The sequence below is a fragment of the Ambystoma mexicanum genome, chromosome 5q, assembly GCF_040938575.1.
Source record: "Ambystoma mexicanum isolate Mex_15411 chromosome 5q, UKY_AmexF1_1, whole genome shotgun sequence".
In the NCBI taxonomy this organism is placed as follows: domain Eukaryota; kingdom Metazoa; phylum Chordata; class Amphibia; order Caudata; family Ambystomatidae; genus Ambystoma; species Ambystoma mexicanum.
In genome coordinates, this window is record NC_090933.1 from 561789508 (window position 1) to 561861596 (window position 72089).

A 72089-nucleotide genomic window follows, 5' to 3' on the forward strand; every position below is an offset into this window, starting at 1 on the left:
CATGAGCGTGAGCGGGGGGTGGGGGGTAACACAGGAGTCACGGGGCATGAGTGGGGGATGGGGCGAAAGGGAGAGAGACACGAGGCATGAGCGGGGGTGGTGGGGAAAGGATAGAGACACGGGCATGAGCGGGGAGTGAGGGGGAAAGGAGGGAGACACGGTGCATGAGCGGGGGTGGGGGGAAAGGAGGGAGACACGGGGCATGAGCAGGGGGTGGGGGGGAATGAGGGAGACACAGGGCATGAGCGGGGGGTGGGGGAACAGCGGAGACACGGGGCATGAGCGTGAGCGGGGGGTGGGGGGTAACACAGGAGACACGGGGCATGAGTGGGGGGGTAACACAAGGGAGACACAGGCATGAGCGGGGGTTGGGGTAACACAAGGGAGACACAGGGCATGAGTGGGGGGTGGGGGTAACAGGGGAGACACAGGGCATGAGCGGGGGGTGGGGGTAACACAAGGGAGACACAGTGCATGAGTGGGGGTAACACAAGGGAGAGACGGGGCATGAGCGGGGGTGGGGGGTAACACAAGGGAGACACTAGGCATAAGCGGGGGGGTGGGGGGTAACAGGGGAGACAGGGCATGAGCGGGGGTTGGGGGAATGGAGGGAAACACGGGGCATGAGCGGGGAACAGGGGAGACCCAGCGCATGAGTGGGGGTGGGGGGAAGGAGGGGGACATGGGGCATGAGCGGGGGGTGTGGGTAAGTAGGGAGACACGGGGCATGAGCGGGGGTGGAGGGTAATACGGGGCATGAGCGGGGATGGTGGGTAACATGAGGGAAACACAGGGCTTGAGCGGGGGTGGGGGGAACACGAGGGAGACACGGGACATGAGCGGAGGGTGGGGGCAACAGGAGACACACGGGACATGAGCGGGGGATGGAGGGGTACACGAGGGAGACACGGGGCATGAGCGGGGGTGGAGTGGAACAGGGGAGACACGGGGCATGAGCGAGGGGGTGGGGTCACACAAGAGAGACACAGGGCATGAGCGGGGGGTGGGGGTGATACATGGGAGACACGGGGCATGAACGGGGGCAGGGGGTGTGGGGAACAGGGGAGACACAGGGCATGAGCGGGGGGTGGGGGAGTAACATGAGGGAGACACGGGGCATGAGCCGGGGGTGGGGTGGAACAGGGGAGACACAGGGCATGAGCGGGGGTGGGGGGTAACACAAGGGAGACACGAGGCATGAGTGGGGGTGGGGGTAACACAAGGGAGACACGGGGCAGGAGCAGGGTGTGGGGGGTAACACAAGGGAGACACGGGTCATGAGCGAGGGGTGGGTGGTAACACAAGGGAGACATGGGGCATGAGCGGGGGTGGGGGGTAAAAGAGGAGACACAGGGCATGAGCGGGGGGTGGGGGGGAACAGGGCACACACGGGGCATGAGCGAGGGTGGGGGGAAGGAGGGAGACACGGGGCATGAGCCGGGGCGGGGGGAACAGGGGAGACACGGGGCATGAGAGGGGGGAAAGGAGGGGGACATTGGGCAGGGGGCCGGGGGTGGAGGGAAGCAGGGGGACACGGGGCATGAGCGGGGTGGGGGAACAGGAGGGAGACACAGGGCATGAGCGGGGGTGGGGGGAAGGGGAGAGACACACAGGGCATGAGCGGGGGGTGGGGGGGAAAGGAGGGAGACATGGGACATGAGCAGAGGGTGGGGGGGAAAGGAGGGAGACACGGGGCATGAGCGGGGGGTGGGGGAATGGCGGGAAATGAGGGAGACATGGGGCATGAGCGGGGGTGGGGGGGAAGGAGGGAGACACAGGGCATGAGCGGGGCGTGGGGGAACAGGGGAGACACGGGGCATGAGCGGGGGTGGCAGGTAACACAGGAGACACGGAGCATGAGCGTGGTGGTGGGGGTAACACAAGGGAGACACAGGCATGAGCGGGGGTGGGGGTAACACAAGGGAGACACAGGGCATGAGTGGGGGTGGGGTGTAACAGGGGAGACACAGGGCATGAGCGGGGGGTGGGGGGTAACACAAGGGAGACACAGGGCATGAGCGGGGGGTGGGGGTAACACAAGGGAGACACGGGGCATGAGCGGGGGTGGGGGGTAACAGGGGGACAGGGCATGAGCGGGGGTGGGGGGAATGGAGGGAGATACGGGGCATGAGCGGGGGGTGCGGGGAACAGGGGAGACACGGCGCATGAGCGGGGGGTGGGGGGAAGGAGGGGGACAGGGGGCATGAGTGGGGGGTGGGGGTAAGGAGGGAGACACGGGGCATGAGCGGGGGGGTGGGGAGTAACACGGGGCATGAGCAGGGGTGGGGGGTAACACGAGGGAAACATGGGGCATTCGCGGGGGTGGGGGGAACACAAGGAAGAAATGGGACATGAGCGGAGGGTGGGGGCAACAGGAGACACACAGGGCATGAGCGGGGGTTGGGGGGTACACGAGGGAGACACAGGGCATGAGCGGGGGGGTGGGGTGGAACAGGGGAGACACGGGGCATGAGCGAGGGGGTGGGGGTTGACACAAGGGAGATGCGGGGCATGAGCGGGGGCAGGGGGTGTGGGGAACAGGGGAGACACAGGGCATGAGCGGGGTGTGGGGGAGTAACATGAGGGAGAAACGGGGCATGAGCCGGGGGTGGGGTGGAACAGGGGAGACACAGGGCATGAGCGGGGGGTGGGGGGTAACACAAGGGAGACACGAGACATGAGTGGGGGTGGGGGTAACACAAGGGAGACACGGGCGGGGGTAACACAAGGGAGACATGGGGCATGAGCGGTGGGTGGGTGGTAACACAAGGGAGACATGGGGCATGAGCGGGGGGTAACAGGGGAGACACAGGGCATGAGCGGGGGTTGGGGGGAACAGGGCACTCACGGGGCATGACCGAGGGTGGGGGGGAAAGGAGGGAGACACGGGGCATGAGCAGGAGGCGGGGGGAACAGGGGAGACACGGGGCATGAGCGGGGGGAAAGGAGGGGGACATTGGGCATGAGCAGGGGGTGGGGGGAAGGAGGGGGGCACGGGGCATGAGCGGGGTGGGGGAACACGAGGGAGACACGGGGCATAAGCAGGGGGTTGAGGGGAACAGGGGAGACGTGTGGCATGAGCGGGGGGTGGGGGAAACAGGGCAGACACGGGGCATGAGCGGGGGGTGGGGGAACACGAGGGAGACACGGGCCATGAGCTGGGGTGGGGGTGACAGGGGAGACATGGAGCATGAGCGCGGGGTGGGGGGACCACTAGGGAGACATGGGGCATGAGCGGGGGGTGGGGGGAAGGGGAGAGACACACAGGGCATGAGCAGGGGGTGGGGGGAAAGGAGGGAGACACGGGGCATGAGCGGGGGGTGGGGGGAACAGGGGAGACCCGGGGCATGAACGGGGGGTAGGGAGGGAGACACGGGACATGAGCGGGTGGGAACGGGAAGTAGAAACGGAGCATGAGCTGGGGGTGGGGGGAAAAGGAGGGAGACACGGGGCACGAGCGGGGGGTGGGGGGAAGGGGAGAGACACACAGGGCATGAGCAGGGGATGGGGGGAAGGGGAGAGACACACGGGGCATGAGCAGGGGGTGGGGGGAAAGGAGGGAGACACGGGGCATGTGCGGGGGTGGGGGGAACAGGGGAGTCCCGGGGCATGAACAGAGGGTAGGGGAGAAGGAGGGAGACATGGGACGTGAGCGGGTGGGAACGGGAAGGAGAAACGGAGCATGAGCGGGTGGTGGGTGGAACAGGGGAGACACGGGCCATGAGCGGGGGATGGGGGGAGGGGGAGAGAGACACAAGGGCCTGCGCCTCACTGCATTGAAAGAAACATTACTGCCTACAGGTACACTTGTGGCCGATGCAGAGCCAGGCAGCCCACGTCTACACTGTGCCGGCAGCAGATCCCGCTCCTATTGACAAAGGCCCTCATTACGACCTTGGCGGAGAACCATGGTGCTATTAGCACCATGGTCCATGGCGCTAAGTTGCCAACTCCGCCATGGTGGTTGGCGGACTTACCGCCCCATTCCGACCTTGGCGGGGCGGTAAGTCCCCAATCCCCATTTACCCTTCCCCATTCCCATTTTTGCCCCATAGGGCATAATGGGAGTGGGGAACGCGTTAATTACGCCACCGTAAATTACGGTGGCGTAATTAACAACAAGGTCCCTTAGCGTCATGGATTTTAACACCTGCTATGGGGAAAAAAAAAATTGGGCCCCCCCTATAACTTTGCCCCCCCTGGACCAAACCTCACCAAACTTTGCAAAGAAATTCAGAGTGGGCCATATACTTTTTTTGCAAAGTTTGGTGAGGATTCGTCCAGGGGGAGCAAAGTTATAAGCCGCCCAAAAAGTGTTCCTCCTATGGAAACAGCAACTTAACCATAACTACATGGCCACTACCATGGCCATGTAATATATATATATTACACAGCCCACAGTAGCGGCCGTGTAGTTATCGTTAAGTTGCTAAACACATAGGAAGACCACTTTTTCGGCAGCTTATAACTTCACTTTCCCTGGAGGAATAGTCACCAAACTTTGCAAAAAAAGTATGTATATGGCGGCCTCTGAATATTTTTGCCCAAATGGGTGAGGTTTTGTGCAGGAGGGGAAACATTATAGGGGGAGTCCCAACATTTATTTTCTCCATAAACTGAATGAGCAAAAACTTTGCGCACAGCTACAGGCCGAAAGGCTGGATGCATTTTCACCAAATTTGTGGCAGGCGCGGGGGCTTGGGTCAGAAATGTTTGGTGGAAATCCGACCAGTACTTTTGTTGCAAAGAACTGAAGTCTGATTGGCTTGCAGTACACCGTGATGTTGGCAAACATTGGATGCAGCCGTTGGTTGGCTGGAGGGAAGCGTGCTGTGCATCAAAGTTTTTGGGACACACCGCCATGATGAATCGGAGGATAGTGTTGTGGTGTCTTTGCCAAGGCTCTAAGCCATTGTGTGCATGGCTGAGCCTCTTGTACGTAGCATTGTTCCCACTAAAAATAGTCATATCTGGCTCCGCTCCGTTGTCCCATTTCCCTGTTTGCTGCACAGTCAAAAGGTTTTAATTGCACTGCCGTGTGCGGTGACGGGATGTGTGTCAAACATTTTCCATAATGGCGGGATATTGTATTGGAGGACATGCGGCGGCGAAAAGGCCTGAAAAACATAGTGTACGACATCTGGTGGTGGGAAGAAGGGATGGAAAGGGTGCGGGATTGAGAAGTGCTTCACTTTATATATCTCATTAGAAGAAGACAGTAGTGTGCCAGCGGTATCTGTGCATACCAGGCCAATGTGCAGTTACCTCAACAGGCAACAATCTTGTGGGTTCATTGCAGGCAGGCTTCGTTATGGCATGCCACTTACAGCGGCAATGTCTTTCTGTGATGAGTGGTGGCAGGCACTTTTGCAGAAGGCGATTGAATTCCACAAGGCATGAACATTTAAAGATAGCGTGTACTATGGTGTGCTGTGTGTGGTAAGTCCATAGCCCCTTCGATGCATGGCTGCAGCCCTAGCACAGAAAAGTATGTCCACTGGTTGAAAAAGTATGTCCACTGGTTGAAAGTAGGTGCCACATTGTTGCTTTGTGTGTGTGGTTTGGCTGCGTTGCACACATTGTTGGTTGCATGGGTGTGGTGACTGGTTGAACAACCTACTGATGTCAGTGTATGGGTGGAGATGCTGCAGTGACCAGTCATGCAGTGTGTCCACTGGGTGCAGAAACGGAAAGAGTTTACGGTGCAACTGGTTCTTATATGTGCTTGCATAGTGTGTATCGCACAGATTAGTAAGTATTGCAGTGCACTACACACCATTGCTTCTATGCACGTACTAGAGTGTTGGGAGCAAGCCCACTGTTGTGAACAGTGTGTTGTTTGGTTGGCATGCTTACAATGTTTTGTGATTGGAAGTGGGTAGCAGTGTCAAACACAGAGATATGTTTCTGCGTTATGGTAAGTGGAACACATGTCCTTGCATCCCTGCTTCATGGTGCGATGGTTGGGTGGAAGTGCTGGTGCCTATATTGCCTTTGTGAATTCTGGCACATGCCTGCATGTTCACCTGCATGGCTCTGTTATGTTGTGGTGGGTGAGGCCAAGGTCCTAGACTGTTGAGTGCATGGCCGAAGGCCATAGGCCATAGGCCATGCACCCAACAGCCTAGAACTTCATCACAGCCACCACAACATAATGCAGCCATGCAGTTGTCAGTCTGCATGCATTAATATGGTGAGTAGCACACAATGGTTGCAGAGGACATTGTACACTTGGTAGAACAGCAGAAGTGAGCTGCTATACGTACATTAGCATATGGTGTACATAATTGCCCCTATTGCACAATCGGGAGCCACATGTCACCATTTGTGTTTGCTATGGTTAGGCCCTTATAAGACTCTTGCTTGAGGAAGTTTTTTAACACATTGCGCCATGAAAGGAAGTCATCAGCATCAGAAAGTTGCAATATGAACAATGTACAGCCACTCATATACCGTTCAGCACAGGCAATGCAATGTCATGGAGCCATGCATGTAAAGATGTGGCCAGTGTGAAAGTTGGCAGGCGCAATTGCAGGTGGGGAGTTCAGTAAACATGACATGAGGAGTAAAACTTGGGTTGTACTAGGGTGTGCTGTGTATGGTGAGGCCCTAGCAGTCAGTGATGGTAGAGCAATGGCAGAAGTAGAGTACAAGGAAGACAACATGAAACTTGAAACGTACACTGCAGTATGGTGGGTTGTGTGTGCTAAGCCCGTAGCCCCTTCAATTAATGTGAGGCCACCTTGCACCGACATGTATGTGCCCTGGGGTGAAGTAGGTTTCACATTGTTGCCTTTGGTGTGTGGTTTGTGATCATTACATACAATGTTGGTTTCATGGTTGTGGGGATTGGTTGCACATTGTATACTGTGTAGTCCATGCCTGGACCTGATGGAGTGAGGACTCCTCTATTGTGTCCTGTGGGTGCAGTGGTGAAGTAGTGGATGCTTAGAAGTGGCTAGGGGTGAACTGCATGTACCTGGCCACTTGTTTACCTGCATGACTCTGTTATGTTGTGCTGGGTGTGGCCAAGGGCTACACTGTTGGGTGTATGGCAAAAGGCCATAGGCCGTGGGCTAGGCTCCGAAGAGCCTAGTCTGGCACCATAGTCATGCCACCATAACGCATACATCCAGTTTTAAGTATGCATGTCTCTGATGATGGTGACGTTTAAAACATGGTTCTGTAGGACCTTGTAGACTTTGTAGACAGCACAATTGACCTGATATGCATCCAGTACCAAATGGTGTAGATTATTGCAGCATCTTGCATATTAGGGAGCCACATGTCGCTATTTGCGTTTGGCATGGGTTGCCCTATTCACCACCCATCCTATGTTAAATTTCTAGATTGTGGTATGTGGCAAATGTTTCCCTTCATGAGGCCATTATGTTGTGCTGGGTGTGGGTAAGGCCTAGACTATTTGGTACATGGCCAAAGGCCATAGGCTGTTGTCCATGCACCCAATAGCCTATCCCTTGACGACAGCTAGCCGACCATAATGCAGCCATGCAGAGTTGCCTCTGCATCTCTGCGTGGATGGTGACCTTTGAATAATGGGTGCGGAGAGCATTTTACACTTGATGGGACAACCAAAGTGAGGTGATATGCATTCACGAGCACATGGTGTAGGTCATTGGACGTGTTGTACATTAGTGAGATATATGTTAGTATTTCTGTTTGCTATGTGATGCCCTTTACAAGACCCTTGCTTGAGGAAGTGTTTTAACATAGTGCACCATGAAAGGACATCATCAACATCAGACAGTTGCAATATGCACAATGTACAGAGCCACTCACATACCGTTCAGCACAGCCAACACAACTTCAAGGAGCCTTGCATGTATATAAGTGGCAAGGGTGAAAGGTGGCAGGTGCAATTGTAGATGGGGAGTGCATTACACATGGCATGAGGAGTAAAACTTGGGGTGGACTAGGGTGTGCTGTGTGTGGTGAGGCTGTAGCATCTTGGATTCATGGCTGGAGGCCTTACATGAACATCTATGTTTGTTGCTTGCATAGGGTTCAACTACATAGTGAATGTGCTTGGGTAGTGTGCATTGCACAGATTACTAACTACTGTACTACACTTTGAAGCATTGTATCTTTGAAGTTGGTGGAGTGTTGGGAGGAAAGAAAATATTGTTACCTGCAGTTTGTGGTGCTGGGTGCTGCTCTGGGTGAATGTGGATGCTGAAAGCGTGGATCGGTTTGGAGAACTGTTAGCTGGAGGTCCTTTCACATGACACAAGACATGTACTATGCGTGTGTAATGAAACATCAGCACTGCTGTACAGAAAAGATAGTGCTGGATGCAGACGTCTTGGATGTGATTGCTACGTGCATGTGTGACTATTGAATACTACCCAATGCAGGAGTGTTGCAAATACAATAGTGGAAACGGAAGAAGGAGTGCCTCTGCTTCACTGGGGTGTGGCCCTCACTGTAGCTGGGAAGGCGCACGTGGTACATTCTGCCCTTCTGAGCATGGTGCCTTTGCAAATGGAACTGTGGGGATTATCCAATCAGGTGTCGAGGGTGTGGTTAACAGGAAGGGGTGGTGATATATTTCCCCAAACCTCGATGCAGTGAGGTTGGCAGAGATGGACAAACGCAGGGTGCTGATCGTGGGTGATACCATTGTGCGAGATCTGCACAGGTATGCCGTAGAAAGAGGCTTTGATACTAACTTTCAGTTGGAAAGAGTGGAGGTTTTTTGGGGCACAGTCTATGAGTGGGGTTTCGGTGCCATGGTTCTCCTTTGTACATGTGTGGTCTCTGGCGGTACTGTGGATGTTGTGGTCGTGCATTATGGATCACTACATTCGGGGTACATGTCGTGCTCATGTTTGCTCCGTCACCTCAAGAAGTTGATGACAGCAGTGATGCAGATTTTTCCCATTGCCAAGGTGATTTTCTCATCCATACCACCAAGAGGTGCATGGGACCATGCTGGTGTAATTTGTCCACAGCCCAAGGTCGGGAGTTTTTTCATAAACAGAAGCATGTGTGATTTTTATGTGCAGTGCTGGGATGTTCTGCACCAACTATGACAGCATTAACCAGCAAGATTTGCAGTCACTCATCTTCCATCCGTTGCGAGCAGGAGCTCCAACCGAGACCGCGAAGTTGCAGGAGCAGCTTCATCCATCTCCACCATGCGGGGCGTCATAGGTAAGCCTTGGGCTTGTTTGTAGCAGCCTGCAAAGCTCCAACATTACGTTGATTTGATTTTCAAAAAATCGCCTAAAATCATCGGCAACCCGACGTGTACAACGACTGTTTTTCCAGCTCTTTATAAAGCAGTTCCGTTCATCTCGAAATTCTTTTTGCACGAAAACGGCACAACGTACAACGAGGATCCGACCCTTCTAAGAAGGCCGCCCCGCTTCAGTGACCCACCCCACTCCTCCAACTGTGGCTGCAGCAGCTCCTGATTGGCTGCCTAGTTGCTTTTGCCCAATTGGTCTTCGCCAGCAGGCGAACGCCGGCCCAGAACGAAGGCACAGGCGACTGAGCTGACCGAGCGTGCCGGCCTGCGGTCTGCCGCCCCCCTTCCTATCCGGATCTGACTTTAACACGCTTACGGTGAGGCCCCAGGGGTGTTTACTGTACAACATTCACTAGTATGCCGCACCTAATCTACTACTGTTGCCCACTTGCCATATGGCTAGCTTCCATTGTTACCCTGTTTTGCTCCTCTATTCTCTTGCAGCAAGTTAACGCCGCTTCCTAGCCCTCCTACCTTAAGCCACTGCCGATCGAATGCCCTGCGCCTATGCAACGTTCCACGCGCACTGCCGGTCGCCAACTGTGCCTCGCCCTTGCAGCTGAGTTTAACAACGTGTAGCACTGCGCTCCTACACCTAATCACAAGTATGTCTCAAACACCCTGCCATTGTAATGTCCCCCCTACCTCCACTTGACTCTACTACAACGTACCTGTGCCTATACCATTACACAGCATTGTTACCCTTATCGGCCGCTGTGCGGCCTCTGCGCTACCCATCTGGTGCCTTTGCCCGCTGCGCGCCCTTCCACTTACGTGCCCAGCCCATTTACGGCACGAGGCTCATTCACTTGGTTTTGTTATCATGCCTTGCCTGACATAAGCCCAGCCGGGACTGTCAATCTAGAAAAATGAATACCCTTCATTTGAATGATAGACGTAACTTGATGGCCGTGGGCCAACCGTCTTATGCACCGAATTATAGAAATATAAACTGCTATGCTTGACCAACGAGCGGCCATTTTAAATGTAGCAAGAATCGCCATTTTGCTTGTTAACCATTGCTCATTGCTTTCTGTCTAAAAACTGTTTTGCACTTGCAATTCTTGCAGATTCTGGTTACTCTGCTCAACTGTTAACATTGTTGTCTGAATATGAAACCCCGGAAACCCCGGAACTAACTCAAACCTCGGAAATCCAAACCAACTACCCACTCCAACTCCTGGTTCACCCCGGACCTTCTCATACTCCGCAATGAGAAGAAGGCTGCACTTACGCAGTGGCAAACATCCCACTCCGACAAAGATAAGCTGATCTTTAAAACCCGCTCCACCATATACAAAAAGGCAATCACCCTAGCAAAGTCCAAATCCTTTGAATCCAGAATCCCGGAAGCCCAATCTAGCTCAAAAGAAATCTTCGCCAACTTCAGGGAGCTAGAGACACCCACTCTCGCCCCCCAGAACTTCACCAAAGACAAAGCCTGGTGCGATGAAATACAAACGGCCATGCAAACCAAATTGAGGACTCTCCAAAGCAAAATACTGGCTACCAAACTAGCCCTGCCTAATACACACATCCCTGTCCCACCACCAGCCTCGGACCCCCCCCAACCTTTTTCCTTCAAACCCATACAGGAAAAAGATATCATCAACATAATGAGGAATATCAAACCCTCTAACTGTAAAGGTGATGCATGCCCAGCCACCATCATCAAGGACTGTACTGAAGCGCTGGCTCCCTTCCTGACAGCCTTTGTCAATGCGTCCTTTGCCACAGGGAAAGTCCCTGCCTCCCTCAAGGAAGCCTGGGTCCGCCCTCTCTTAAAAAAACCAACTCTTGACCCAACATCCCCTAACAACTACAGACCTATCACCACTGTCCCTTTCCTCCTCAAAATATTGGACAAAGCAGCCTACCTGCAGGTCCAGCACTTCATTGAAGAGAACAAACTCCTGGGACTCCGTCAATCTGGCTTCCGCCCCAGACACGGGACTGAAACCGCCTTACTTGACCTGAAAAACCAGATGGACGATGCCAGAGACATGGGCAAACCAACACTTCTCCTACTTCTTGACTTACCCGCGGCTTTCGATCTTGTAGATCACGACGTCCTATGCCACCACCTCTCCTCCACTGCCAAGCTCTCCCCTGACGCCACTGCATGGATCACTTCCTTCCTACAAGACAGAACCATGCAAGTATTCTCTGACCTAGCCTCCGCCTCACCCTCCTTCATACTCTGTGGTGTGCCCCAAGGCTCCTACCTCTCTCCCACCCTGTACAACATCTTCACACGGCCCCTCTTCCTCATCCTCGACGCTATGGGTATCTCGTACACTAACTACGCTGACGATACCCAGATCCTCCTTACCCTCACTGGCAACTACGACACTGACTCCTTGACCCTTAACAACCTCTACAACACCATCCAAGCCTGGATGGCAGACAATGGACTATGCCTCAATTCCGATAAGACCGAACTCCTCCTGATAGGTTCCACCAACACACTAAGAAATCTAGACTCCCAATTCAGTCACTTCACCATCGACACCCTCAAAATACCTGTCTCAGACTCAGTCAAAACCCTTGGAGTCTATTTGGATTCCAACCTATCCATGGACAGACAAGTCAATGGAATAGCCTCCTCAGCTGCATATCACGCTAAACTAATCAACGCAGTCAGGCCCTTTCTCTCCAAAGAGAACTGCACAAACATAGCCAGAGCCATCACTGGCTCCAGGCTAGACAACTGCAATGTACTCTTTCTAGGAACCTCCAACAAAAATCTGGAAAGGCTACAAGTCATACAGAATAGTGCTCTCCGTGCAGCCCAAGGCATTGCTAAAAGAGAACACATCTCGGAGGCTAGAAAACTAGCCCACTGGCTCCCAATTAAGGAAAGAATCGTCTTCAAAGCTCTTACACTGACCCACAAGTGCATTCACCTCACTGCTCCCGTTTACCTCTCGGAAAGGATCCACCCTGTCTCCTCCACAAGGCCAACCAGATCACCCTATACCAACATGCTCCATGTGCCACTAGTAAAAAGAGCCAGAGCGGGTGGTTCCAGCTTCCCATATCTTGCACCCACACACTGGAATGCCCTACCTCCCTCTATCCGAGGTGAGGCCTCCCTCATCGCCTTCCGTAAAGCTATGAAAACCATCCTCTTCACATAAGGTCCCTCGCATCAGCATGAATACTATACATATGTCCCACTGCATAAACTGGAATGTAATGACCAATTGCATAAACTGTAAGTATTGTATTATGTCTGTAATATTCATAATGTACCAACGACTGCTACCATTCCTGTACCTCTGTAACTAAGCTCTCACAAGTAACAGCGCCTCAATGCCCTTGGGCTGCTTGCGCGCTATATACATTTAAATAAAAATAAATAAATGAAAGGACAAGGTCGCGGGACAGAAGAGTTTGTTGAAACTCCCCATGAGTAGCCCAGAGAGGAATGCCCAGGCTCCCTCTCTGTAGCTTTGGGAGAGAGCTGCAGGGCATTTAATCACTTCACAGCTGCCAGCCAGTCTCGTACGATGATAGAATATGTTAGAATAATACAGCTAAAGGATTGAATTATGCTTTTCTTACGGCCCCCCTTTGCAAAACCCTTTAGAACGTGTCGGCTCCCAGGACACGAATAGTACCTCATAGATAGCAAAGCTTGGAATGTAGCTCTTCCCCCGTGTGCAGCTTGCTTCCAAGAACAGAACCACTGTGTTCTGTTCAACAACTAAAAGATGCCTCTGCACTTTCTAATTGCACATTGTTACTAGAATAGACATCGAAAATGTCACAATCGTCATACTCGTCGGATATGTCCATCGTCATCCCGAGTTCAAAGGAACTTAATGAAGAGGGGTGTTGAACATGACTTTGCTGATTGTATGATATGCATTTTGTATATATGTAACTGATGTACGTAATTCGCTCTCTTGTGTCCCTCGAGGTCTAGGAAACTCACGTCGCGGGGCGTGAGATCAGAATTGGCCAATTGATACAATCTTTTTGCTTGTAATAAACCCTAGCATTGGGAATCTGATCCTCGTGTCTGACGCATCTTTTCGTGTATGGTTATTGCCTTGTTTCCATAGCACGAGGGACCCCTAGGGTCCCTTTCAAGATGGCGCACGAATAGGGACCCTCCCCCACTTGCCCCATTGTATACATTGTAACGGAGTAAAGGTGGAAGAACGGCGAGGACGGGATTGTCGAGCCGGTATCAAGAAGTGTACGGGGCGCCCTGTAGAAGAGAGGAGAGATTCCTTCCGCAGATCTGCACACATCTGATCCCTGATCGACATACCGGGCCAGAGGGCAAAGGAGGCGAGGGTCCCGAGATGAGGCAGAAGCCAGAGAAGCGCAGACACGACATTGGGAGAGGTTGCGTTAGAACAGGCGACTTGTTTTATCAGGTGAGTCATTCCCCGATTCAAAGAGAAACCTGATTTTTGGTAGAGTGTTGATTTTGCAAACTCAAACGTCCAGGTAAAAGTGGCTAACCAAAGAGGAAGGTTAAAGAAACATGCCTGGAGTACTGTCCACTTTAGCGGGGCTTTTCAGCTGTGGTAGACAGACCTTGGAATATGGCCAAAGTGCACCACCTGGGGGAACGCCGGCTTATGATATGTATGCAAAATATGGTGTGAGTGCGATAATATTTTGTGAAATTTGGCATAGGCAAACTAGAAAGCAACCCGACCATCAATGGCCGATTAATGGTAGTTTTGAGATTGGAAGGATAGATAACCTAGAGAGGGTGCTAATTAGAAAGAAAGCGCAACCTGCAGCTTTTGAGACTGTCAAAGATTGGAGGAGGGAAGCAATGCTCCACTTAGGAGTAGAGAGAAGCATGTGCGTAGGCACAAAACGAAGCTTGAGGTAGCAGAAGAGAAGGAAGAGTAGGAGTGGACTGCAAGTCTAAGATGGGAAGGGAGACGTGACCAGATGAACATAGACAGAATATACCCGCAGCGGGAACTACACATAGCAGACGAATTAATGGAACATTTGTTAACTAACACGGGTCGAGGCCCAAAACCAGAATCGAAACCAAACACGCCAGCAGTGACTACGCAGGCCCAACCAGTAGCTCTCATACCCTCTCCCAAGCACTTCCCCTCACGCAAGCGTTAACCCAAGCCCCGCCCACAGCGCGAGCACTCCCACAAGTGCAGGCCGCGGACACACAATTTCCCAGCACCCAGCAAGGCTCTTCACAGATGCCACCTGTGTCACTTGTCCCATCCGCACCTCCCGCTCTAGAGATAGATTCAGCACCATCCGCCCCTCCAGAAGTCGAAATTGAGACCGGGGAGGCGAGAGACGGGGCTGAAGGAACAGTATTTGGACGGGTAACTCGAAGCGAGATCAGCAAAGAAAGAAAGATTGAATTACGGCAAGAGGCAGAAATGTACATAGAAGGAAATGCTGAGACGGCAGCATTGGCCTCATTGTATGGGTCCCGAAGAAGAGACGAGAGACAGGTAGTGTTGGAATGCATGGGGGAAATTTTGGTGGGAGAATGGAAAAAGATACTTGGGAATTTACCGCCACAGCGATTGTTAGATTTGAATAAATTAGCACGCAGTGAGCAAAGAGATGAGGATGCACAAACTGATTGAAGTAAAAAATGAAATGGAAGACAAATATGCTGAAATATTTGCTACACCTGAGTATAGTAGAGAGTTTATTAAATAAGGTAGGAAGGAGGCGTCAAGGTTGAATATGAAAAAATCATGGCCGAGAGTTTTTCCAGGTGGTACAAAGCATTTGCCGGTACCGGGACAAATAGGCGATAAACAAAGATTGCAGGTATGGGTAGGGGAAACAATGCGATGGATGTCGAACAAAAGAACGTCAGTAGAGGAAGTAAGTGAGATATGTAATGGGTACTCATTGGAGATGAGAAAAGAAGCGATGCAAACGATAGTAGGGGTGTTACTGCAGCAGGTCATTGGATACAATAGAGGTAGAGGAAACGCACAAGGCAGGGGAAATTTGAATAATATGCATGGGGTGCCATTGGGATTAAATCAATGTGCGTATTGTAAGGAGGAAGGACACTGGCGAGCGCAATGCCCGCACCTACTGAATAGGGGTGGGTTTGGTCAAAGAAGGCCTCATAGAGGACATCAGGGGTCAAACGGCCCAAGCAGAAATAACATGCAGCAGCAGGGATATACCAATGGAGGTAATCAAAACCAATCCTATGGTCAAAACCAAGCTCAACAGAACCAGGCATTGAACCAAAGTGTTCCGAACCAAAATCAGGGCAGGCAGGGCCAACAGAGAAACGATCAGAGTGGAGGACATTGAGGGGGAAATGGGAATATTTTTGATACACAACCAAACACGTATTATAGCAGTAGCGGTGACTACACATCGGACGATGTGTTATTTTCGCGATAGGACAGCCCACGACAGGGGTCGGAACCAGTGTCTATTCCCGTGAATCAGAGAGGACCCTACGTAGAAATGAGAGTTGGGAATAAGGAGCACCGTTTCCTTGTAGATACAGGGGCACAGAAGTGCTTGATAGACCACCACTTGGTTCCGGAGATACCACTGTCGGTGCAGAAGAATGTTTCTGTAGGGTTCGCAGGTACACCAGTAATTAACCCCATGTCCGAAGCTGTCCCAATTACAATAGGACCATTTACGGAACAGTGTCCATTTCTATTGACAGAAAATTGTGGGGAGAACTTGCTAGGAATAAAGTTGTTGAGAAAATTGGGGGCAGTCATACATCAGCAATTTTGCGTTGATTGTGAAGCCGATGATAAAATTGACAAAAAAGGATGCAGAGATGCCTTTACAGTGGGATGAGGAATGTCAGAAAGCGTTTGAGCAATTGAAAGCTGCATTGTGTGTTGCGCCGGTTTTAGGCACTCCTAACTATAAAAAGATCTTCAGACTATTTGTGAGTGAGAGTGAAGGATGTGCATTGGCAGTTTTGACGCAGGAACAAGGTGGAAGAAATAGGCCGTGCGGCTATTTTTTTTGCGCGTTGGACCCTGTAGCGCGCGCACTACCACGATGTTTGCGATCCGTCGCAGCGGCTGCTGCGTCAGTGAAACAAATGGAAGGAATGGTATTGGGGCACACTTTAATTCTGATGGTGCCACATGCTATAGACGTTCTATTAAATAGGACGCAGACGCAACACCTCACCTCAGCTAGACTGACAAGATATGAGCTCATCTTGTTTGCACCCCACATCCAAATTATGAGGTGTAGCGCTTTGAATCCTGCAGAATTAATGCCACTACCCATAGCAGAAATTGGTGACAACGAATCACCACCCCATGATTGTTTAATGATCACTGAAGAAGAAACAAAGGGAAGGATTGATTTGAGCGATATCCCACAAAAAGAGCCAGATGGGGAGTTATTTTGTGATGGCTCTTGTTTTAAATTACCTGATGGCACATCAACGGCCGCATATGCAATTACTACCCTAAAGAGTGTTGTAGAAAGCAGAAGAATCCCCTACAATTCGGCGCAAGCCTCAGAAATAATAGCACTGACCCGAGCCTGTGAACTCTCTGAGAATTTGAATGTGAATATTTATACTGACAGCCAGTACGCCTTTGGCGTGGTTCACAACTTTGGCCGACTTTGGGCTGAGAGGGGTTTCTTGACATCACATGGGGCCAGGATTCAGCATGGCCCTTTGATTGTGTGATTGTTGTCTGCACTCACGTTTCCAAAGCGCCTAGCTATAGTGAAGTGCGAGGCGCATAAGAAAGTAACATGTAGAGTGGGAGAGGGAAACGCATTTGCAGACAGGATTGCGAAGCAAACAGCCACAGATTTGGGGAATAAAATGATGACAGTACAGACTGAGGAAGTACCTTGTATGATAGAGAATGGAGTTGCCACAGTCAAAGAAATGCAGGCTGAGGCCACGACCGAAGAGATTCAGGGGTGGGCTGAGGGCTCTGCTGAGTTAGATTTGGAAGGAAGTTGGGTGGACAAGGAAACAAAGAACGGGATGTTGCCAAATTGTTATGTAACTGCAATGGTTATAATGGCGCATAGCTCTACCCACATTTGCGCGAAGAAGATGGTACAGCATTTATCCACAGTATGGAAGAATGAGCACATAAAAAAGAATGCAGAAAGACTAGTGCAAAATTGTATTACGTGCCTGCAACACAATGTAGGGAAGGGAACCGTGACTCCAACAGGTAGTTTCGGCCCACCCTCTATGCCATTTGAGGTGGTCCATTTTGATTTCATAGAAATGGAAAGGTGCCAGAACTACAAATATGTGTTAGTGGTAATTTGTGCATTCAGCAAGTGGGTGGAGGCATATCCTTTAAAAGACTGTACTGCCATGTCCACAGAAAAAGTAATGCTAAAGGAGTATTTCTCCCGGTTTGGGTTGCCCCGTGTCCTGTGGTCAGACAACAGCCCCCACTTTGTGGGCGCAGTAGTGCTACAAATCTGTGCAGGTCTGCAAATAGAGAAGAGATTCCACAGTTCCAGGCATCCCAGTTCTGCCAGGCTTGTGGAGAGACATAACAGAATCTTGAAGTCAAAGATAGCAAAAATTTGCGCTGGGAGCAGGTTGAGTTGGGTGGATGCATTACCCCTAGCGCTGTTGTGTATGCGCATGTCTGTGCAGGCTAAAACTGGGCATTCCCCCTATAAGATTATAATGGGGGGACCAGCAAATGTATGGTGCGCACCGCAGCCCAAAAGATTATGTGTATTCCGCTTCCTAGCCCTCCTACCTTAAGCCACCGCCGATCGAATGCCCTGCGCCTATGCAACGTTCCAAGCGCACTGCCAGTCGCCAACTGTGCCTCGCCCTTGCAGCTGAGTTTAACAACGTGTAGCACTGCGCTCCTACACCTAATCACATGTATGTCTCAAACACCCTGCCATTGTAATGTCCCCCCTATCTCCACTTGACTCTACTTCAGCGTACCTGTGCCTATACCATTACACAGCACTGTTACCCTTATCGGCCTCTGTGCGGCCTCTGCGCTACCCATCTGGTGCCTTTGCCCGCTGCGCGCCCTTCCACTTACGTGCCCAGCCCATTTACGGCACGAGGCTCATTCACTTGGTTTTGTTATCATGCCTTGCCTGACATAAGCCCAGCTGGGACACTGCAGACTGTTTGCGGATTGGTGTTCACATTATATATACCTGTGCTTGATATGTGCCTAGCCAACATACTGTACTTTGCCCATGTTCCTAGTTTAGACACTGTGGCTTGCATGATATGTTCCTAGCCTTGACATTGCAGACCTTTTGTGGATATATACCTGTGCCTCACTTACCAGTATCCTTGCATGCCTGACTCTCAGATACAACTTGATACCAGCCCAACCCGCCGACTTGCTGCTATCTGGCCCTACCCTACCCTCTGTCATCAATGTCCCTTACCCGCCAATCCTCTGCACGGTGCACTGACCCTCGCGTCCTTATTATGCTACTTTGCCTCACCGCGATCATGTTCCCCTTTTGTGTCATGCAAAGTAATATACCTTGCATTGGTAACAGCTACATAGCCCATAAAAATGGTCTAGCAAGACCTCCTTGCCCAAGACATTACCCTATTGTCTGCCCCACACCGTTCCTGCCCACTACACCAGCCTTCTTCCCGGTCTCACAATCTGCATATCCCACCTATGGACACGCACACCTTTTTGATGTCCCTTCCAATAAGAACTTAGACAGCTCTAAGTGGAACCCTACCGACACGAGAGCATCCTGCTCCACCCCTGACTGCAGCTCCCTTATAACTACTGACCCAACTGTCTCTCAAACTACTACCCTTATCCTAACTGATCGTAACAATAGACTTGGTGCCAGAACCCACCACAGAACTAGCAAACGCCCAGCTAAACTACCCGATAAGACTAACAATCACACTGTAACATCCATCAACTCCACCCCTCCTACACTAAAAGGAGCTCTTCTAAATGTTAGATCATTAGTCGCCCACTCCATAGAAGTTGCTGACATCATTCTGACCAACAACATGGACTTCTTCGCTGTGACCGAAACTTGGTTGCATGATGCTGCAGGACCATCTCTTACCCTAGCCATCCCAGACAACTACACCATCCTTAGAGCAGACAGACCTAACACCCGAGGAGGTGGTGTAGCTATCATCTTTAAGTCCTCGCTTGATATTAGACTAGCCTCCTCTCCTCCACTTAAATCATGTGAGCATCTCACAGTTAAATGACAAGCCTCCCGTAAGAGTACTATCACGATGCATCTAATGTACAGACCCCCGGGCCCATCTGGCGCTTTTGAGGAAGATATCACCTCACTAGTAGCCGAAAGGTCTAAACCTTCAGCACAATTGATTATACTTGGAGACTTCAATCTTGGGTTTAAAGACCCCCTCGACACCCCAGCCATGGCCCTGGCCACAGCATTAGAGGAGCATGGCCTCATACAACTTTGCTCCAAACCCACCCACTCGAAGGGCAGAATCCTTGACTGGGTAACTGCCCTTAACTACTCCATCACACTGAAGGACCCCGTACAGCTCATTTGGACGGATCACTACTTCCTCCCATTTGACATTAATATTGCAACCTAGTGCATAAAAGGCCTGTTATTGCACCGGCCTGCCCTACTAGGAAAAAGAGCAACATCACAGCAGAAGCCTTAATACCCCTGGTAACCCCCATTCTGAACACACTACCAGCTACAACTGACTTGAACCTGCTGGTCAACGCCTATAATGATTCCATGGCTAAAGCTATTGACATCATTGCCCCACTAAAAATGCGTAAAGGGAAACCAAAAGCGCACCTGAATACATGGTATACCCCGGAGCTCAAACTTCTCTGACAACAAAAAAGTAAACTTGAATCACTATGGAAATCACTGCCTTCAGCAGATAACAGAACTAATCTCACCAACATCTCCACTCTCTACAAAAATGAGATCACACGCGCTAAGAAAGAATCTCTTAACTCCAGGATCTCTCAGGCAGGCTCTAGTACAAAAGAGCTTTTTAACATCCTAAAGGAATTAGAAAACCCCATTCCTTCTACAGGCACCTGTACAAAGGATAAACCATGGTGCACAGGGATCCAGAATGCCCTAGCTAACAAAATCTCAGGGCTCCAAACTAAAATTGAAAACAAATGACAACTCACTCAGGGGCCTACGTCCAGCTTCATCCTTCCTTCACCCATCGCCATTAGCTCAGGCTTCACTTTCAAAAAGGTAACCATACCTGAAGTACCAAAAATTATAGCATCCTTGAAGCCGTCGAACTGTAAGGGGGACAGCTGGCCCACACAGATCATAAAAGATGCAGCCAGGGATATTTCCCCCTTCATTACCAAATTAATAAATATGTCATTCTCCAATAACACGGTCCCGAGTAATCTGAAACATCCTGGGTCCTACCACTGTTAAAAAAAAAAACTCCCGACCCAGATATACCCACAAATTATAGACCCATTACCACTGTCCCATTCTTACTAAAAAGTCTTGACAGAGAGGCCTATTTACAAATTCAGGATTACCTTGAGACTAACCAATTACTAGGAATTCGCCAGTCTGGCTTTCGTCCTCAACATGGGAAGGAAACGGCCCTAGTTGATCTCAAGAGCCAGATAGACGAACTCAAAGATAAAGGTAGGGCTGCCATCCTTCTTCTCCTTGACCTCTCCGCTGCCTTTGACCTGGTTGACCACAAAATCTTGTGTAACCACTTGTCATCGGCAGCACACTTTTCCCACTCTGCGGTCACATGGATCCAATCCTTCCTGGACAATAGGACCATGCGGGTCTTCTCACCCCTGGCAGCGGCCGACCCTATTCCCATCACTTGCGGTGTCCCACAAGGATCTTGTGTATCACCCACTTTGTATAATATATTTACAAAGCCCCTATTCGACAAGCTGGACCATCTGGGTGTCACATACACTAACTACGCTGATGACACGCAGATACTCCTCACTTTATCAGGCAAATAACAACACTCTCCAGCTTTACCTCCCAAGCTCGACCAGTCGACACGGGAGTCCCTCAAGGAGCATGTCTATCCGCCCTCCTGTTCAACCTCTACCTGACCACCCTCCCTCCAATAATTCGTGCAAACAACATCCTATGTTACAACTAAGTGGACGACACTCAACTAATTCTAAAATTCCTGAACTCGAAACCCAACTCCTAACCCGACCTGGCATCCTGCCTTGTAAACATAGAGTGCTGGATGACCCAAAGCCACTTCTTATTAAACTCCAAAACAGAAATCATGATTTGCGGCAACTCCGACCTTCTTCCGCACCCACTACCCTGGCCACCCGCCATGGGCTGCTCACCTACACCCTCCAAAACAGTAAAAAATCTCGGATGCACCCTAGACTCCGACCAAACACTCTCGCTCCAAGTCAACAATGTCTCAAAGTCCTGCCACTACCACCTCAAAAACCTTAGGCGCGTCTTTCCTTACCTCTTATTTCCCAACAGAGTGTTATTCATCCACTCTTGTGTTTGTCTTGAGTATTACCTGATCTGTAAAGAATGAATATGACGTGGTTTGTTCTACATGAATTTTGAGTGTTTATGAGCGGGTTTGGTGCTGGGAACAGTCGCTAAATCATAGCGCTGTGATGTAGCGACCAGCACCAAACCCGCTCATAAACACACAAGAGTGGATGAATAACACGATACAGGAAAGAAAGTTACAAGTATTAGAGACTGACAGATGGGAGAGATCCACAGTATTACAGGTACATAGGTCTACTTGGTCAAAAGTAATTGTGAAGCTATATGGAACATGAACTGAGGTTCTAAATAGAAATATATTTAACTTTCAGATACATCAGATTGAAGCATAGAATCTGCACGCACCTGATGAAGGGCTAAGAGAGAGCCCGAAACGCGTTGTGCATCAACGGAAAGACAAGAGACTGTTTGATCAATAGTCCCTTTATTTCATTTGAGAACTATGGACTTTAAATTGAAAAGATTAACAAGAAAAAGAGTGTTAAAGGGACATTAGAAACACTTTCGTTTTGAAAAAATTGTGAAAATACGGATATATTGTTTGGTTTATTGAATATTGTTTGAAACACGAGACTGCATGTAACATTTTTGTTGAAAAATTGGTATTTTTTGAATGACTAACAAAATTGAATAGAGATACTACCCAGACAGCCAAGGGTGATTGTTTTTGGTTAAGAATAAAATGTGAAATCAAAAATTGCATTAAGATAATGGCCCTCATTACGACCCTGGCGGAGGACCATGGTGCAATTTGCACCATGGTCCATGGCGCAAAGCTGCCAACTCCGCCATGGGGGTTGGCGGACTTACCGCCCCATTCCGACCTTGGCGGGGCGGTAAGTCCCCAATCCCCATTTACCCTTCCCCATTCCCATTTTTGCCCCATAGGGTATAATGGGAGTGGGGAAGGCGTTAATTACGCCACCGTAAATTACGGTGGCGTAATTAACAACAAGTCCCGTAGCGCCATGGATTTTTCCGCCTGCAAAAAGCAGGCGTAAAAATCACCATGGCGCTACAGGAACTCGTAGTCAGGCGGAAAGGTACGCCATGCTTTACGCCGGCGTAAACCCCTTTCCGCCAGGGTCGTAATGAGGGCCAATGTGTTTTGCATGTCCATGCCTAAAAGTGTGCACAGAGTATGATCATTTTTGGTGAAGTGATCTTTCAAATCATTGTTTATTCTGATTCTGTAGCCCAGAATCAAACTCTGTTTAGCACCTAAGTTTGTATTTAATTCCAATAAGTAAGCATTTGAGTTTACATTAAGGTTCATTGAATTAAGGAGTGCTCCTCTACACCTAAATTTCATTGAGGCCTCCTAGTAATTCCCAAGACAAACTCAGTGAGGCTAGGCGGGTCATCATTCTCTGCCCTGGCACCAACCCTGTGGAACTCACTCCCACCCCACATCTGCCTAACTGAGGACATAACGGCCTTCCGCAAATTACTGAAAACCTGGCTCTTCCCATAAAACCAATCTAGCATCATCACAATAATACTGACCCATCAAACTACATGAAGCGAGAAATGACAGCTAAATAAACTCGAATGAAAACTAGAAAGTGGATGAGTTGTAGAAAGCAAAAGTGGGTGGAGAGCGGATGAGGGGGGAGAGCGGATGAGGGTGGAGAGCAAATGAGGGTGGAGAACGGATTAGCGTGGTGTGCGGATGAGTGTGGAGAGCGGATGAGTGTGGAGAGCGGATGAGTGTGGAGAGCGGATGAATGTGGAGAGCGGATGAGTGTGGAGAGCGGACGAGTGTGGAGTGCGGACGGGTGTGGAGTGCGGATGAGTGTGGAAAGCGGATGAGTGTGGAGAGCGGATGAGTGTGGAGAGCGGATGAGTGTGGAGAGCGGATGAGTTGTGGAGAGTGGATGAGTTGTGGAGAACGGATGAGTTGTGGAGAGCGGACGATCTGTGGAGAGCGGTTGAGTTGTGGAGAGCGGATGAGTTGAGGAGAGCGGATGCGTTGTGGAGAGCGGATGAGTTATGGAGAGCAGATGAGTTGTGGAGAGCGGATAAGTATGGAGCGCGGATGAGTGTGGAGCACGGATGAGTGTGGAGCGCGGATGAGTGTGGAGCGCGGATGAGTGTGGAGCACGGATGAGTGTGGAGTGCGGATGAGTGTGGAGCGCGGATGAGTGTGGAGCGCGGATGAGTGTAGAGCGCAGATGAGTGTGAGCGCGGATGAGTGTGGAGCGTGGACGAGTGTGGAGCACGGTGAAGTTGTGGAATACGGAGGAGTTGTGGAATACGGATGAGTGTGACGATCGGTAAGAGTGGAGAACGGATGAGAGCGGAGAGCGGATGAGAACGGAGAGCGGATGAGAGCGGAGAGCGGAGGAGAGTGGAAAGCGGATGAGAGTGGAGAGCGGATGAGAGTGGAGAGCGGATGAGAGTGGAGAGCGGATAAGAGCGCGAGCGGATGAGAGTGGAGAGTGGCCGAGTGTGGAGAGTGGCCGAGTGGGAGGATGGCCGAGTGCAGAGGGCGGCCAAGTGCGGAGAGCGGATGAGTGGGGAGAGGGAATGGCGGATGAGAAATGAGAGCGGATGGCGGATAAGAATAGAGAGCGGATGAAAGTGAGAGCGGATGAGTATGGAGAGCGGGTGAGTATGGAGAGCGGATGGCAGATGAGAAAAGAGGGCGGATGGCGGATGAGAAAAGAGAGCGGATGATGGATGAGAAAAGAGAGCGGATGAGTGCGAAGAGCGGATGAGTGCGAAGAGCGGAGTATAAACTAGACGAGTATAAACTACAAGAGTGTGTGGACTGTACGAGTGTGTGGACTGTACGAGTGTGTGGACTGGACGAGTGTGTGGACTGGACGTGTGTGCGGACTGGACGTGTGTGCGGACTAGACGTGTGTGTGGACTGGATGTGTGTGTGGACTGGACGAGTGTGTGGACTGGACGAGCGTGTGGACAGAACGAGTGTGTGGACTGGACGAGTGTGTGGACGGAACAAGTGTGTGGACTGGACGAGTGTGTGGACTAGACGAGTGTGTGGACTGGACGAGTGTGCGGACTGGATGAGGGTGTGAACTAGACGATGATAACGACCGACGAATCTGCGAAGCAAACGAGTATGAGGAATCGGACGAATATGTGCAACGGACGATACCTAACATGCTTTGGAATGATGGAAACACTTATAAACATACATCATACCACACCCCACGCTTACTCTCCCCCTTACACCACCACTCATCTAGAACACAGAGATACTATGACACCATTCGGTATAACTGTTCTCATATCTACATCTCCCGCTCACTCCACATCACTCTAAGTAATCATTGCTCACCCCCCAGCCAGGCGTTCTCCTCAGGCCTAACGCAGCCACACTCGCTCTGGGTAAAACCGACCAGAGCGAACACATACTCCTGACCTCTCAACCACCACACCTACAGCTAAGAAGCAGCTACCACTCGATTTCCGCACCAGCTGCACACATACCCGGTGCGCACACGCACTTTTGCTCTCCCTTTAATCCCTCTACTGACCTGAACTTCGGTTCCCAAGGGCGTTCAACCTACCCGCGCCTTCAGACCATACCAATGGTATATAAGGCGCTATATAAATGTAAAATAACATAACATAACATAACAATTACAATGCGGACGCCAATCGAATCAATGAAGTCTTCTCCATCATTCAGGCATGGATGGCCACACATGGCCTCTGCCTGAATGATGAGAAGACCGAACTGCTCCTTGTCGGCTCACCTAATACTATCCGGAAACTCAGCCCCAGCTACACTAGTTTCACCATTGACGGTAACAGCATTCCCGTCGCCAAAAGTGTAAAAACTCTTGGTTTCTATCTAGACACGAATACCAACCTCACCAAACAAATCAATATGACTGCCTCAGCCACCGCTTACACTGGTAAACTAATTAGGGCCTGCAGACCTTTGATCTCCCCCAACAATTGCCTCACTCTAGCCAGAGCACTCATACAATCCAAATTGGATTACTGTAACAGCCTCTATGTAGGTGCCAACAAAACGGTAATCAATAAATTGCAAATTCTGCAAAATAATGCACCCGTGCCGCCTTAAATATTCCTAGAAAAGAACATATCTCGGCTACTAGAATCTTTGTATGAACTGTATGAATGTATAGTTAACTATGTTTGCTTGCTACTATCTCTGCTCTAACTGTTTTCTTGTAAACTACATATATGCTGCACTAATGTACAAATGTTCCTTACCTTGCCTGTAACTTGATGTTTAAGCGCCCATATACCCCTGGGTCAGGAACGCTATACAAAATAAATAAACAAATAAACAAGCAGTGGTTCCAAGGAAAAGGCATTTTATTTACCTTGATTGGCAATGCTGTTTTGTTTGCCCCTCTGCATGTAGCGTTGCAGACAATCCTGTCGAACTGTAAGAGAAGCGTTGACGTTCAGTCCATACAAATGTCAAGAGGAGAAGCAAACAGAAAGTCATCGAAAGAGATAAAAAAAAGAATTGTGTGGAAGCACAAATATAACAAAAACAGGACAAAAAAATTAATAAAAAAATATGTTTTCTGAGACAGTACTACAGACCCATGGATCTACCCTGTTTAACACTCCCCCCTTGCCCTCCCTAGCATGAAAACTCAGTGGATTACGCTGTACTTTCATGATTACACATGCCACATCCAGCCATTTTCTGGATGGGAGCCATGGAAATGAAACTGTGGAGCCAAAGACACTGCTCTATAAGGTTTGTGGTTCTGGTGTGTACACAAACACTGTGGCAGAAGGTCTCTTTGTACAAAGAAGTGCAGAAGGCTATTGTGGAAGTGTACAAGGTAAGGGGCAAGCATCCTGTGTGTGTATGCATGAACTGTATATATTTGGTTGAAGTTTGTAACATTCATGCAGTGCTGCTTTTGAGTGTTTTTTTTTAAAGTGTGAAGTAAGTGGGGTACTGCGGAAAACAAAAACAAAAAACTTTGCAGTGAACACAGTAAGTGGCAGGCATCCTACTGGTGTGCATGCATTGTGTGTATGCTATCATACGATGTGCAATTATATGCTAAGGCATTCATAATGTGCCTATGCACACATTTAGCAAAGTGCTAAGTGGCAAACGAGGGAAACAGAAGAGAGACAGAGACAACGATCCTACTAGGCCAGGTGTGACTCAGATCGCCCAAGTGCATGGGTGGAGCGAGGGGAAGGTACAGTACGTGGGAAGAAGAACAAATGACAATAAGTAAAAATATGGGCCGATTGTGCCAAGTGGACGGATAAGTGCACACATCAGATGGTTGAGGAACTGTCCCCAAGTGCGGGGGTTTGCTAGAAAGACAGTGCAGGGGTTTGCCTGGCGGGGGGGAGGTGACATGGGCCCGACATTACAGAGTCGCCAGGTAACCAGTGCAGTACTTCGGGGATTGCATGTGCCATATTCTGAGCTTCTCACCATGCTGGCCAATGGACATGGGACTTTGGGGATTATCCATTCAGGTACTGTGAGTGTGGTTCACAGGAAGAGGCTGTCAAACTGCTGTACATTATACTCTGCGTAGTGAGGCTGGCTGACATGGCGAAACGCATTGTGTTGACTGTAGGTGATGCTTTTGTGATAGCTCTGCACAAGTATGCCCTGGAAAGAAACTTTGATGGCAATTTCGGTTTGGAAGGAGTGCACGCACTGTGGAACGGTGTCTATGAGTGCAGTTTTGCCGACAAGCATGCCCTTTGCAAAGACCTTGCCACTTTTGCTACAGCCGATGTTATCGTCATCCACTACGGCGGCATGCATATGGGTAACGTGTCTTGTTTAGGTTTGTTCCATCGACTGAAGAGGTTGCTACAGGTAGTGTTGAGGCTTTTCCCCACTGCCAAGGTGCTTTTCTCATTCATAACACCACAAAGAATATGGGACAATGCTCCTGGAGGTTGTTCCGAGCCAGAGGCAGGAATGTGTCTCACCAACAGAAGCTTGTATATTTTTTTGTGCGCTGGTGGGATGTTCTTCTGCAACAATGACCTCATTATTTGTGCAAATGCCGAATTCTTCCAAGCAAATGGCATTTCTTTGTCGCCCATTGGTAATGCTGTTTTGTTTGCCCGTCTACAAGATGCGGTGAAGAGTCTACTGTAAGAATGTCTGCACAAGAAAACACAAAATGAAATAAAAACTGAAAAAAAGTATTTCTCTAGAAGCATCTACAAAAAAAAAGAAAAAAATGCTATTTTCAGAGCCGCCCCTTACAACAAACTCTCCCTACCCTGGTTGCAAGTTATTCCCCCAGGCCCGCACGCAGCACGAAAACCACATCTGGGAATTTTGAGGATGGCTGCCATGGAATTGGACTGTGGGGCCACAGAGATTGTGCAGCAACGTTTCTGGGAGTGGTGTGTACACAGAGGACTGTTGTACAGAACTGATACTGTTACATGGGGAGCTCTTCAATGTCATTGGTAGAAGCGTGTGCAACTTTCTAACAGTACACATTGATGGCTGGCTGCAAAGAAGAAACTGGAAAGGGAATAAGGAATGTTTCTGCTTCATTGAGACATGGCCCTCGCCGTCCTGGAGGAAACGCACATGTGCATAGTCCCTTTTTCTACAAGCTACCCATGAGATTGGCACAATGGGGACTATCGCTCCTGCGGGTGTGGGTCACAGCTAGGGCCATTCATAATTTTCTCCATTACCGTGCATACTCACCCGGACTGACATGGTTGCTATTAGTTGCAGACGCACTGTAGCACAGCAGATTTGGTGCACCATTACTTACAGGCAAACCTATATGGCCTGCTACTCTTTTCTGAAAATCTGCAAACAGATTGCGGAGCGCCTCTGGGCTGTCCCCTTTTTTAGGGTTACTATGGAAAACTTTCACCTGGAAACAAGGCCTACATTGCTCAAAAACATACATACATGTGCAACAGCACATTGTGGTGGGTTTGTAAACGTGTACTTTCCAAAAACACACCGTACATTGCTGAACCCTGTGTTTTTCCGCTGTTCGATGGTCCGGCTCATGTTCCCTAAATAAGGGCCCACACGCAGATCGGGTGCGGTCGCATGGTGACATCACCACTGTTCTCCTTTGGGACGGCTGTCCGCTGGACGCGTTTTGGGCAGAATACGTTGTGTGCATGTGCATGGGTGTCCTATGCACACCGTTGCCACTGCTCTACTGACTAATAGTGCGCCACACATTCGCCAACCATTTTGGGAGACGGCTATTTATAGGGTACAGCAGATGGGATGTTTATCTGTATAGTTACCTATAGGACGTGGGTGGCCGCCCAACCTAATTAACGTTCCTTCTGCACAGCGCTGATGTTACCAGGACACAGAGGAACATATACACATGCATGCACTTGCACCACACACAAACATGTGCTCCCACACGCATTGATAGGTGGTGGACAACATGCGGACATGCAGAGCCTGCTGGTGTCATACGGATTCCTCCATTGTCATTGTGGATAGGCCAGACAGCTGCGGTGTCCGTGGGACAACTACCTTTTTCTTAATTGCAGTCATTGCAATGAGGACTGTGTGCCGCTGAGTCAGATCGGTATTTCAGGAAAAATAGAATACCACACATACACTCAGCAACATTCTTATTATTAATGTTTTCTTGTACACATTCACACACACCATTAGGAAAGGGAAGGGGTTGCAGAAGTGGATACTTATTGTGGGAAAATGGGGATTTTCACAACTTGGTTGTCAGGGGAGGAAGAGATTGGTATATCACCGTAATGTCTACCATGACATGGTTTTGAGGGGATAGCGGGCTCCGACATGGGGAAGGAGTACACGTGCAGGTGTGCCAGTGCTGTTTCATTTTGTCCAAAATATATCCTTGTATGCAACCTTTAAGGCGGCACAATTGTTCTCCACTTTCAGGCTGTCCATTTCCCTATGCACAGAATTTCTTTCCTTTCCTATGCCCGTATGCTGTTGTGGAAGGGTTGCTGCTTGTACTGCCTTGCTTTCCTTTCCGATATGTTCTCTTACCGAAAAGAGAATGTGTTTGGTGTACATGCAGCAATATATATTACATCATTTACGGTTCAAACTACTGTGCATACCAATGGGGTTACTATAGTAAGGCATTGCGTCATGAGGGACATTTTCTTCCTGCCACTCTAAGGTGCTTGCCATTGCTGCGTTAAAAAAAGACATGTTATGCTTCTGTGCTACTGTATTCTGCAGCACCTGTGCAATTATTAGACAAACTTTAGTGTGCTTACTACATTGTAGTGACGTTCCGGTCTTAGTACTTTCCAGTCCTTACTCTGGCCATTCGCTCTTTGTTCCCATTTACAGTAGCAGTGCTGTAAGATTGTTGAAGGCAGACGTCACTTCTGTGGTTGATGCATTCCGTTATGGTGTACTCCCTATGCCTTTGTCCTATTTGCTTCATAAGTACACAATTTGCAAACCTACGCAATTTTCCCTTGCAATTCTTGCACATGGTGCTGTTTCTATATATGTTCTTTGAGTTTGGTGATTGCTACCTCAGCAGGTTAGATGCCACCCGATCTCCGCAAACAGACGCATAGTCCGTGACTGCTGTCCGCATTAACATGGTGGCAGCAGTTTCACTATGTTGCACAGTTCTTCTTTACAAACTAAGGGTATCCTGCCAAAAACCAATGAAATTCACTGACAAAAAAAGTTGTTAACGGGACATTATGGTTAAGTTGCACTAGTAAAAACCTATGTAATTCAATAGACAAACTTTGTTACAGGGACGTTATGGTTAAGGTAAAACCGAAAACCCTCAGAAATTCACCAGTTATGGTATGATATGATATAATATGATATGGCATTTATAACGCTCCCATACACAAGTGTTTCAAGGCGGGACGAGGCAGGGGAGGGGGAACAAGGGAGGACAGACAACGATCCTACTAGGCCAGGTGTCATTCAGATCGCGCAAGTGCATGGGAAGGAGCAGAAATATGAGGGAGAAGGGGGAGAGGACAGTGCAGTACATGGGATAAGAACCAAACAAAAAAAAAATAAATAAAAGATAAATAGTAAGTAAAAGTGCGGCCCACAGGTGGCAAGTGCAAGGATAAGTGCAGACATCAGGTGTCAAATGCTGGTGGTGGGACTGTAGGGATAAAGAACCAGTCCCCACATGCCGGGATAGCCGGGAAGGCAGTGCAGGAGTGTGACTGGCAGCAGAAGGGACCTGGGCCAGAGATGAGAGGGTGACCAGGTAACCAGTGCAAATTCAGTGTCAGCCAGGAAGTCAGCAAAGGAGATGAGGAGAAAAAGCAGAAGCAAAGAGAAAGGTTTCGATGGGCTTCCGGAACCGGAGATGATTCTCCTCAAGTTTCAGGGAGGCAGGGAGGCTGTTCCAGAGGGAGGCACCAGCCGAAGAAAGAGATCTACCACCAACTCGTTGCTTGGAGAAGCGACTGACACTGAGGGAGTTTGAGGTAGATCAGATTGATGTAAGCTAAGCAACCATAACTCATGCTACCACTGTGCACTGGAAGGACTAGCACCCATGACATCAAAGATGACATCACAAATGTCATTCATGACATGACTGATGACATCACATGTGTATATAGTTTTCATAAACAGCCTCCACAAGGGATTGTCGTTATAATGTTGGCAGAAAACTATCAGATATCATTGGAAGAACTATCATGAGAAACATAGTTCATTAAGGAATGCATTGCTATAAACACCATTGCATTACAGAGCTCTTTCCAGTACATGACCTCACTCATGAAACCTAGCCATTGTCTACAGCATGCATCATACAGGTGCAATAACCACTATCTTTGGATGTTGGATAGTAAAATGATGAATGCTTTCGTTTGAGAGTTTTCTGTAGTGTGACACATGTAATAAGTAGCGACGAATGACTCTCTTACTACATTATTGTACTACTATACACAACACATAAAGAGTCAACAGCGTATACAAATATGAACATACACAGAGAAAGTAAAGTAAGCAAAAAAGTAGCAGTACCACCAGAAGGTGTTCATACCCTAACTGCTTATCTTCATGCACTGAAATTATTGCTGTGTTTCAGGCTTGCTTCTTCCCCTATGTATATGTATCATAGTATGTGACTCAACCCTAAGAAAGTAGTGTAATAACATATAAGAAGGGTAAGGTCAACACATATTGTACCTTTTCCATTTTTAATTCCTGACTCCCAGTGCAGAAAAGCACCTACTGTACATATGTCACTGAACAAAAAAAGAGGGAGCCACAATGTGATGTCATCAGTCATGTCATGAATGACATTTGTGATGTAATCTTTGATGTCATGGGTGTTAGTCCTTCCAGTGCACAGTGGTAGTCCGAGTTATGCTTGCTTAGCTTACTATAACTGGTGAATTTCTGGGGTTTTTCGGTTTTACCTGTAACCATAACGTCCCTGTAACAACATTTGTCCATTGAAATGCATAGGTTTTTACTAGTACAACTTAACCATAACGTCCGTTTAACAAATGTTTTTGTCAGTGATGTATATATATACATATTAACTTGTAGAGCACATCCACTGACCCAGAGACTTAAGGGCGCTAGGTAGACAAGACAGGGAACACAACGGCAAGGGGACTCTGAACATATCACGACAAAACAGACCACAGAGGACTCCGAGATCACAACAGAGGCGTTTATTTAAAAAGCAGGGTTTTCAGGCCCTTTGTAAAGACTCTGATGGAGTTTCATCCCTGAGATTGACGGGCAATTCATTCCAGGAGATAGGTGCCATTGAATAGAATTAGGTTGTGGGATCGATCTGTTGAATGTGCGCTAGTTACCACTCTGTGAACAGTAAAAGCTAAATTGCAATACAAAAAACAAGCAATTACAAACACGGGTGGCAGTGAGTTAACCTGAATCCCTCAAACTTCCCACAAAGCTTGGACTAATTAGACAAAGAATCTTTGGGTTGGGAAGGTATCTCGCGCTCTTAACACCCCCAAGGTTTGTGCAAAGTACACTGATATTGAAAAGTTAATTAACACTGCAGCAATTCAGATAGTTATAGTTGTATTTATTCTTTAGTTTGTGATCAACCGACACGTGTTTCGATCCTTCTGGCCATTCTCAAGGCTGTACTCATGTTTAAACATTAAATACATGTAGATCTTGACAGAAAAATCAACCAAGATATGATACAGCAAAACATTCACATTACATTGTGTAATTCGGAATTCAACAACTAAAAATATATAATAAGTAAATACGAATAAGAAAATATAAAAATAAAATTATTTTTTATATAGAGTTTGAATATATATAATATAGTACGTTCCAATCATTAGAAGTTGAACAGACATACCATGTAATGTCACACGTCAGGTCAGAGATGGAGGGATGGAGTCGGGTTGTGGTAAGATGTGTGAAGACACAATGAGATTCATAGGAAATGAAAGAGGAGGGCACTAGTTATAATACTTGTCCCAATACTAATAGTAATTAAATATATTGTGCGCAATTAAGTTGTTAGATTTGTCCTTATTGGAGCGACTGCACCCAATCTTTTGTTAAACATGCCAAAGTGCAAGCATCACAATATCGCATATAACAGTGAACCCATTCTGACCAGCCAAAGTGATCAGTGTGAGTAAGTAAGCGTGGATTTGTAAAACTAAGCAGAACATTCACTGTGTACTCTCGCCATCATGGTTATTAGTGCATATTTCATTTGTGAAGTGATACTGGTTGTGTGGTTTATCATAACAGGCTTAGCACACTAATGAGAAAAGGGTCCAATTCCTTGTTCTGGTTGCCGTATAATTTCCAGTTCTGAAGTGACTATCAAAAACAGTTAGTCTTGCAGCAGCAAAAGATCAGTCAGCTATGTTCTAATCAAAATTAAATATAATCATCAAAACCCGAACAACTATAAGATAAGATACATAAAATGATGCTGCACATCTCTCAATAACCGACTACAAAATCAGAAATCTCACTTGAATCATGTAATCCCAAATTGGTAATTTTAACTATTCCTTCAAATTGATAGATCTTAAAAGTCTGTGAAGTGCTTCCAAGTACTTCCTGCTTCTCACTCGATATAGGCGTCTGCCTATAGAAAGGACAATATATTACTATATATGATGTCAAAAATATAACCAGATACTGACATTTAATATGAGTCTATTAACTACGATATGGCAAAGGGGAAAAATAGGCAAAGGTCCTCTGAGAATCATATAGTGTAGCACGATCAGCAACAATAAATACTCCCCAGTATTATATTTCATACTTTGCAATTAATGCTCCATTATGAGACTACACATTTCTAATTCCTTTTCCACCAGTGTAATGGGATCAATCCCCTCACAGAAGTCTTTTTCTTGGCTAATGCCCACAAAGAGTGGAAAGTGGTGTTAAAAATGTTAAAAGACGAACAGCTAACTGATTAATAAAATCCTTCATTAAAATCGGAGGTCGGTGAAGTAAGAAAATATTAAGTGTTCTCATTGTGTAATCTTAACTTGGCAAGAAGCATCTCACAGTTATCCAGGATAAGGTCTTAGATTAGTATGGAACGTATACTTAGATGTTCACGGAGGCCCTATCACAATTGCCACTATGTTTTTATAGTTTGCCACGTAGAATGATGTTAGTGATACGTAGGTTGACGTCACTTATGATGAATTCTTATTATAAAAGGATGTTTTTTTTTAAGATGTATTGAGAGTTAATTGCGCTGCAACATCTGTTGATGTCCGTTGTACTCCCTGTTTTAGATAATTGATATTAAAACAGTTACCTTTTTTGCCAACTACCTGAGTCGTTTCGATTATTGATCTATGAATATATTCTGCATCCCCATCTATCTCAAGGGTATTGCTACTTATCTTAAAGGGCTGAGAACATCCAGTTCAGCTGTATTTAAAACTTGAAATGAATGTGTCCCATCATGCAGCTACTTTACAACTGTCCGGAAATATACTTTTGTAAAGCCTAATCCCAATTCAGCAATGTAGTCAGAAGATATGATGCCACACACCAATATTGAATTCACAACCTGTGATGCCACCCCACAGGCATCCCACACCACATGGGACCCCCATCACCTGTGACCACACCCCGCAGGCAGCCCACACCACAAGGGACACCCCCACCACCCATGATCACCCTCTGCAGGCAGCCCACACCACAAGGGAACCACCCAGCCGGGAACCCCTCTGCCCCATAACCCATGACCACACCCCGCAGGCAGCCCACACCACAAGGGACCCCCATCACCCATGACCACACCCTTCAGCCAGCCCACACCACATGACAACCCCCATCACCCGTGACCACACCCCACAGGCAGCCCACACCCCAAGGGAGTCACGCAGCCCCATCACCCATGACCACACCCTGCAAACAGCCCACACCACAAGGTACCCCCCCGGGGCCCATTACCCATGACCACACCCCGCAGGCAGCCCACACCACAAGGGACACCCCCACCACCCATGACCACACCCCGCAGGCAGCCCACACCACAAGGGATCCCCCCAGGCCCAATCACCCATGACCACACCCCGCAGGCAGCCCACGCCTGTGACCACACCCTGCAGGCAGCTCACACCCCAAGGGAGTCACCCAGCCCCATCACACATGACCACACTCTGCAGACAGCCCACACCACAAGGTACCCCCGAACCCCCATTACCCATCACCACACCCCACAAGCAGCCAACACCACAAGGGACCCCCCTGGCCCCCATTACCCATGACCACACCCCGCAGGAAGCCCACACCACAAGGGACACCCCAACCACCCATGACCACACCCCGCAGGCAGTCCACACCACAAGGGATCCCCCAGGCCCACTCACCCATGACCACACCCCGCAGGCAGTCCGCACCACAAGGGACCCCCCCAGCCCCATCACCTGTGACCACACCCTGCAGGCAACCCACATCACAAGGGACACCCCCACCACCTGTGACACCACCCCACAGGCATCCCACACCACATGGGATGCCCCCAGCCCCATCACCTGTCATGGCAACCTGCAGGCAGGCCCCGTGTCATGGTACACCCCCACTCCATCACCCATCATGGTATCCTGCAGGCAGACCCTGTGTCATGGTACACCTCCACCCCTATCGCCCATCACAGCAACCTGCAGTCAGGCCCCGTGTCATGATACACCCGCACACCCATCATGGCAACCTGCAGGAAGGCACCGTGTAATGCTACACTCCTACCCCATCACCGGTCACAGCAACCTGCAGACAGGCCCTGTGTCATGGGACACCCCATCACCCATCACGGCAACCTGCAGTCAGGCCCCGTGTCATGGGATGCCCCAACCCCCATCACCCATGACGGCAACCAACAGGCAGACCCCATATACTGGACACCACCTGCATGCCGGATGTTGACATAGTGACACACCTACACTCCATCGATGGTGTGTCTGGGAACTTGCAGGCAATATATTGACACCACCCTCAACCTCCTGTCCACAAAACACACAGCAAACAACAAAAAAGCCATACACCTGGCCCACACGCCTCAGTGTCCCAGCTGATCACAAGAAAATGCTGACTGCAACCACATCCCAACATACAGATCACAAAAGTGCATGCCAAAGAGCGGCCGTGTATGCCATGTGACAAAGTAATGTACACAAACCACATCTACAAATACACACACTGTGAGAGAATTCAAAGCACCTTCGATTTGTGTCACATTAAGAGACATTTGCTTGTTGTATCATGGCATGAGCCTCAATGAGCACACACCACATGAACCTATTACCGCATAAACACAAGAGTGACCCTCCCATGTGTGAGGGACATGAAATGACATTCAATCAAATCACATGTCATTCACAATGCACATGTACACAAGTGTGCAAAGGACAGAGAGTCCTGGGAGGGGGGTACTGAGTGAAAACAGACACTAGCGATTTGTCTGAGCAGGTGACTTTGAGACGGTGTCCGTGCCTGGGAAGTGTTGATAGATGGAATGTGGTTGCATCGGTGGCAGTTCTGCACATGTGAAGGACACCTCAAGAAAAACACCTAAAACGACAACAAAGTTAATCTGCCCAACTGGTGTCAATTCCAAGCCTAAGTGAAAACAGGTGTTGCAAACTGTTTGTAGGTGTCTGTTGGCATACATAAACACAGTCTATGTGCATGCCTGTGAGCCAGTGCCAGTGTGCAAGTGGCGTGCGAGGGGACCTTATGACAAGTTCAGAGGGTACACAGCTGACCATAGCAGATTTCCACAGGATGTCATCAGGGTAGAGGAGTACCAAAAGCACAAGCACAGAGGAATGACTCAAGTCATGACTGTGTACATGGCAAACATACCGTTACCTAACAAAATATACTGCAACATTGGTCTGTCCATGTGTCAAACCCTAGAAATAGAAAAATAGGAATAGCAAAGCAGGATGTCCAACTACACGAGATACAATTAAATTAGCACAAATACATGATTGTGAAGACACTTACACTGCATCAAGCAAATCCTGTTCCAAAAGATTTCTAAATTACACACTGCCATCACTCACCCAACCCACCACCCTCTGAAAAACACTGAGGACCAAGACACAAATATGCTGCAAATGTGAGATCAAAGACCACTACACGGTGCCCACTCCAACTCCACCTCAAAACCCATCCACTGGTCATGCACACCAGGACATGCCCCATGCGAATGGATGTCAAATATGACACATGCATGCTTGTGTGCACACACATGAACCACATTGGTTATCATCAGGGACACAGAACAGAATAAGGACGCGTCAAACTTGCACAAAATCCGAGACCAAACACCACTTGTAATAAAAATAAGCAAATACATTAAAACAAGTGTTAAAGTCACAATCATTTCCTGAAAATAAATAAAATGTGCATGAAATCACAAAAAAAGGAATTATGTCCAAACTCAAAAATGCAGACCATGTCCTTAAATGACTCTCAAAATTAAAAATTAAAAGAAATCCATTCCATCATGGTGAACACAAAAGGATCCAAAAAGATGCAAACTATGTACAGGTCCAACTTGGACTCCCGAGTCTGGCAGGGATGTGGACTCCACCAGACTGGCCACCGGGGTTGTGACGGGTACACAGGAGGCCCTTTTGACATCTGGGCCAGAAGACGGCAGGGAGGACGACTGGTGCACAGAGGAGGAAGATGAGGAGGGGGTTGCAGAAGGGGCCACCGCACGCACCCAATTGGAGACCAGGAAATGTGCTAGCCAGTTCACGATACCCACAACCTCCTGGTGATGAAGTGCAAGACCCAGATTGGAAGCCTGCATGCCCCTGAGTATGGACTACACCAGTCACACCCACGTCATCACCCCCGCCGGGCCCCATGGGCTGGGCTGATGCGGCCTCCTCTTCCACCTCCATCAACCTGGATGCCTCCCCACCGTCTTCCGCATCGGATTGCTCCTGTGCTACCTCACCTGTTCCTCCCACTGCCGACGAGCCCACAACCAACTTCACCCTCTTGGGCCTCCCCTCAGCAGCTACGGTCGTTGTCTCGGATGCTGCACCAGTCTCCCTGCTCCCCGAAGATGATATGAGCTGGGAGCATGACTCGGCCTTGCGTCTGTGACTGGTGGAAGCATCCCTGCTGCCTTGCTCCACAGCACATTCTCCACCCTCTTCTTCCATCGTCACTGGGGATAGGGAGACATGGAACACAAACATCAGGGAACTGAACATAGGTCGATTTGGCACAAAACAAATGTACAGGAGTGGGACTGTCAAAGGTCACAACCATCATCACCGTCCATAACACACAGACAAGTGCAATTAACACACATGCACAATCATGCCTGGCATTCTCAGCAGACAATCACATCTTTGGACAAGGCACTGTCAGCACCTCAAAATTGTGAATTCACCCCACATGCATCATGGGACATACACATCTAATTCACACATCAGCTGACTTTCATGAAGCAGGCAATGGAGCTATCACTTCAGAGTGCACTAGAGATCAATTTGGCAGCACGAGTCAATCACACATTCTAATGCTCAAGTGACATCCATCCCAGAGTGTTGGCCAGTCACACACTCACTCTTCAGACAAATGCACATATGCACCATGCATGTCCATGATGTTACCAAGAGCACCATGTGTGACACCTCTCACATAGCCAAGTCCAGACACATGAAATCATGTGCATGTCGTTACTTGCTGCCGCACATCACACATTACTATACAAACACCATTGATTTGAAACATGCTTGAATGGACTCACATGCAGCACTGTCTGGGACATGCATACAGATATCTGAACAAGAGGCATACCAGACATAAGGCCAAGGTGCACACTCCAACCATACATCAACATGCACATGCACTATGGTGGACAAGTACACATGGATACTTACCAGTCGACTCCAGGCGGAGATCCAGATCCATGACCTGGGTGTAAAGCGCTGGGTAGAACTACTCCAGGAACCACATGATGTCGGTGGTCAACCGGCCCTGGCGCCCATCTTCGTTCACGCCAGACTTTAGGAAGAGCCAAGCCTTGTTGTGGGTCCTGGCTTTGAAGTCCTCCCAGCGCTTGCAGACATGGTGGTAGTCGCGGGGTGCCACCCCCTCCGCATTGATGGCACCCACGATGTCCACCCAGATCTTCCTCCGTCCTTCTTTGCCGATTTGCGATGGTCCGGGGAAGAGGGAATCATATTGCACCAGGACTTGCTCCACCAGGATATCAACTTCCCTGGCTGAGAAGCTGACAGCCCTCTGCCTCTCTTCCGTGGGGTTGCCACTTGCCTCCGATGATGTTGCTTCAGACACGGCAACCCCGAGGCAGGTGTGGGTGGGCAAGGTGGTCCTGGTGCTGGCTGTGGAGCGGTGGTCTGGCACATCAGGAGTCTTCTGGATCAACAGGTGTGTTCACAGGTACAACTACAGGAGCACTGGTAATGGCTGTGCAGCAGGCACCAAAAATGCAGGGCACATGGACAGCAGGCACACACAGTGAGCAGGCGGGAGCCGATGGCTCGTAGGAGGCAGGCAAATGGGTTGGTAGGCAGGAGCGTGGGTCTTCCGTGTTACTCGCGTGGCCAGCTGGAAACAGAGTGACTCTGCATGTGCAGAAACAGCGCATAAGCGTGAAATCAGAGGACAGGTCCTAAGCACGTAACATATGTGACATGCGCTGAATGTTGGGCGTGGCGTTCAGGATCCGGATAAAGTAGTGAGTGGGAGACGATCACACGCTTGCGTGAGTCATAAAGGACAGACGTGTCACGCCATCTCTTCACTGTGTGCAAATCTCTTGTTTTGGTGGGGATTGCCTCTGCGCACACATGCGTGTCCTTTTGAGGCTGACAGTGAGTTGAACATGCATTTTCCATTCTGTGGATGCCCCTGTGTGTCAGATAACCCCTTATTTAACATCAAAGTAGCATACATGTCCTTCGCGTACGTATTATTTGTGTTGCTGGGTGCCACAGCGTACTGCATAACGTTTTTCCTTTACACGTGGGCTACCAAGGGGCCACATACACGTATTTTCCATTTTTGGGGTGCCTGTGTGTTATGTGGACCGTTTATTTTTCCCCAGGGGTTACATTGAGTCTTGCTGGGGCACACTGGTACATTTAACATCACGTACACTGCCCCCTCACTCAAATTGCCCAGGACAATTGATAGCTGCACCTCCATTGCACTAATCCATCAGTGGGAAGGGAGGCAAAGATGGACGAAGAGGCTGAGGTCGCTGAGGTGGCAGGGCGAGCCATGCCCTCCACCCAACATGGTCAGGGAGATGCAGCTGATGTTGACATCCCCAGCACCCAGGGCAGCATTGCCATCTGCTGCACCCAACATGCAGGGTGGGGAAGATGCAGGGGCAGCTGCAACAACCACCGCCCAAGCTCAGGGTCACCCTGCCAGGCCTGTAGTGCTCCTGACCCTGGTCCACGGAGATGCTGTGGCAGATGATACAAGTGCATCAAAGGGGAAGGGACATGCTGTGAAGCACCGGCACCCAGGTACAGCCACCTGTAAGGGCACCTACTGTCACACAATCAGTGGGTGATGCCACAGCCCAGTCCACTAATGCTCCAGCCCCTACTGACCCAAGTGGTCCCAGCCACTCAGGGTCTGCACGACCTTGCAAGAAGGCAAAGCGTGCAGTAGGCAAACAGGCTCAGTCCCAAGGCATGGCACAGGAGACCCACACATCGAGGAAGAAGAGCTTTAGTGATGTGGAACTCTGGATCCTCGTGGACGTAGGAACAAGAACATGACATGCTTGTGCAGGCATGGAGCACACATATGCCGGCCCAGCGTATGGCCCACTGGCAGCGTGTCGCCGATCATATGAGCGTCTTGCGTATTGAGAGGCGTACAGCTTTGAGGCAGTGAAGCATTGGAATGACCTCTGGCGCCGAGCCAAAGATAAGCTGGGTGTCAACTATGTCTCTATTCTGGTGACTGAAGGTGGGCCACCACAAGAGGACGAAGAACATTAAGAGATCATTAGTGATATGATTGATGTGGAGCAGATGCAAGGCATGGGAGACCTGCCAATTTATGAGGGAATGTCTAGTGAGTGTTGATGCGTGGGCGTCCAGGACATGTGTATGTTGCTTGGATGAAATATAATGATTGTCTGGCCTGCATTTACATGACTGCCATTGGAGAACCATGTCATGGTGGACTGACACGTGCTTGTTGTCCTGCAGCCTGCCTACGCATGATATGCTGCACACCTTGAGAAACCCCTTAACCAGACCTGCTCATTCCTTCCATGTCACTCTCTGTCCAGACCCTCTTCCCGCTCCAACCTGTGATGGCGGAGATGTGAACATATTCCACTTCACACTCACCTTGTCTCAGCACATCGGTGATGTCTCTGAGAGGTCACTCTGCCAGCTGCACCTCCTCAGCGGTATTCCTCCTTTCATCTCCTTCCCCTGTCAGACCATTGTGTCCAGAAGAATGGTTATACCTATGGTTGGGTACTGCAACGGCCTCTACCAAGATTTCTGTGCCTCTACTCTCTTCCCTCTGCAACTCATCCAGACCTGGACTGTGGGAATTGTCCTTTTCTCTTGGGGCCAGTTATTGTATCTCCCTAGGACTGTGATTATGGCACTGGCTCTCAGTGGCTACAACTGTTCCTTTCCAATCCCTATGCATTGTACACAGGGCCTTATGGGTCCTGGTGCCCCATTTCCTTAAACTCCATCTTCCAAATTTGCTTCCTTCTCATGGTCTTTGATCATCCCTTTCCTATGACCTCAGGGGCAGTTACTTCTCATAGCAATTAGTTGGTGGTAAATGTCTATCTGTTGCTTGGGCCTTCCTCTGGTACAGCCTCCCTGCCTCAATAGAGCTGAAGGTGTTCCTTCTCCGGGTCTGGAGGCACTTCTGATGCTTCCTCATGTGTTGTGCTTTCTCTCTTCCTCTCCCCTGCTGGGGTCGTGGATGACTGGGAAAATGCACTAGTCACCTGCCCACACTCTGATCTCCAACACGGGCCTCTTAGCCACCAGTTGTACCCATGCACTACCTCCCTGCCATCCCCTACACTTGGTGGCTGTTTACTGTATCCCTTCAACCCTCCACCAGAAATTGACACCTGATGTCTGCACTTATACTTCCACCAGCCCGCCACATTTTCATTGCTGATTATGTAGTTGTATTCCACTGCCCACTTCCAACCCCAGGTCTCACCTTCACCATGCCTATTCACTCGCATGATGTCAATGCTACCTGGCCTCATGGGATGGGTGTGTCTGGCTTCACTCTATTCCATCACGCTTGCATCGTAGTACCTTGTGACACTTGTGTGTATTGAGTTTGTGAATTACATGTCATGTCACATCCATTGTACATGGCTCTGGGACAGTAGTCAGCAAGTTCCATCTCATGCAGTTTTACAGTTCAGCCATGGCTGTGCTACGTGGCATATGTGTTTTTGCATCAGAGATGTTGGTTTATGACCTATGCCAGTCAGGTGCTTGTGTGTGTGTAGCAGGTGCTTTGCAACATGCACTGCATGTTGTATTTGGCACTTCCCCACACGTCCATGGCGGCTTTCATGCTACCCTTCACTTGCATTGAAACTGCATTTATGCAGGAGTTTGTGACATGGCAGGTTGATGTGTTACATGACGACATTGTGATGCCTATGTGTGGGCTATGCATGGCTCTTCCTGTATGTTTCTGTCCATATGCATGTGATGAGGCACTGGATGCAGAGGAGGAGGTGGAGGAGGAACAGGATACTGAGCCATGACCAACCACCAGTGGAGGACGTGGTGTGGTAACCCATGAAGATCCACTTGTGCTACAGGACATCCTGACCCTGACTCAGTCTGAGTCCTTCTCCGAGGAAACCTTGGGTTCTGGTGGTGAAACATATATGGATACCTCTGTGCTGTCACGGGTGTGTGCATCGACTATGGGTGATGTTGTATCCAAACATCTGAAGGGGGGATGGCCCCTCACAGGGCCAGTCAGTGTTGGTACATCCGTCTGTGGTGGTTACGGTTGCAGGGTCACGCTCCACAGTATTGACTCCTGTTCCTGGGCCAGCTGATCAAGGGACGGATGCAGTCCTGCAGCCACAGACAGCACCATCACATCAAGGGCCAGGTTCCCTTGGCCCAGGCAGGTGTGGGGTCTGCCAACGCGGTGGCCGTGTGTTAGCTGGCAATACTGTGTGGAGCAGTCCATGCATGCTATACCACAACAACAGGCTGCTTCATATGAGATGTTGGCTCAGGCCATGGATAGGGTGCCAATTCCATCATCCCCCCCAGAAAGACAGGTGGAGAACCAGTAGCAGGCATTGCGGTCCACATGCCACTCACACAGGCTGAACTTGGTGGCCAGAACAGGGGCTGACGGGCGGAAATTAGGGATCTGTGCCCATCCATGGCTGCAGAGGGTTGGGCCCACAGGGAATCCCTGACGTTAGAGTATAGGTCCCTCAGGACTACACTGACTGCACTCGAGGCAGCCAGCAGTAGACGTCTGAACAGCAGATGCAACTGATGACTTGTTCCATCACGGAGGAACTGTGTGCATCCCATGAGGTGTTGCATGGAGATCTCCGAGCCATCATTTTTCAGATGCAAGCCTCTCAGTCCCGCATGGCCACTGCCATCGAGGACCAGACCAGGACTATGCGTGGTGATCCTCCCTTAACACAATCACATTCAGATGCAACACCAGAGGGTGGCGATTGCAGAAACAGGTCTCCCGATTCATGATAGCCTGTCGGCCCATTAACCCATTGAGGTTTTTTTTTCTCAACATCCACACATGTGGGTGTTGACCTTCACCCTGCACCTCCTCCCTCCTGGGTGCCCCCCCCCTCGATCCCACATTGGCATTTTTATTTTTTTAACTTGTTTTTTGTCTATTGTGCATTTATGTGACAGTGTGTTGTTTTGTGTGGCAGCCGAGGGCATACACTGCAGCTGGACCCATGGAGGCTTGTCTCTTGTTACTACACTCCTTGTTTGGGCCTTAGGGTCCAGACACATATGCCACTCAGCTTCCACTTTCCATGGGCTTGCAAGGAGTGCAGCGTGTAAAAGTAACTTAGACAGAGGCATTGGGCTTCCATGCTATCTGTGGGCAGTATACACGCCTAGTGGGATTCATGATTGTTTGTCCAGTGCATGGTTAGCATCCTGTGTTGTTTGTACATTGAGATCCATTCTTTGTTCATGTTCCGTCTTCATGTATTGGCTTGAATATCCCCATTATTGTTAACCTTCCTGCTGTATGCACTTCCCTGCCCCCTTTGGTTAGCAGTGCCACACAAATATACAAGGGTGCCATGTGCAAGTCACAACACATTGAGGCACCTTTGCAATTATGTATGATCATGGTCAGACAGATTCACATTTGGGTCCTGTGTTTGTGGTATGTTGTACTGGCCAATTGATGTTCCTGTGTACATTATTAGATTGATGAGTGAGAGTGAGTTATTTCTGAACTTGTTCCATTGATTGTCGAGTGCTTTGTGACAGTAGTGTTATGTGTTGGCCATTTATTTCTCAGTTTGGACATTGCATGCCATGGCATGGTGTGTCAACCAGGTGACATGAAGTGTGGGAGTGTTTAAGTGACATACTGGCATTTAGATGTGTACTTTTGCATGGGGTTACTGGCATACTCCATCTTCCATGTGTTCCTTTTGTGCACACCTGATTGAGATACATTTAGTACTAAGGGATGCACACAATGTAGCACTTCCAAGGACACATTCTCAGGGTGTTAAGGTTGGGGCATATGATTGTCCCTTTGTCATCATCGATTGTCACCTGGAATGTTACAGGGCTGTGTGCACTCCGCAGGGGTTAGATTTTAGGTGAAAAATGGTGCCACAAGCTGGGTACGGGCAGCCTCACCACATGCCCTTTCCCCTCCCATGCGCAGACACTATGCATGTGGTTGGGGATGTGGTGGCACCACCATGTCCACCGGTACACCATGCTGTGTTGCAACATTGTGGAGGGCACATGCTGCCACAACGATCCTGCACACTACTGGTGGTGCACGTAGTTGCTCACCACCAGAGTGGTCAAGGGAGCGGTAGCGTGACTTGAGCACTCCAAATGTGCGTATTGGCATCATCATGTAGGTGCTCAGAGGGTAGGCACTGTTCCCTGTGGAGGGGAGATTTGTTGTCGGTGGTGTGGTTTTGTCTGTGTGAGACATGCATGCATTTGCTGGGCTATTTGTACGCTCCAATGAGCCATGTGTTACCATGCCTCCCAGCTTCCAGGGCGCGGTGTAGGGGTGACTTCTGAATATGAAACTATCATTTTCTTATTTTTTATTTTATTTGTTTGTTACACGCCCAGACCCTCTGGTGTCACGGTGTGGTTATAAAACAGCTTAGAAATTTATAAAAAACAACATTACATTAGTTACATTACATCATTAGTGGACAGTTAGTGCAAAGATACAGTTTACAGATATTCACAACAATATACAGTGGAACTGAATCCTGTCTATAGTTGCTAATATTGGTTGAATAACCAGGTTTTTAGCAGTTTCTTATAAATCGTGAATGAGGATTCTTTTTTGATATTAATGGGAAGGGGGTTCCAGTGTTTAGGGGCTAGCATGGTGAAACTGTTACCCCCCACTCTAGTGGTTTTGAAGCGAGGGGGGGCCAGGAGGAATTTGTCATTAGATCTTAGTGATCTCTTGTCAACTTTGGGGTGTAGAGTATTGTTGAGATAGATAGGTCCTTTTTTGGTCAGGCATTTGTACGTGATGCATAATGTTTTGAAGATAATTCTGGCTTTGATGGGGAGCCAGTGGGTGTCTTTCCTAGTCTTAGAGATATGGTCTGATTTTTTTATGCCTAGAGCTGCCCTCAAGATTTTGTTTTGCAGGAGTTGCATTTTGGCTAAGTTAGTGTTGGAGGTGCCTAGTAGTAATACATTGCAATAATCCAATTTCGATAGGACCAGTGCTCTGGCTAAGGTGAGGCAGTTGGCTGGGGTCAGAAATTGTCAGCTGAGACCAATTAGTTTAGAGGTGTAGGCCATGGACGAGGCGAGCGCGTTGATCTGTTCAGTCATGGTCAGGCTGGTATCAAAGTACACGCCCAATGTTTTGACTTGCTTCAACACGTAAATATTGGTACCATCGATATTGATGGTAGAGTATTCTGGGTGAAGGGTTGCTATTTTGGCTGGAGATCCTACGATGAGGACTTCTGTCTTCTCATCGTTGAGACAAAGGCTATTTAGCGCCATCCAATTTTGTATGATGACGTACATTTTGTTGATTGTTATGGTGTCCTGGTCATAGATACCTGTGAGAGGTATGAGGATCTGGGTGTCATCCACAAAATATGTGTATATGACACCCATATCGTCAAGTGCTGAGAACAAGAGTTTGGTGTACGGGTTGTACAACGTGAGAGAGATGCAAGAGCCTTGGGGCACTCCTATGGGGACTGGATGGGGTTGGCTGCTTCTTTGCCTATGTATACTCTGGAGGTGCGGTTCTTTAAGAAGGATTTCACCCAAGCAGTGGCTTCGCTAGAGAAGTTAAACTCACGGGCAAGTGAGTTACATAGTTTGTCATGGTCCACCAAGTAAAAACGCGGCTGAGAGGTCCAACAGCAGGAGAATGCAGAGTTTCCCAGAATCTCTGATGGCATCCATCTGGATTTTGAGGTCCAAGAGGGCTGTTTCAGTGCTGTGGTTAGGCCTGAAGCCTGATTGTCTGGTGCAGAGGAGCTGGTTAGATTCCAGGTGGGTTTGAATTTGGTTGTAGGGTAGTTTGTCGATGATTTTAAGTAGAAAAGGAACCGTGGCTATGGGGCGAAAATTAGTCGGAATGGTGGGGTCTAGATTTGTTTTTTTAGAAGCGGGGTAACCCAGGCTTCTGTAATGCAGGTAGGAACTGTGTTGGAGTTAAATGAGGCATTGACAAATTTGGTGATGATGGGGGTCTAAGTAGAGGCACAGGCTTTGACTAGTTTGGTTGGGACAGTGTCTCCTTTGAAATTGGATGCTTTTAGCTTGGAGATCGTGTCAAATACAAGATCTTGGGTGACGGGTGTGAATTGGAAGGGGGGTTAGAATTGTCACTGGAAGAGGCACAGGGGTTAGGGGTGGGGGGGTTTAACTGCTAGGAGTAGTCTTTTAGAGTTAATTTTATTTTGCAGCACAGCAATTTTGGAGGCAAGTGAATCTTGTATGGTGGTACACCATTCTTTACTTGCATTGGTGGGTGTGTCAGTCGGCAGAGGATTTTCAAGTTCTCTGAGGATGGAGAAGAGCTCTTTGGAGTCTGATGCTGCATTGCTGATGCAAGCATTGTAGGTGTTTGCTTTATGGGTGATGATAGCTGTTTTGTAGATAGTATTGGCGTCTTTGAATGCTTTGGCCGAGTCAGGGGAGGGGTGTTTATTATGGATATGCTCGAGAGAGCGTTTTTTTCCTTCTGAGGGCGACTAGTTCCTCGTTGAACCAGAAGTTAGATTTTTTATTGATACGTCTTAGTTTGGTGGTGACTGGTGCTATGGTGTCAATTGCTGTGGAGAGGCATTTGTGGTAGTACTCAGCGATGGTAGTAGGAACGTTGCTAAGGATTGAGTGGGTATGTAGCATTTTGTTCAAAGTGGGGTCAAGGTTCTCCACTGTGAGCTTTTTAGGATTTCTACTTTCGATGGTGTCCATGATTTTGTTCTTAGGCGGGCAGGGATTGTCACTAGTGATAGTGAATTCTATGCAGTAGTGGTCTGTCCAGCTAAGTGGGGTAATCGGGCCTATAGTGATTTTGGTTTTAAGGGTGAGGATCCAATCAAGGGTTCTGCCCTTGGTATGGGTGGGGACATTGAAGTGTTGGCAGAGATGAATGTCATTAAGTGCTAAGAGAAGGGAGGTTGCCTTAGTGTCTTAGTCATCATTGAAGCCGATATTCAAATCACCAATGATGATACATATTGTTTTGGGTTTAAGGATAGGCGCCAGTATTAGTGGGATGTCTGTTTCTGGGTGGCTGTTTGTGCTAGCGGTTCTATAGATGACCACTATGTTAACTGTGGTATTTTCATTCAGAGTTAGTTTAGCAAGCAGTAGTTTGTATCCTGCGATTATTTCGATGGAGCTTGAACTTAATTTGATGGTGTTTTTTGTTATTATGGCAACACCGCCTCCTGAGGTGGTGGTTCTTTCTGATCTGAGTATAGTGTAGTCAGGTGGGATGGCCAGTGCTAGCAAAGGGCCTGAAGCTTGATGTAGCCAGGTTTCTGTGATTAATAACAGGTCTAGGTCAAGTTCGATGATGAGGTCATGAATTTCGATGGCATGGGCACCTAAGGAGCGGGCGTTGATAAGTGCGTTTTTGAGACTAATGAGACACTTGGTATCCTTTGTGGGTGCAATCTTAATGGGAAGACTACTAGGGTCCGCGTGTTTTCTTGAGGTTTTAGTTGCTATAACATAAGTTAGATTATTGTTAGTTCTGGGGGCCATAGGTTTGGGTGATCTAGGTGGCTGGGTCCTGGTGGTGGGGCTGTAGTGTGTTAAATTTGTGCGTGCTCTTAGTCAGGACATTCTCTCATGTCCTGAGATGGGGTGTGTTTTTCCGTTGCCTGAGAGTTTGGGGAGTGCAAGTAGATCGTTGAGGAGGGTTGGGGTCGAGTGGTGTTCCTCAATGGTTGCGCAGGGTTCCTTGGGACTGAAAGTGAGATTGGGGAATGAATGGAAGGGGGGTGTGGTTGGGACGAAGGGGGTGGGACAAGGGATAGGGTGGTGTCTTGGGCAAGCCAGTTTGGTGAGCCCGTTGCTGAAGGTGAGGAAGTGGTTGCCAGTGCAAGGGGTGTCTACTTGGACAAGGCAGAAGGGGAACATGATGAACACTATCCAACCTACCATAGCTGAGAACATAGGAGTGGGGTGATGCAAGGCAGGGCTCACTTTGCCTGCACAAGTTAGGCTAAACATAAATGTCAACAGTAAAGTACCAACAGGCTAAAAACAATTGTCCTAGGTGGGGCGCAGTTTAGGCTAAATACAATTTTCAACAGTAGAGTACCGGCAGGCTAAAAATAATTGTCCTAGATGGGGCGCAGTTTAGGCTAAATACAATTATCAACAGTAAAGTACCAGCAGGCTAAAAGCAATTGTCCTAGGTGATGCCCAGTTTAGGCTAAATACAATTATTAACAGTAGAGTACCAGCAGGGGCTAAAAACAATTGTCCTAGGTGGGGCGCAGTTTAGGCTAAATACAATTATCAACAGTAAAGTACCAGCAGGCTAAAAGCAATTATCCCAGGTGGGGCGCAATTTAGGCTCAATACAACTATCAACAGCAAAGTACCAGCAGGCTAAAAGCAATTGTCCTAGGTGGGGCGCAGTTTATGCTAAATACAATTATCAACAGTAAGATACCAGCAGGCTAAAAGCAATTGTCCTAGGTGGGGCGCAGTTTAGGCTTGATACAATTATCAACAGTAAAGTACCAGCAGGCTAAAAGCAATTGTCCTAGGTGGGGCGCAGTTTATTCTAAATACAATTGTCACACATAACACTACAATAGGCTAAATGAAATGGTCCTGCATGGGGCACGGAATAGACATGACTACTCACGTAATGGCTGGTGTCAGGGGTGACAAATGCCAGGCTCAGGTAATGGCTAGGATTCAATTACTGTTTTCCAATTTGAATAAAGCACAGTAACATGGTAGGCAGACAGTACATTATTGAATTTGAGTGTAAAGCGCATAATGGACTGGCTTGTGAGGCGGGCACAACCAGAGGGACACATCGATTACAGCTACGACAGGCAACTATAATTACGGCAGTATTACAAGGTGCAAGGCAAACACTGTGTGGATCATTTCTCAGGGCAGGCAAAGGCCATTGAAGTTCAAGTGTGCATGCAAAAGTTAGTTTTTGTGCAAGTTCAGAGAGGTTGCCGCACATAAGTTCAGGACGGTTGAATGTTTTATGCCAGCATATCATAATGTGGGCTAGGGCTAGGTGTAATATGGGCTAGTGACTGATAAATAAAAGAGTCAGATAATTTGATACATCGTATGCTCGTGCTCTTACGTTTGGCTGGTGTCGCAGCGTCAGTACAACTGCAGAAGGTCTCTGACTCAGTGTGGGTGATGGGTCTGGCTGTGCGGTCCAGCCGAAGTGGGGGGGCGCATGCAGAGGAGGCAGGAGTCGTGGCTCTGGGCTCCAGACAGGCTCACGACAGGATACACTGCCTTGTTTAGTGTGCCTTTGGGAGTGGGCTGGCTTAGAGCCTGCCGGCTCTCTATTAGGCAAAAAGTAAGGGCTGGGGGCCAATCAGCTTCAGATGCTGTTCCTGGTCTGTTTTTACACTCGGGACTCGCTGGATACGTTTTGGTCGGCCATTTTGTAGCGGATAACGGCCTCGTGGTCGGTAATGGTGCTGGCTGCACTCCAGTGCTGTAAGGGCCAGATCAGGAATGTACAGACACCTCGAACAGGATCCACGCAACAAAAAATAAATGTGGCAGGGGTCCGTGTGGGTGGAGGTGATTTTCAATTTAGAGTGCTGTACCAGAATAATGCAGGGGAAGGAGGGGCAGGGGCCCTACCTTGTGCTCCGTGTGTGCCTCCAGGCACGCCACTGCTCCAGCAGTGGGGGGGAGCTCATGGGTGGACCCTGGATAGTTGGCATATACAGAGGTGATGTTTCCCTTGGCATCACATACAACCTGCACGTTGATGGAATGCCAGTGCTTGCTATTGTGATAATTGTGCTATTGTGCTATTGTGCAATCGATGGCACCAAGCACTTTAGTGAAGTGCACCACCCCGTAAAAGTACAGGACCGTGGACTGCCTTTCCGCAGGTGTTCTGGGAATGTATGTGTGCCTGCGGACTGAGGGGTGTGCAGTCATGATTGCCAACACCTGGTGTAGGCAGCGTGACTGCGTGGCCTGTGAAATGCCCCGACTATGGCAGTCGTTTGCTGAAATGACCCAGTGGCCAATAAATGCAGTACATTGAGCACCTTTTCCAAGGGGCTCGGTGCTTGGGAGCACAGGGTCGGTGATGTGAGGTCATCCTCCCACTCTGTGACCAGGTTAAATATGATATGAGGTGGAAACCTATACCTGCAATAGACCTGGTCATTAGGCAAGGCGTTCGTGGTGTCGCAGTGACGTGTTGGACCCATGTACATTCAGCGCAAGTTTCGGGTAAGCCACGCAATGTGTTCCATGAATCGACAAACAGGCATTTGTGCGCGTTTTGCCGCAAGCGCCCCTTTTTCCGCACAATTTTATTCCATGAATCGGGCCCTATGTCTTTTCATCATATGTACAATGCATGTGGGGTGTCACAGAAACACTAGGAGATAATTAATAAAAACCACTTAGCTCTAAAAATATCCCACACATGAAAACACGTTTCCTCTGGCACATAGATTACAGCAATACTGATTTTTATTAAATCTTACACATTTGCATCCAAAGTTGCGCCCCAAAATCAAATGTTCATTGTTTACAATAGGAGTGAGAGTACAGTACATTACCATGAATACATTCTTTGGCAATAGGATAAGAAGAGTTCAACAAGGTGGAGATAACCTGATAAAAAATTAAGAAGATGTACATAGAATGTATAGAATGTGCAAAGACTGTAAACAGACTGATTTGGTGGGGGTAGTCAGACTTGGGTTAAGTGAGTGGATTTCATATTAGGTATGTAGGCTTACTACATTAGATAAAAAAGGTATAAGTACTGCTCTTCTGTCTGCGAAAAAAAGAAAACATAATTAGATAGAGAAAATACTCTATGAAATACAATTAGATACAGTTAATTATGTTTACCCTCATGAGTAGTGCATCACATGCACTATATAAAATACAACATTTGTGCATACTACACTGTTGTTCTTATCACAACAGGAATCATTGGGTAATTTGGAAAAAATCCAAGGTGGATTAAACAAACTATACACTAAAAAATCAATAAGGTAAATTGGTGGGCGTATAGTGGGTAGGGATACAATGAATCGGTACAGGTACACAATAGGGTAGGTGAGAGTACAGAGGCTGGAAATACAATAGGGAGAGGATCTAAAACTAGGGTACGGAGGCTGAGGTTAAAAAAGAAGGGGTAGGATAGGTTAGATATAAAGAGTGAGGGTATGGTACATTGTGGTACAGAGGGAGAGGGTACAATGCGTGGGCATGGTTATTGGGGGTAATAAACCTCCACGCCTTCACAAAACAATATCCGGAATGAAGAAAACAGTGGATAGATGAAAATAATTCTTCTCTTAGAACAATTTGGTTGTTGGGAAAAAAAACAAGGTGGAAGGAATAAAACCACATGCTTAACACACAACTTCTTTATTTCATCTCAATGATTTGTAATCTCACTACTGTCAGCAGTTGCTGTTGTGTCATTCTCTACACTAGCAACCAACCACAGCAACCTCTGTACCATCCATCTCCAGCACTGTTCATTCCATGACCTCCCCCAGCAAACAAAAATGTTTTGTATTGTAAATGTCACACCTGTTTCAGGGTGGGAAATTCCATTTTCTGCCTCAAGAATAATTTTCAATGTTTTCTTATTTTGAGTGGCATAGTACTATTTCTGAACTCCTGCATATAAAAGGGGAAATAGTTGCATATACATGCTATTGATTTAAAAATGCATTTTTAAAGCTGCACGTTAGTAACACTCAAATAAATGCATAGAGAATTAGGAGCCTCACCATGTGCACCTTGTTTACAAGTAAGGACAAAGCAATAGCAAAACATTTCTACAATACTGGTAAATTTAACTTGTCAGGAGCAGCTATACTATGTTAGCACTACATGTAATCTGTTACAAGTAAGTGCTTATAACAAATTGTGGTTTTATATATAGAATAACAATGCTACAGTTTAGGGATACCTAATTATAAAACTATTAGAATATAACACATTGAAGTATCAACAGAGTTGATCATTATATTTAATAGCATCTCAGTAAAACACTGAGAATGCAAAGGTGTATGAGCACTGTTAACATGTTTTTAGTGCTATAATGTTGAGAAGAATTCAGTCTCTAAACACTTTCATGGTACAAATAACTGCCACCTAATCTGAGCACGTGGAAAATAGTGGCAATATATGCCATCTGACAATATAGCTGACACACACAACACTGCAAATAAATATTGAACTGTACACTCAGCACGTGTACAGTGTGCGTTCTGCAATTCAAAATGTGAAAAGTGGATAACATGGTAGCTTTTACACTTTTCAAAATCAATATCACAAAAAGATGACTATATAATGAGCAAAGTACTAACATGGCTGAAACATGTTCATTGCAACCTATCACAGAGAAGTACACAAATACAGCAGTAAGAACAACCAATTACAAACACCAAAACACACAGAAACTATTTTTTGTAAACACAATCTTTAACAGCCGCAACTATACAAGTGTGGCTATGAACATACACATTACATACATTCCTTGCTAGGTAAAAAAAAAAAACCTTCCCAACCTTTCAAAATTCAAATAAAACAAGGGTAAACTAAAGAACATAAAATAAGAAGCACAAGTAAAATTGCATGCTCTAAAATCCACATAATAATATGGTTATTGCACAGAAAATTAATTGTTCAACACAGGGCAACAGTTAATGAACTAACAAAACTCATTAAGGTGCTGTTGTGCGACTGTCCGCACACCATAAACATGCAGTTATTGAAAGACCCCATGATGTTGTTTTGTTTGTAGTTGCAGGTATTTCGAAAAACGGTGGGAAAAAAAAATGGTCTGCACTCCAAAACCTAACCAAGTGCCCACAACATCTGTAACAGCTCCCCCCACTGCCCTAACGTCATCCTCCCACCTTGCTCTATCCCATGCCCCCTATAACACTCATTCTTTCTGTGACGTAGTTTCCTTCAAAATGTCTGGTAGCCATGGCTATAACACATCGACAAATACACAACACGCCATTTACCCACAGGTAGCTGCCGTAACACAGGGTACCATTTGTATCCGAGGGCACATGCGGAGCTCAGTGATGGGTGCTGCCGTAGCCTTGGATTCGCACTACAGTCATTGCTTATATTAGCCATGCCTTAACTATCACCCGCTGATTGTCTGATTCCGTAGTTGCGGGTATACATCAATGTTTCTTTAAAACATATATATATATATATATATATACATATATATATATATATATATATATATATATATATATATATAAAACACAGCCATGCAGTAGTGGCTGTGTAGTTATGGTTAAGTTGCTAATTCCATAGGAAGAGTACTTTTTGGGCAGCTTATAACTTCGCTCCCCTTGTATGAATCTTCACCAAACTTTGAAAAAGAAATATATGGGCCACTCTGAATTTTTTTGCAAAGTTTGGTGAGGTTTGGTCCGGGGGGGGCGAAGTTATAGGGGTGGTCCCAAAACTTCTTTTTTTCCCAGGGACTGAATGGGGAAAAAAACTTTGCTCACGCCTACAGCCCAAACCGCTGGATGGATTTTCACCAAATTAGCGGCAGGAGCAGCGGCTTTGTCCCAAAAGCGTGCTTTTGTAAATTTGGTGAAAATCCACCCAGGAGTTTTTTTAAAAACAATCAAAAAGTAGGTCACAAAAAATTAGTGATATCTACTTCCGCTCCGCGGACACACTTCCCTGTTTGCTCTGCGGACAGCACACTGATTGGTTAATCGGTTCGCGTCATGTCTGCGGACATGCAACGTGTTCACTGATTGGGTGGTGAAGACTGTGAAGTGCGTTAGATTTTTTCGCCCAGTGACAAATAGGGGAGAAATACAACTTTGGGAAGTGTGTTGGTGTGTAAGAGTGTTTGGGGAGGGTGGGGGAGTAAGAGATGGATAAAATGCTGTATTTATTTAGGTGGCTGCCACCCCCATTATGTTCGGCTTGTCCATGGACAGCCGCCGCTGGCTGGGCTGTCCGTAATTAGTCAAAATGGGGGTATCCTAAGGACACTATGGTTGTTTGTGCTGTCCGCAGGCAAGTTTAAACTGTTCTAAGAACGCACGCGGTGTCCGGGATGTCCGTAATTAAACAAAATGGAGGTGTCCTAAGGACACTCTACCTGTCCGTGCTGTGCGCAAGCAAAATAAAACTGTTCTTAGAACACGAGCGGTGTCCGCGGGCATAAAAAATGCCCATATAGCATAGTTAACATTTTTGATTCTATGGGTATGATCTATGGGTGTGATATGCTGCAGTGGTTGTGGCCAGGGCCTAGAGTCTTGGGTGCATGGCCATGTTGGATTAAAAAAAACTTTTTTTTGTTTTGGTACAGTACATTTATTTCTGTGTTTTCAGTGTTTACTTGTTGTTTCTGGCTAATGTTCTATCTGTTGGCTTGTTGCAGATTGTTAGTTACTTGGTGTTGAATTGTAAATGGTTATAGTTTTTTATTTATATTCTCAAGTGACTAATCTATCTGTTGGGTTGTTGCAGATTCTTGGGGCAGTTAGATACATGTTGACATATTTTAACTGTTTATTTCTTGTCATTTTTCAGTGGTATTTATCTAAATGTTTGGTTGTCGCAAAATATTGGGGCCGTTAGATACCTGTTGGGGTAGTCTAACTGTTTATTTCTTGTTATTTTTGAGTGGTATTGATTTATCTGTTTCGTTGTTGCAAAATCTTGGGGCAGGTAGATACCTGTTGGCGTATTCTAACTGTTTATTTCTTGTTATTTTTAAGTGGTATTGATTTATCTGTTTGGTTGTTGCAAAATTTTGGGGCAGTTAGATACATGTTGGCATATTCTTACTGTTTATTTCTTCTTATAATTTGGTGTTATTGATTTATCTGTTTGGTTGTTGCAGAATCTTTGAGCAGTTAGATACCTGTTGGCGTATTCTAACTGTATATAGTTTTCTAATAGAAGTTTTATTAATGTTTATGCACAGATTAGTGATTAAATTTTAGTTTTAAGACTATTAAATACGCGTTTATAAGATTTGCTGGTAATCTTTGCTTTAAAGTAATGCTACTATCATTACATTCAAACCATCCACAATTCTGTAGTGACCTGCATTGGTTGTGGTTCCTGCATGGTAGATTATACCTATGATTGTGAAGGTTTTCCTACCAAGTGATACTTGACCATGTGTGAATCCAGTCAGCTTGCAGTTGTTTTTAGTACCATTTGCATTGTAACGTAGAAGCATTAGTATTACGTATCTACTATGTGTTTGTATTATTAAGGTGGAGCGATTATCTGAATTGCAGGTAGTACATAATCTGCCACGGTATGCATTTTGTACAAGTTGCTGAAATGGAACAGATTCACAGTTAGGTATGGATACATACACAAAACGTTCATTAGGGATTTCTTTGTGTTGCATATTGTTGCACAGAGTGCATGTATGTTTCCACATGTATGAAATCTGGAAGATTACATTTATAGGTATGTTTTTGTTTTCCAGTACTTGTAGTAAGTACATTAGAAATTCTTGTGGATCTTCTTGTGAGTGAGAATTTCACCATTCCAGCACAGTAGTCCAATTCTTGTCTTATTCCATGAACACTATATGTGTTGTCAGGATTGTTGGTTGCATTTCTATGAAGGACTAACATTTGCAAACACAATTGGTCTGTACTGTGTAAGTAAATGTTGTCAACAATTGGTGGCAATTGAAATAGAATATTGATTGCTACATTTGCATAGCAATTTACACCAGTTATATTTGAAAATTTGAATGGACCAGAAGAAGTACCTGAGTTACTTTGAGTAATAGATTGTTCTTTGGTTGTAGTAATTGATTAAGTATTACCTTCTTTTACTCTCTTTGGAGGATTCACAGTTAGATCCTGTTGCATTTCTGTTTGAAGTAGTTTTCTTTTACAACGTTTTGCTTTTTGTGGAACAGGATGTGTTTTTAGATGGGTGGTGTACAGTGAACATAGTCTATTGTATTCTAAAATGCAAGGAATATCAGCGTTTACTTTACTTGCATCAAAGTTGATTAGAAATAGACCGTCAAGTGTACATAAGTGTGATAGTGCTACGTAGCTCATGCCTTCTTGTGTTCCCAATATCTACCAATGCTTTATCTAGGATAAGACCTTGAGATTTGTGAATGGTGACTGCATATGCTAGAGTTAGAGAAAATTGTTCTCTGCGTACATACATGTCTTTGAAAAGAAGGAATCGAGCTGTTGAGCGCCCTATCCTTTATACTTCTGAAAGTTTGTCAAAGAGAATATTGACAAACTGAATGTTGTTGTCACGTGGGTATGTCTGAAAGCCAACAACTGTACCCAGTGCTCCATTAACTAGTCCTTGCTCCACGCCAAGGTTAGGTTTAAGCATTACTCTACAGTTTAAAGATAATTTTAATATTTTCTCCAAACCAGCTGTGTTGGAGATAGAATTTTCTAAGGTATTTATTCTTGTTGCGGCTTTCTGACACATAGGTAGTGCATACCATGTACGTTCAGTTTGTCTGTGGAGCAAATTTCAATTATTGGTTGCATTTCTTTTTTCAACATTGTTTCATTAAATTTGGAACAGCTTGCCAGAGTTGGCATCAAGGACATACAATTGACATTTGTGGGTGCTAATTGTTCCATGATATCAGTAGCACATGAGGTATGGCCATAAAGTGCATGGATGTGCTGGGTTTTTAATATTGTTTGTGCTTCTTGAGATAGTACACCAACTCTAATACTTTTTAAAATGTTGGCGTAAGTGAGGTCTGCAGATTGGCACATGTTTTCTGTTAGTTATCTGTATTGGAAATGTTGCCAAAGGTTGACATTTCCTATGCTGCCAACAGTTTTACGGCAGAGTTTGTGTCCTAAGGTTTTAAAAATAGGTTCACCTTTCACTGGTGTCAATTGAAGATCTCCAAAAACAATAATGTGTTTTCCTCCAAAGAGCTCTTCATAGTTTGTTTTAAGTACTTCTTGTAATCTGAGGGGAATCAAAGCCAACATTAGGTTGGAGACCATGCTCACTTCATCTATTTGTAGCATTGTCATTTGTTTTAACACTCTGCGTAGTTCCATTGCAGCTTCTGTTGAAAGTTTGTAATATTCTAATTTGTTAAGGTGTTCTACTGGAAGGAGTAGTAATCGGTGTAAAGTGACACCGCCTATGTTGTAGGCAGCTAAACCTGTGGGGGCAGGTACAACAGCTGACAGTTTGTTGCTTGTCAGTTGTTGAAGGAACTTGCTGATGATTTTGATTAAGAATGTTTTGCCTGAACCAGCTTCACCACTGACGTATAGTAGTATAGGTTTGTAATTTTGGCAGGTATCTTCTTTATTTTCATGTTGTACACCATGTGCAATTTCTTTTGTTACTTCTTGAAAAATGCTACGCTGCTCTTTGTTTAGTTTTGATTGTAGTACAGTTAAGTCTTCTGTATCTTCTTCATAGCTAGACACAGTGTTTTCAACTTTTGTCATAGCTAATTCTGCCTCATTTCCTATTAGTGGCTGTCCCATTGGTTCTTGGCTTCCTGTTACAGAAGGTTGACTACTGTCAGGAGTGTCCTTATCTAGTTGGGCCTGGAGTTCTTCTTCGTGTTGCTGTTCATTGTGCAACATTGTTTTGTACTGTGTAAAGTTTACATCGGTTATAGTGCTTTGATTTGCTTTAAAAGCGTCTTCATAGGAGTCATAGTTATTAAGTATCTCTTCTTCTTTTCTCCATGGTTTAAAAAGTTGTAGCAAGAACATGTAATATAGTTCTTTATGTTGAGGAATTTTTAATGACAATTTGATATGATTAATTAAGCTTGTTTTGGTAAGTTTCACTAAACTGCCTTCACAATTTGTCACTCTGTATCTACCTTTTTTTTAATCCAGTTTTATATTATTTTTGTATGTGAAGTTTTGGGCTATGTGGTATAGACACATGGTTTCCAAAGTGGTACTCCTGTTTGCGTAGTATGTGTCTAGTAAATTGTTTTTCAAAATGTCTTGGCTGTTGGGATCATTTTTGGCTATTGTTTCTATGTTGTCGTATGATTTGAGAACTCTTTTTCTAGATTTAGCAGGACCAAGACTTAGCCATACTATATTTTCAGATTTTCCATACAAAGCAGTACCGGTTAAACGATCTGCAGCTTTATAGGAGCTACATTCTCTATGAGAGAGCATTTTTATTCCTAAGCTGTACAATTTCTGAGACAGTGTTTTGTCCGATGATAGGTCATTCCAGAGATCTTGAAGCTCTGTTTTTTCGGCTTTGGTTAAGTATGCTGTAACATATCGTGCAACTGCAGTGGAATTGTCTGCAATGTACTGTACATCTATGTTTGCATTCCATAAGAGGGAAATGATTGCATTGTAATCATTGATATATTTTGCTTCTTCTATTCTTTCTATGTAATATGTGTTCTTAGGTGATTTACCTTTAACACTATGTCTAACTGAAGACATGAATTTGTTCATTTCACCTGTTTCTGTAACTGGTCTAGGGAAACCAAAGCAGAATTTGGTGTAGTATTTCCCTTTGTTTTTGTATTTGCGATGACAATATTTGCCACATTTGTGTCTTTGAAATTGTACAATTTGTGCATGAAGTTCACTATTTGTTGCTTCTGATGGAATTTCACAAGTGACATATTTTTCGATAAACTGTAAAACAGTGGAATCACTGTCTTGACCAAATTTAGGAGCATCTTTAATCCATAAAAGCATGTGGAAATGTGGTGTTCCTCTGGCTTGGTATTTTTTTCTCCAAAAGAAGTGTTGCACTTCTCTGAGGGGAGGAACAGTTTAATTACAAATAAAGTGTAGCATAGCAATGAAACGATGATGTAAATATCTTAAAACATTAACAGGATCTACAGAGCAAAGTTCTCCAGGTGTTAATATATCTATTTTGTTTTGTTTTTGTTTGATATGCCTAGGAAATCATGTAAATCTTCTCATGCATATTCTGCACAACTTAATGTAACAAACCAAGTGGGTGGGACAACGTTCCTTATCATACAACCTACATCTCTGTGATGTCGGAACCAGTACTCTTTAGTACCATGCATGTTTGCTAACAGATTTGTAATGCTTGATTGTAAAACCTTATCTTTTTCTTGCACTTTTTGTAGTAATTGCGTAGCTGACATATTTTGAAAGTGGGTTCCTGATTTCAATGTGTGTGCAACTCCGTAACAAAGAGTTCCTAGTTCACTTTCAAAGAGTAGGTGGAATATGTATTCCACATTTTGTCTAAATCTGGGATCTTCAGAATACATTCGTAATGAGCGGTATTCTGATGCTGTTATCTGAATAGGTCTATCATCGCACCTTCCTCCTTTCGCAGTAGGAAAGAGTAGAGGAAAAGCATGTGCTTCTATACTTTTTTCCCATATGCTGATTGGTGGTCCTTTGGTTTGTCGCATTTGGTACGTTTCTAGTGCATCATCTGTGGTGTCATTAGAGTGTAATGGATGAATTGTATAATGGTCTAAAATACTGGATACTGTAGCAGGAATTGAATTATTTCAGTTGTTTCCCTTAAGTTTTCTTCAATATTCATTTCTTTGTAGTATTCATTATTGTCTTTTAGATATTGCAAGGCTTGTCTAACTTTATGTAAGTCTACGAGTTGTTGCCAAATGTTTTTGTCTTTTGTAGGTACAACATTTACTAAGACAATGAAACATTGCTCTATTGGACGTTGCACTCCCAGAGTGTGCACATTTTCTTTTAGATCTAATGGTAAATAAACTACTTTGCCACAAATGCCTTTCACCAACTCAGAGGTAGGTAATTTTGCTGTTTTTGGTTGAAGGCATATTATTGCTTGAAATGGGTGCACTGTTTGAATTATGATGCTCTCAAATAAATTCAGTTGTTGCAGGGGTTTTGGTAGTGGGAATAATTCCAAATTATTTGTGATAGCACGTGAAGGAGTTTGATTGTTGTCAAGTTTTGTAGTGCAGTAACTGTAAAGTATTAAGGGGTCAGTTATTTTGTATTCGTTTTTTGCTATAAGGTAGAGAGCTAATTCAAACCATTTAGAATCTTCATTGTTTTCTATTTTGTATGTTACGTCTATAGTTTTTGTGTTACTTTTATAAAAAGTTCTGCGGCAACACACACACACACATGATTTGGTACTTCAGCGGATGTACTTTTAAATTTTAGTATTTCTTTTTTGTGTGTGTTGCCATCTGTACAATTGTTGCTAGTCCGTTGTAAAGCTACTGGATTTTGTAAGTGGCTTACACTTCCAAAATAATTGTTCTGGATATGCTCTATTTCTTCGAGTAGCTCTTTGGCGGTACCAGGTAGAAGATTCTTATTTAAATTGGCTAGTGCTAAAGCAGGACTTTTAGCATAGTACAGTTCATAGACTAGATTTCTTATAGTTGAATGATGTGTTGACATCATTTTGATATGATGGAAGGTGCTTTTGCAAAAAGGTCCTGAAATGCAGGCTAATGAATGTCCTTGTAGTCCTGTGTATTTGCGCACTGGACAGGTAATCATATTTTGCAGCAGTTTTATTTTGATTTAGTCTTTGCCTTTCACATACTAATTGAGGAACTGGCGTAAAGATTTGAAAGATTTTTTGGCAATGTTACACATTGATGTGCATGCCCATTTGTATACGTTCTGGTTCAGTCGAATGGAGAGGTAACAGTTTTCTGGGGATATTTTTGTAAGCAGCATTTCTTGTTGCATTATGGTATTATTAAGTTTTTCATAACCTCGTCCACTGCTATGTATGGCAATTGTGTTTTTTTTTGCTTTTGTTTGTATGCTTCTTCATTAACATATGGTTCTGTGCTCGTGGTGTGAATCCATTCACCTCCACAGATATTTAAGAAGTTTTTTTTGTTGACATTACATTTATTGAGAAGTCTTTTTTGTAATTTAGTAGTTAGTTTTGTTAGTGGTTTCATTCTGTTTAACACTAAAAATAATAACTTTCTTTTGAGAAGGATTGCACTGTCTATCAAAACTTCTAAGATTAATTTTCTACGGTAGGTTTTAAGGGTCGTGGATGATTTTTCTCCTGTTTTTATGAGATTCTGAAGGACTCTGTGGCGGAACATTTTTGCTAAAATACTTTTTTTGGTATGGTTACTTGCAGTTTTAGTGGTAGTTGCAGCTCAATTCTTTTTAATCATTTTCTGTTTCATTTTACATTTTGATAGAGGAGGCAACGTTTCTGTACTGGAAGGTTGTTTTGTTTCGCTAAATGACTGTATTAGCTGTTTTGTTTGAACTTTTTGTACAAACTCTGCTAGAGATGGATGCTTATTTTGGACACTTTTATTTTCATTTGCTCGATTTTTGCGTTGCTTTCTACAGACTTGCTTTTTGGTAGGCATTCTTTGGTGTCTGTTAAAAAAAAATATATGGTTTGGGCTTTTTTGTAATGTATTTGTGCTGTGTGCATGAGTGTCTGAGAATAATGGTAAAGATGTATGTGGTGGTGTGTGATTGTGCATTGGGCAGCTCCAATTATTTGGGAAGGTACTCTTCTATTTTTGTGTTACTACACTGCGGTTCAGATGACAGTAGAAAGTGACCTAGTGGTGAGGAGAAGCACTAATATTAAATCTAATAGTATACAATTAAAACAGTTCTTTGTTTTGTAATACTAACATTCTAGGGGCTGAGTTATGTTATTTGTGTTCCAGAAAACGGGGATTTTTGTGCCATTCTGCCTGCTAATCCCTGTTTAATAAATGGGGATTTGTGGGCAGAATGCTGCAGAAATCTCAGTTTTTTTGGTGCACAAATTACATGAATCAAGCACACAGTGTGTTTGGGATTGTGATGCCATGTCTGAAGTTTGACACTGCCACTCATGTGCAACTGGCATGTGTGGGGGTGCTGGGGCACATGAGTGGGGGACTGCTGGCAGGTGCCCCTGACTGCTGGGGGGTGGGGGTGCTGGGGGACATGTGTGGGGGCCTGCTGGCAGGTGCCCTTGACTGCTGGGGGGTGGGGGGTGCTGGGGGACATGTTTGGGGGCCTGCTGGCAGGTGCCCCTGACTGCTGGGGGGTGGGGGTGCTGGGGGACATGAGTGGGGGCCTGCTGGCAGGTGCCCTGCACTGCTGGGGGTGCAAGGGGACATGAGTGGGACATGAGTGTGGGGCCTGCTGGCAGGTGCCCTGCACTGCTGGGGGGTGGGGGTGCTGGGGGACATGAGTGGGGGACTGCTGGCGTGTGCCCCTGAGTGCTGGGGGGTGGGGGTGCTGGGGGACATGAGTGGGGGCCTGCTGGCAGGTGCCCTGCACTGCTGGGGGTGCAAGGGGACATGAGTGGGACATGAGTGTGGGGCCTGCTGGCAGGTGCCCTGCACTGCTGGGGGGTGGGGGTGCTGGGGGACATGAGTGGGGGACTGCTGGCATGTGCCCCTGAGTGCTGGGGGGTGGGAGTGCTGGGGGACATGTGTGGGGGCCTGCTGCCAGGTGCCCCTGACTGCTGGGGGGTGTGGGTGCTGGGGGACATGAGTGGAGGCATGCTGGCAGGTGCCCCTCAGTGCTGGGGGGTGTGGGTGCTGGGGGACATGAGTGGGGGCCTGCTGGCAGGTGCCCCTCAGTGCTGGGGGGTGGGGGTGGAGGGGGTCATGCGTTGGTGATCAGTAGTGCAAGCTGACATGTGGCTTGCCTGGGGGCATGCCCATGGTGGATGGGCTGCCTGTGGGACATGACCAGGGGTGCAGGGTAGTCCCCTGTGGTGTGGGCTGCCTGCAGGGGCCGTGGAGGGTGTAGAGCGAACACCCGGGAGGAGCCACACTGCCAATTGACGTGTATGACTCCACGGCACCCCCGAAATACACGTACCCTGCTGAAATCGCGTGTGAGACTTCCCGCGAACCCCAGATTTACACGTACCCAGGCCAATCGCATGTGAAACTTCACACGAACCCCAGATTTACACGTACCCATGCCAATCGCGTGTGAAACTTCACGCAAACCACAGAAATACACGCACCCCACTCGCACAGGGCCTATCGCGTGTGAAACTTCCCACGATCCCCAGATTTACACATACCAAGGCCAATCGCATGTGAAACTTCACGCGAACCCCAGAAATACACGCACCCCACTCGCACAGGGCCTATCGCGTGTGAAACTTCCCACGAACCCCAGATTTACACGTACCCTGCTCGCCCAAGGCCTATCGCGTGTGAAACTTCCAGCGCACCCCCGAAATACACGCACACGCTATTTTTCACACAGCGGGTGGCCGTGTTTGTCGCATACACCTTTGCACATCATTTGTCCTAGAGGGCCACAGTATGGGACATTCATCAGAGCTGTATATACGTGCTTTTTGTTAGCGCACATTTTGGCGCACATTTTTTTCATGCGCAGGGATGCTACCCCCTGCCTTCGTGTGGCGGATGTGTTTGGGCCTGTGCGCGTCTTTGCCCGTGCGCTGGTTTGCCCTATTTGATTCCATGAATACGTGTTGTAGGCGAGCGTGTGGGCGTTCCGCGCACTTGCCTCCTGTACTTCCCCCGTGACACCCACATTTTCACGCGTTGTTCCCCATTCTGCGTGTCACGCCCCTTGTTACGCCTACTTTTGTTATGTGCGCCGTGCTATGTGCGCTTTCGCTGTGGCTGTAGCACACGCCGTTAGATGACTTGTGCGCCGGCATGCGCCACGCCGCAGATTTGCAGCGCACATCCCAGATTTTACTCGCGCACGGACTTCCATGAATCAATGTGCGTGGGTTTCGCTGCAATTTTCGCACTTGCACTGCAATTTTCGCACTTGCACTGCGATTTTCGCACTTGCACTGCGATTCACACGGTTTCGCACGAATTTTCAGTGCACATTAATTCCATGAATCTGCCTGTATGTTTTCTGGGGATATTTTTGTAAGCAGTGTTTCTTGTTCCATAACGGTATTATTAAGTTTTTCATACCCTCGTCCACTGCTATGTATGGCATTTGCGTTTATTTGCTTTTGTTTGTATGCTTCTTCATTGAAATATGGTTCTGTGCTTGTGGTGTGACTCCATTCACCTCCACAGATGTGCGTGAAGCTATCTTTGTTGATATTCCTTTTATCGAGAAGTCTTTTTGTAGTTTAGTACTTAGTTTTGTTAGTGGTTTCATTCTGTTTAAAATTAAAATAAATAATTTCCTTTTGAGAAGGATTACACCGTCTATGAGAGCTTCTAGGATTAATTTTCTATGGTAGGTTTTAAGGGTTGTGCGTGATTTCTCTCCTGTTTTTATAAGGTTCTGAAGGACTCTGTGGTGGAACATTTTTTGTAAAATAATATTTTTTGGTATGCTTACTTGTGGCTACATCAAGATTTATAGGTGCAGTGGTAGCACTAGTGGTAGCTGCAGTCTTGTTAATCACTTTCTGTTTCATTTTACATTTTGAAAGAGTAGCAAAGTTTCTGTACTGGAAGCTTATTTTGTTTCGCTTAATGAATGTATTAGCTGTTTTGTTTCAGCTGTTTGCACAAATTCTGCTAGAGTTGGATGCTTATTTTGGAGACTCTTATTTTGATTTTGTTTACTTCTGCGTTGCTTTTGACAGAGTTGCTTTTTGGTAGGCATTCTTTGGGGTCTGTTGGAGAGAAAAAGAAAGTGTGGGTTGGGATCTTGTGCAGTGTATGCGTGCTTTGTGCATGAGTGTCTCAGTATGATGGTAAGGATGTTTGTAGAGGTGTGTGATTGTGCAATGGGCTGCTACTTCAGGTTGGGAAGTATTTGTATTTGTGTGTTACTATACTGGTGTTCAGATGACAATACAAAGTATGCAGCTGGTGAATGGAAGCACTAATACTGAATCTAATGTTGCAGGGTTTATACAATTGTTTGTTCTACAATACTAGAATGCTACTGTGTTTGAGTAATAGTTAGAACATTATGGCAGTATTACACTTACTTTTTTGGATGGAAACTTTAGGTTTCTTCTGAGTTCTGGTTCGTACTTCAGACGCTGCTGTTTTCAGGAGAGTGGTCTTCACTGCAATTGTGAAAGAAAGAAGTTAGTAAATATTTGTGTTAATAGCACTGTTGTTAATGTAGACATGGATTTCTTTGTTTTTGCAGTAGTAGTGCTTTCTGATAACTGTGCATAGCATGTACATGCACTTTCCTTTGCCTATGTGCATTCTGTATATTTTACTTAGATTCTGTTAGTTGAACGTGCTTTAGAAAAGATTATAATAGTACGCGCACAGAGCAGACTTGGCTTCTTAAGGCGATGTTTATTGGATGTTAGGAGATAGGAGATAGAAGAAATGATTGTAAGCTTTTTTTTGCTATTTGTACAGGGTAAATGGCAGCAACTGTAGGGAAAAGCATGCACTGTATGCATTTCTGAAGGTGTGGGAAATAAAGCAGAAAGATTTGATGGGTTCAGCAGCTTATTACTCAGCAAGTGATTACCAAACTACTGGGTGATCCTGTTGTGCTTGGAGATGGGAGAGTCTGAAATAAAGTAAGGGTTGCAATGAAGGATGTAGTACTTCCGTTGTAGACTGAAGGGAAGGGGGGAGATGTTGTATGTATTGCTTTTCAACACTGTACATAGTTGTACATGATGTGATAGACATGACTGCACCTGTGCATAGTTGAATGCTGTTTACATTCCAGAACGGAATGGGCAATTAGCTGGAATGAGAGAGCTGTCTAGATTGGAAGAACAGTTGTAGAGACAGTGGTGTTGTTTCAGCTGGAAGCCTTAAAATGATATTGCCTATATGGGTGCATGAATAAAGATGCATGTACTCATCCTGGCTGCGTGTCATTTTATAACACACTAGAAAACCTTCTCCTATAATTACACTGTTAGTTGTCCCATCTTTTAACATGAAATTACACTTTGTTAGATAGCTGTGTGTGTTTTGTCTGATTACTATTATAATCATTTCTAAAGGAAGTACACATGATAGAATGTATGTAAAATGTGCGGAATGTATAGAAAGGAAATTGTATGGACATCCTATGCACTATAATGCATTAAATGCTATTATGGTTGAAATGTGGATAAATAGGTGGCAGTGGTTACAGACATGATAGAATGAGTGAACAAAATAATAGTTTGCACATTACAGTTATTAATATGGGTAAATATAAATTTGGAGAGCAGACAGGTTTGCAGGTGACACTTGATCATAGCAGATGGGAGAAATGACAGTAAGCTTTTTTTACAGGTTATACAGGGTAAGTGGAAGTTACCCTGTTTATATGCATTTATACAAGAGCTGTACATGTACTGTGCAGAAAATAGTCATACCTGTAGTTTGTGTTCATGAAAGTGGATGTGCATGAATCTGCAACTAGAAATGTTGGAGAGTTTTGTAGTAGTTGCTGTAGGTGCAATAACAGCCCAATTGTACTCAGAGTGATCAGCAGTACATGTAAAGTGCTGAACTGTGATGATGGAGATAGATGTAGAGTTCTTGGATATGATTGGTGGATGGTTGTGTGACTGCTTAACAGTAGCCAATGAGGGAATGGTGTAGAGAGTGAAGTGGAAGGGGTATAAGGACCACCCCAGTGTTAAGCACTCCGCAGACACCATGGCTGTTCACGGACAGGGTGTGCCACATCCGGGATTTCTTAGCAAATCCAGCATGGGAAGGGGACTGTAGGGATTAGCCAATCATGTGTTGAGGTTCTGCTTTGCATTGAGAGAGGTGGTGTGTAATGAAGATGGCAGAAGTGGAGAAAGTCAGGGTGTTGGTGCTTGGGGATATGTTTGTGAATGGTTTGGAGCAGTATGCTAAATGTAGGAATGTGGCTAACAATTTTGATGTAAAAGTAGTGGAGGTGGTGTGGAGCACTGTGCCTGGTTTCAATTTGCAGGCAATGCTAGAAGTTTTTCAAGATATGGCATGGGTTAACAGTCCACATGTGATTGTCCTGTCCTGTGGTGCTTTGCATTTGGGCTACGTCAGTGCCCCTACTTTGTTTGAAGATCTGGAAAACTTAGTTCAGGCAGTAATGAAAGTACTTCCAAATGCCAAGGTTATTTTTTCTAGTTTGGTACCTAGGACAATATGGGACAATAGTTCTGTTTTTTGTCCTCAGCAAAATGTTGCTAGGTGTTTAATCAACTGAGACATGTTTGCTTTTATGATTAGAGCTTGCATCTTCTTTTGCAACAATGACAACATTGATTCTAGTAATGTTGTTTACTTTAAAGCAGATGGCATGTCGTCTTTATCTTTTATGGGAAATACCATGCTGTTTTGGAACATAAGGATTGCTTTGGAGAAGCTAATGTGAAGATATTTGGAGGAAAATAAGGAAAAAAAAAAGCAAAAAAATGTACAAAATCAAAGGTGTTTCTGAAGCATCTGCAAAAAAACCAAAAAAGGCTCTTTTCAGAGCCACCTTCAAAGGGGAAATGGGGCACAATATTTACATTTTCATTCCCCACTCTCAGATTTTTCGATTTGTCCGCGGACAAAGCGGTTGTCCATGGACAGCGCATATTACATACGGGGATTTTAAGGTTGAGAGGAATGAAATGAGATTTAGCAGAGCAAGGGATTGGTCACTAAGGTTTACTTGGTGTGATGTGTAAGGAGAGACTTTGTCAGAAAGTCTTTTTCCTGAGAGGAGAGCAGATAGCTATGGCTGCGTGTTTCAGAAAGCACATTGTCTGGATTTTGGAAGATTTGTGGATAAATTGGTTGAAGGTGTATGCAGATCGCTGTGGAGTGGCTGCACATCTTGGATTCCCTCATGTGTTAACGCACTGGCATGGAGTTCATGGAATGAAGTGGCTGGATTTGGCATCTCTTTGTACTACTTTGGTGACACAGTGTCATCCAGACATTATTATTATTATTCATTGTGGAGGGAACAGTTTAAGACATTTCTCTGGAATCACTTTGCAATTTGCAATGAAAGAAGGACTTGGGAAAGTCATGGACATGTTTCCAAAGTCCCGAGTAATTTTTTCTCGTATTGCGCAGAGACAAATGTGGTTAGGTTCTTGTTCATTTGGTCAACAAATGGAGAAATCGAGGCACAATGTCACAAGGCTCTTTGTGCTTTTTTGAGAGATGTTGGCATGTCCTCTTTCGCATGTTTCGTAGTACACACATTTTTCGCAGAGATGGAGTACATCTTACTTATGCTGCCAATCAGATTTTTCTGCAAAATATACATTGCAACCTTTTTTGGAATTACAGCAATACATTTTGCATTAGATGTTGACCATTTTCATTTTTTCGAAACACAAAAAAACACCACAAACAGGCCCTTGTCAGAGCCACCACTTCCTCCCAAAGAAAAGTGCAATGGTTCTGACAGGGCAGCACCCCCAAAATTTAGATGTCCGTGGACTGTCCGCGGACTTCTAAAAATGCACAGGGTCCTGCACTATTTATTTGCCACTTCTATTTTTAAACTGTGAAAGGCGGCTCTGAAAAGACCCTTTTTTGGGGGGATTTTTGTTGTTTTATATATTTTTTGCTTTTTTAAACATGACACACAAGGATAGGAAGGGAAAGGAGGGTAAGGAAGGGACACCAACCATGGGGATAAGAAAGAGCAGGCGGAGAGAGGAAGATGTAGGGTGGGCCTTAATCAGGTAGTAGGCAGCCCTTCTCATGCTCCCGGACCGCAGCCTTGAAAGCACTTCGAAGGTACTCCCCCCTGCAGAGTACTGCATCGCAGTACATGCACAATACTGTGACCCTCGAAAGGTAAGGGTCAACAGCATCACGTATGGCCTGCGAGGCAGCTGGAGGGATGCGCTGCCCCACAGGAGTGTCTCTTGTGGTGGAAGGAGCAGAAATGGAGGATGCTGCAGGGGAACTCAACCTACTACATTTATCGCAAGGTACAACCTTACGAATAGCCTCACCGTGGAACGACTTTAGGGGTCACTTCATTGAGGTATTACCGTAGCTGTACAAACCCGGTTTGCCATGACTCAGTACCAACTGGCACTGATTGCAGCGGACCTTGTTTGCACGAGATTTTTGTACTCCATCAAGAGTGGCAAACAACCTCCACACCCAAGATACACAGTGAGAACTAGTAGTAGGGACTACCACTACCTCATCCTTGTCATCCTCTTCATCACTCTCCTCTGCATCCTCACGCCTGCTCCCCTCTGCAGGCCTTTGGGGAGGTGGTGGTGGTGGAGGGGTAGGGGTGGTGCTGAGGTAGAATTAGCAACAGCAGGAGCAGCAGCAGCGATGGTTGCCATTCTCAAAGGTGTCAGGAACCACCAGAATACGAGCAGTCTCCAGACAGGAAAGAGCACAGGAAAGAGCAAGAGCAATCCAATGCAACAAGGAGCAGTCTCTGTCCTGGAAGCCAAAAACAGAATAAGGAGCAGCTCTGGGGTATGGCCTTTTATAGGGGTGCTGGGGCGCGCTTCACGGACACCCGTGTCATCGGCGAAAACTTTGAAAACCAAGAAAGGGCTCAAAAAGTTCCAAAAAGTATGTACATCACCAGGGACATTGTCTGGGACATGTGCAAGGGTGAACTTCCACAGGAAAATACCTTGGATTGCTCAAAAAAGCACTTTTAAAATGTCCAGGTGCCCGGACAGTGTTCGCGAACAAGGACCCACGCTTAGCATGGGGGCGGTCACATGATGATGTCGCGGACACATTCGCAAATGGGACGGCTGTCCGTAGGACACCAGATGCGCGGGGTTGGTTGTGCCCATGCATGCAGGTGTTCTACGGACAGTGTTCCTGTCCCTGAACTAATTAAAAGTGCAACACACGTGCGGCAGACAGTTGCAGACAGGTGTGATGTTCGTAGGAGCCAAGGGTGTGACACGCATATGCGCAGGTGTTCTACGGACAGTGTTCAGGTCCCCGAACAAAATAAATGTGCGTCAGAACTTTACAGACAGGCGAACGGGATATGTGTTCTATGGACATATTTATTCTGGTTGCGGACAATGCGAACAGGGGGAATGTTCTTAGGACGCCTTGATTTGAATAGTTACAGACATGCGGACGGATTTAGTGTCCTGCGGACACCTCCATTTTGACTACAGACAGTGCGAACAGGTATAGCATCCTTAGGACACCCCCATTTTGTTTAATTGCAGACCGGCGGACATCTTATGTGTCCTAAGGACACCTCCATTTTGATTACGGACAGTGCGAACATGTATAGTGTCCTTAGGACACCCCCATTTTGGCTAATTGTGGACATCCCGGACACCTGCGCCATCCGCGGACACCCTAAATGCATTTCTTTTTTTTTTTTAAAGACACAGAGGAATATAGTAACATCACAAATAATATTTTATTATTGTATAAAAGTTATGAAAGAGAGGGGGAAGCAGAAACTGATACAAATACAGGGGAATTAGGAATTCGTACATGTTGGATAGTAGGGGAGGAAGGAATTGAAGTCTCATCATAATGTTTTTCTTGCTGGGGAGTTTTTGGAGATGTTTGGCTGAGACATGGAGAAGGGGTACAGGTACATGTGGGACAGTGATATTTAATAGTTTTCTTTATTTGGTCCTCCATGAAGTTTTTTTTAAAATAATGACATTTCTCATTAATAGATCCATTTTTTGCTCCACACGCTGCAGATGAGTTTCCAAAGTGTCTGTTTCTGTATTATGTTCAATGTCTGTATGGTCTGTTAAAAATATATATATGTTAAGTACACATAAAGTAATGATTATTAATTGATTTATTTACAGAAGTGTAGTGTCTACCATTAATATCACTGTTTTCACTCATTTCATCCTGAGGAAAATTTTCTTCTAGCCATTCCAAAGTACTAGACATTTCTGTGTAAATAACAAATAAAATGACTTTTAGTGTACCTAATACAGAAAGTTTATAAATATATAAAAATTAATGTAGTGTACTTACTAGTTTCTTTTTAGGTTTTGCTGTTACTGCTGGGTAGGTGTGCTGTTGATTTTTCCTGTGCAGTTTCTGTGAGTTTATTCTGCTGGAGGCATATTTATTTTCTTT